Raw genomic sequence first — 72,089 nt, forward strand, 5'->3', positions numbered from 1 at the left:
TTTACCTGAAATGCACAAGATTCTCTACTCCGACAATTAATCCACACATAAAACGGTCAACCGAATCGTTTATAGTCATCTCTCCTCCTTCCAGGCTTTTTCCATCTAAGAACTTATATGGTGATTGTCATCTACACTTTCATAGTATTACCACGACAACCAGCAAAACAGTTCGTTTTTCAATCACCCACATGGGTATAACCAATGAGGAGATGGCACGTGGGTACCTGCTTCTATAAACCAATGAGGAGAGGCAGGACTTGCAGCGCGATCTGTGTCAGAAATAGGAATGACTTCTATTTTAGCCCTTGGCAACGCAGATGCTTGTTGGCACGCACGAGCAGTGTGGGTGCAATAATTGAATAACATATATTCCTACATTTATTTTGCAACGCAACGCGCACACGACGCGAGCGGTGTAGTCAGGATATTAGCCTTGATGCTAGAACAAGGGCAAACATAGCAGGAGCAAACTTTTTCCCATTGATAGGCTATACAGTATATTGTCTATGCTTGTCCTCTCTAACCCCATTCTGTTTGTGAAGGTACAGATCTATATTTAAAACAAAAATAAGCTGACTTGTACATTCTAAATTCCAAACACGTCCTTTTCTGGAAAAAAGAAAGTGAACTCAAGATACAGATAAGCAATGGGAAACATTGCCCTACTGTTACTCTAATTAGCCATTAGAGTAACAGCAGTGCAGTCATAGAAATATAATCTTGTCGCTGTGTTTCTATGCTAGCAGCAGCATCCCAGGGAGGCCCATAATAGGACATCCACTGGACACACTGGACTGTGTGCCGCTCACACATTCACTCCTTTCTATTATATTAATGCCATTGTTTAATGGCAGAACCATAACAGTCCAGGCTATAACCATTGTTATTCACAGTACAGGGAGGGAGGCAGCAAGCCGGCAACATCCCCAGAACGAGACGCAAAACCCCAAGGCACTGTAGACCTCACCTTCTAACTTCATTCATTGCATTCTGACCAATGTGCCATGGTGGCAGTAGAACTCCAGAGATAGCCTTCCTATAGAAAACAACCTCAGTCATGCAGTCCGTTTTAGGCCATTTAAATTTAGCTAGCTGTGAGCCCACTGAGATTCACAGAACAGGGTGGCAGACAGGCAGACAACATCCCCGGAATGATCCACACACTCCCAAGGAGGAGGAACTCTGCATTTAGTCCACTTAAGGTGACTGACAGATTAAGTTCAGCCTGTGGATCTGGTAAATATAGAGCTAATGACCCTGTGAGCTGCTGCTAATCCGGACCCATCCGGCACCAGACTGGGAATGTCATCATCGTCAAGGTGACCCAGGAGTCATCCGCACCGCCACCGATTCCAGGAGTCATCCGCACCGCCACTGTTTCCAAGGAGCAGAAAATGGTCTGTCTGGGCCAATGTCAGATAAGCCATAGAAAGGCCAAGAAAAGTCATGAATGCATCCTAAATGGCACCCATAGGGATCTGGTCAATACTAATACACAATATAGGGAATAGGGTGACATTTGGGACACAGTGTATTTATCTATAAGTGTACATTTTTTGTGTATCCATGACAGGTATAGCACAAGAAGGAAAAACAAATTAACATAAGCCTACAGTCCGTTCGGAAAGTATTCAGACTAGAGGTCGACCGATTAATCGACATGGCCGATTAATTAGGGCTGTTTTCAAGTTTTCATAACAATCGGTAATCGGCATTTTTGGATGCCGATTATGGCCGATTACATTGCAATCCACGAGGATGACTGCGTGGCAGGCTGACCACCTGTTACACAAGTGCAGCAAGGAGCCAAGGTAAGTTGCTACCTAGCATTAAACTTATCTTATAAAAAACAATCAATCTTAACATAATCACTGGTTAACTACACATGGTTGATGATATTACTAGCTTAACTAGCTTGTCCTGCGTTGCATATAATCAATGCTGTGCCTGTTCATTTATCATCGAATCACAGCCTACTTCGCCAAACGGGTGATGATTTAACAAAGCAAATTCGTGTCAGGGTATATGCAGCAGTTTGAGCCGCCTGGCTCGTTGCGAACTGTGTGAAGACCATTTCTTCCTAACAAAGACTGTAATTAATTTCCCAGAATTTTACATAATTATGACGTAACATTGAAGGTTGTGCAATGTAACAGCAAGACCTAGGGTTGCCACCCGTTCGATAAAATACGGAACGATTCCTGAAAGAATAAACGTTTTGTTTTCGAAATAATAGTTTTCGGATTTGCCCATATTAATGACCTAAGGCTCGTATTTCTGTGTGTTTGTTATATTATAATTAAGTCTATGATTTGATATTTGATAGAGCAGTCTGACTGAGCAGTGGTAGGCAGCAGCAGGCTCGTAAGCATTCATTCAAACAGCACTTTCCTGTGTTTGCCAACAGCTCTTCGCAATGCTTGAAACACAGCGCTGTTTATGACTTCAAGTCTATCAACTCCCGAGATTAGGCTGGCAATACTATAGTGTCTATAAGAACATCCAATAGTCAAAGGTATATGAAATACAAATGGTATAGAGAGAAATAGTCCTATAATTCCTATAATAACTACAACCTAAATCTTCTTAACTGGGAATATTGAAGACTCATGTTAAAAGGAACCACCAGTTTTCATATGTTCTCATGTTCTGAGCAAGGAACTTAAACGTTAACTTTTGTAAATGGCACATATTGCACTTTTACTTTCTTCTCCAACACTGTGTTTTTGCATTATTTAAACCAAATTGAACATGTTTCATTATTTATTTGAGACTAAATTCATTTTATTTATGTATTATATTAAGATAAGATAAAAACGTCCATTCAGTGTTGTTGTAATTGTCATTATTACAAATATATATATAAAATCGTCTGATTAATCGGTATCCGCTTTTTTTGGTCCTCAAATAATCGGTATCAACGTTGAAAAATCATAATCGGTCGACCTCTAATTCAGACCCCTTCACTTTTTCAAAATGTTGTTACATTACATGGATTAAATTATAATTTTTCCTCATCACTACACACAATACCCCATAAAGCAAAGAGAAAAAACAGGTTTTTAGACATGTTTTACAAATTAAATTTTACAAATTAAAACAGAAATACCAGATTTACATAAGCATTCAGCCCCTTTAGCTATGAGACTTGAAATTGGAGTTTGCCAAAAGGCACCTAAAGGACTTTCAGACCATGAGAAACAAGATTCTCTGGTCTGATGAAACCAAGATTCAAGTATATGGCCTGAATGCCTAGCATCACGTCTGGAGGAAACCTGGCACCATCCCTACAGTGAAGCATGGTGGCGGCAGCATCAAGCTTTGGGGGTGTTTTTCAGCGGCAGGGACTGGGAGACTAGTCAGGATCGAGGGAAAGATGAACAGAGCAAAGTACAGAGAGATCCTTGATGAAAACCTGCTCCAGAACGCTCAGGACCTCAGACTGGGGCGAAGGGTCGTTGTCTTGTTGCACATAGCCAAGACAACGCAGGAGGGGTTTCAGGACAAGTCTCTGAATATCCTTGAGTGGCCCAGCCAGAGCCTGGACTTGAACCCCATCGAACATGTTTGGAGAGAAAATAGTTGAAAATAGTTGTTGCAACGCTCCCCATCCAACCTGACAGAGCTCAAGAGGATCTGCAGAGAAGAATGGGAGAAACTCCCCAAATACATGTGTGCCAAGCTTGTAGCGTCATACCCAAGAAAACTTGAGGCTGTAATTGCTGCCAAAGGTTCTTCAACACAGTACTGACTTAAGGGTCTGAATACTTATGTAAATGTGATATTTTTGTTTTTAATTTTTAATTAATTGGCAAACATTTTTAAAAAACTGTTTTTGCTTTGTCATTATGGGTGATTGCGTGTAGATTGATGAGGGGGGAAAAAACGATTTAATACATTTTAGAATCAGGTTGTAACCTATCAAAACGTGGAAAAAGTCAAGGGGTCTGAAAACTTTCCGAAGGCACTGTATACCAGTATCCATGTGCATTTGTGCAGTGGTGCTTTGTGGAATACTTCATATTCCAATTGGTTGAAGTTAGAAAGAAACTTTGAGAATTAAAACTTAGTTACCTACCTGCCAGAACCATATTACTTTGCTACTTGAGGTAGGCAAAGTGTTTAAGTTTGTATGTAGGCCTATTACTTACAGTAGGGTCTGCCCAGGGTGAATTAAATGAATTAACTAACCTCAATTGGCAACCATGTTAATTTGATTATTTTTGTTTGATTGCTATCTGGGTGAAAGTGAAATGTAATGTCCTCAACATCCAAATAGGGCGTAAATTAACCAAACAGAGCTCTGGTCCTATACAGTATCCAATATAATGTATGTTGTCTAAGTATGTGTGCTTTATGGCCTCATTAGTACGTCAGAGCTCAGAGGTTTATACCCCAGAAGTTACATTTGGAATAGATCTAAATAACCTGCCCAGGGACTGCTGTTGAAAATTAGCCGGCTGGCTAAAACCGGCACTTTCACTGAAACGTTGATTAATGTGCACTGTCCCTGTAAAAATAAAATAAACTCAAACTCCGGAACCCTACTTGTAACTGATTTAAACCGAGCCAACTGAGGTCTTACTTGATTAGGTTTGTTAAATGCGCTAATCGGATAGTTTGGATTTAATGTCTCGCTTAAATGTAACATGTCATTGTAGGTAATAAAATCAAAGTTTATTTGTCACATACAACAGGTGTAGACCTTACAGTGAAATGCTTACTTACAGGCTCTAATCAATAGTGCAAAAAAGGTATTTGATAAACAGTAGGTAAGTAAAGAAATAAAAACACCAGTAAAAAGACTTTAAAATAGCAGTAGCGAGGCTATAAAACTAGTGAGGCTACATACAGACACCGGTTAGTCAGGCTGATTGAGGTAGTATGTACATGCAGATATGGTTAAAGTGACTATGCATATATGATGAACAGAGAGTAGCAGTAGCGTAGAAGAGGGGTTGGCGGATGGTGGGTGGTGGGACACAATGCAGATAGCCCGGTTAGCCAATGTGCGGGAGCACTGGTTGGTCGGGCCAATTGAGGTAGTATGTACATGAGTGTATAGTTAAAGGGACTATGCATATATGATAAACAGAGAGTAGCAGCAGCGTAAAAGAGTGGTTGGGGGGGGGGGGGGGGGCACAATGCAAATAGTCCGGGTAGCCATTTGATTACCGCTTCAGGAGTCTTATGGCTCGGGGGTAAAAACTGTTGAGAAGCCTTTTTGTCCTACACTTGGCACTCCGGTACCGCTTGCCATGCGGTAGTAGAGAGAACAGTCTATGACTGGGGTGGCTGGGGTCTTTGACAATTTTTAGGGCCTTCCTCTGACACCGCCTGGTGTAGAGGTCCTGGATGGCAGGCAGCTTAGCCCCAATGATGTACTGGGCCGTACGCACTACCCTCTGTAGTGCCTTGCGGTCAGAAGCCGAGCAATTGCCATACCAGGCAGTGATGCAACCAGTCAGGATGCTCTCGATGTTGCAGCTGTAGAATCGTTTTAGGATCTCAGGACCCATGCCAAATCTTTTTAGTTTCCTGAGGGGGAATAGGCTTTGTCGTGCCCTCTTCACGACTGTCTTGTTGTGTCTGGACCATTGTAGTTTGTTGGTGATGTGGACACCAAGGAACTTGAAGCTCTCAACCTGCTCCACTACAGCCCCGTCGATGAGAATGGGGGCGTGCTCAGTCCTCCTTTTCCTGTAGTCCACAATCATCTCCTTAGTCTTGGTTATGTTGAGGGATAGGTTGTTATTCTGGCACCACCTGGCCAGGTCTCTGACCTCCTCCCTATAGGCTGTCTTGTCGTTGTCGGTGATCAGGCCTACCACTGTTGTGTCGTCTGCAAACTTAATGATGGTGTTGGAGGCCTGCCTGGCCATGCAGTCGTGGGTGAACAGGGAGTACAGGAGGGGACTGAGCACACACCCCTGGGGGGCTCCAGTGTTGAGGATCAGCGTGTCAGATGTGTTGCTACCTACCCTCACCACCTGGGGGCGGCCCATCAGGAAGTCCGGGATCCAGTTACAGTGGGAGGTGTGTAGTCCCAGGATCCTTAGCTTAGTGATGAGCTTTGAGGGTACTATGGTGTTGAACGCTGAGCTGTAGTCAATGAATAGCATTCTCACATAAGTGTTCCTTTTGTCCAGGTGGGAAAGGGCAGTGTGGAGTGCAATAGAGATGTCATCACCTGTGGATCTGTTTGGGAGGTATTCAAATTGGAGTGGGTCTAGGGTTTCTGGGATAATGGTGTTGATGTGAGCCATTACCAGCCTTTGAAAGCACTTCATGACTACGGACGTGAGTGCTACGGGTCTGTAGTCATTTAGGCAGGTTGCCTTTATGTTCTAGCGCACAGGGACTATGGTGGTTGCTTGAAACATGTTGGTATTACAGACTCAATCAGGGACATGTTGAAAATGTCAGTGAAGACACCTGCCACTGTTGTGTCGTCTGCAAACTTAATGATGGTGTTGGAGGCCTGCCTGGCCATGCAGTCGTGGGTGAACAGGGAGTACAGGAGGGGACTGAGCACGCACCCCTGGGGGGCTCCAGTGTTGAGGATCAGCGTGTCAGATGTGTTGCTACCTACCCTCACCACCTGGGGGCGGCCCATCAGGAAGTCCGGGATCCAGTTACAGTGGGAGGTGTGTAGTCCCAGGATCCTTAGCTTAGTGATGAGCTTTGAGGGTACTATGGTGTTGAACGCTGAGCTGTAGTCAATGAATAGCATTCTCACATAAGTGTTCCTTTTGTCCAGGTGGGAAAGGGCAGTGTGGAGTGCAATAGAGATTTCATCACCTGTGGATCTGTTTGGGAGGTATTCAAATTGGAGTGGGTCTAGGGTTTCTGGGATAATGGTGTTGATGTGAGCCATTACCAGCCTTTGAAAGCACTTCATGACTACGGACGTGAGTGCTACGGGTCTGTAGTCATTTAGGCAGGTTGCCTTTATGTTCTAGGGCACAGGGACTATGGTGGTTGCTTGAAACATGTTGGTATTACAGACTCAATCAGGGACATGTTGAAAATGTCAGTGAAGACACCTGCCAGTTGGTCAGCACATGCCCGGAGCACACGTCCTGGTAATCCGTCTGGCCCCGCAGCCTTGTGAATGTTGACCTGTTTAAAGGTCTTATTCACGTTGGCTACGGAGAGCGTGATCACACAGTTATCCGGAAAAGCTGATGCTCTCATGCATGCCTTAGTGTTGCTTGCCTCGAAGCGAGCATAGAAGTGATTTAGCTCGTCTGGTAGGCTCGTGTCACTGGGCAGCTCGCGGCTGTGCTTCCCTTTGTCGTCTGTAATAGTTTGCAAGCCCTGCCACATAAGACGAGCGTCGGAGCCGTTGTAGTAGGATTCAATCTTAGCCCTGTATTGACGCTTTGCCTGTTTGATGGTTCATCGCAGGGCATAGCAGGATTTCTTGTAAGCTTCCGGGTTAGAGTCCCGCACCTTGAAAGCGGCAGCTCTACCCTTTAGCTCAGTGTGAATGTTGCCTGTAATCCATGGCTTCTGGTTGGGGTATGTATGTACAGTCACTGTGGGGACGACGTCCTCAATGACGTATTGATAAAGCCCTTGACTGATGTGGTGTACTCCTCAATGCCATCGGAAGAATCCCGAAACATGTTCCAGTCTGTGATATCAAAACAGTCCTGTAGTTTAGCATCTGCTTCATCTGACCACTTTTTTATAGACCGAGTCACTGGTGCTTCCTACTTTCATTTTTGCTTGTAAGCAGCAATCAGGAGGATCGAGTTGTGGTCAGATTTACCAAATAGAGGGCGAGGGAGAGCTTTGTACGCATCTCTGTGTGTGGAACACAGGTGATCAAGGATTTTTTTCTCTCTGGTTGCACATTTAACATGTTGATAAAGATTTAGTAGAACTGATTTAAGTTTCCCTGATTTAAAGTCTCCGGCCACTAGGAGCGCCGCCTCTGGGTGAGTGCTTTCCTGTTTGCTTATTTCCTTATACAGCTGACTGAATGCGGTCTTAGTGCCAGCATCTGTCTGTGGTGGTAAATAAACAGCCACAAAAAGTATAGCTGAAAACTCTCTAGGCAAGTAGTGTGGCCTGCAATTTATCATAATATACTCTACTTCAGGTGAGAAAATCTAGAGACTTCCTTAGATTTCGTGCACCAGCTGTTGTTTACAAATGTGCACAGACCGTCCCCCCTCGTCTTACCGGAGTGTGCTGTTCTATCTTGCCGGTGCAGCGTATGTCCCGCTAGCTGAATATCCATGTCGTCATTCAGCCACTATTCCGTGAAACATAGGATATTACAGTTTTGGTAGGATATTCGTGATCGTACCTCGTCTAATTTATTGTCCAATGATTGCACGTTGGCGAGTAATATTGACGGTAACGGCAGCTTTCCCACTCGCCTTCTGCGGGCCCTCACGAGGCATCCAGCTCTGTGTCCTCTGTATCTGCGTCTCTTCCTCTTGCAAATAATGGGGATGTTGGCCCTGTCGGGTGTTTGGAGAATGTCTTGTGCGTCCTGCTTGTTGAAGAAAAAATCTTTATCTAATCCGAGGTGAGTGATCGCTGTCCTGATATCCAGAAGCTCTTTTGGCAGAAACATTATGTACAAAATAAGTTACGAATAACGTGAAAAAACCCACATAATAGCACAATTGGTTGGGCGCCCGTAAAACTGCTGCCATTACTTCCGGCGCCATGTCAAATACTCCCACAGTAAATGCTCCCTAGTTAAATGTTATGTCTTTTGGCCTATGTCATGTGGGCAATGTCACCAGACCTACACAAAATCATTCACTGAAATTGAGGAATGAGATTTTTTTTAATTTAACCAGGCAATTCCATTAAGAGCAAATTCATATTTACAATGACGGCCTACCCCGGCCAAACCCGGATGACGCTCGGCCAATTGTGCACCGCTCTATGGGACTCCAAATCACGGCTGGATGTGATACAACCTGGATTCAAACCAGGGACTGTAGTGACATCTCTTGCACTGAGATGCAGTGCCTTAGACCAATGCGGCACTCGGTAATCAAGAATAGAATGTAATTTGCATCCCAAATGGCACTCTATTCCCTATGTAGTGCACTACCTTTGACCAGCGCACTTTGTAGGGAATCGGGTGCCATTTGGGAAGTAATATAGCCTAAAGGTCAGGTGGTCTGTTAATTAACTGACCACTATAAAGTGGTTGTGGTGGAAAGCTATTATACAACTTACTTCCCTCAGATTGGGTCGTTTGATTCTGTGAAAATCGTGTTATTTCTTAATCGATATATCTGTCCTACTGCGAATAAGTCTGGAAAAAGAAATCGTCAATAGAATAGATCCTAATACTTCTTAGAAATTCCCCTCCTCGTCCTGTAGCACAGAGGGCGTGCATCCCGCATCTGACAAACAAAAAAAACGCTTTGTCCTCCCATTGGTTCTCATTCATTATGAGGCGTGTTTAACGATAGTAGGCGTTCCACAAAACTAGAAACCAAGCAAATTGTTGTTCATTCATTACGGACTGTGCTTGACTGAAACAGGCTCGTCTTATTTTGCCGAGTGGTTCGTATTTTTGCTTTCTGTTTTGAAGCTGTTGCGTGCATAAGTACATTTGTTGAGTAAATAACCTACTCGAACGCATAGATATTTTCCTAAAGTTGTCTGACTGCAAGACTCGCCGGTTTTCCTCTGAACGCATCCTCTCCACTCAAATAATGGATTTGGTCTGGAGCCTGTGCTTCGTTGGGAGTCTCGGTGCTTGGTTTGCTTCTGCAGAAAGGCACAGCATATATTGGAATAGCACAAACAGCAAGTAAGTTCAACTATTCGTGATCGCTTACGTGTTTTTTGTCATTCTATTTCATTACTGTTCATTTGAAAAGGTTTGCAAATCAGATTCGCAAGTGCAACAAAGTAATACAATGTATCAGAAGCTGTGATTGTGACTTGTATGATTTGCTGATTAGGATTGTCGGCAAACTAGTAAATGCTCAATAACGCTACAGTACCTCTTTATATCTGTGCATAGCAATGACTATGCAATAGCCTATACCTTTTAATTACCACATGAGTGTGATTGTTAGGGTATTTAAATAGATTATGTTGTTGTAGCCTACTGCCTTAATTGGTTTACATTCTGAGTTTACTGAATATGCAGCTGGCCACTGTTGTTATGATGATGCAAGGCAGTTACAGTATCTTCTTGTTCACTGGCTTCACTACTGCCTGAGGGGAAACTTTTTTTTTTTTTTTTTTTAAATCTGTAATTCCTTGTATAACCTGGTCAATTTATCTGTGTCACAATCTGTCTGTCTACCCTTTCGGTGAGTTGGTAGTTACACATAGTTATACCATAAATCTGATTTATTGATAGGCTACTATCTAAATTACCCCCACTTTCAAGGACATATGGAATGGGAGGTGCATTATTATTAGCACCACCTTTAGCAACTATGAGTTTTTAAACTTGTGTAATATCTCTTTAATAATAAAATGTCCTATTTAAAGACCCAACCACACTAACAGTAAATGTGATTCCACATTCCATTTGTATCAACAGATATCATTTTTTTTTAAATGGGTATGCCTATCTTTACCCAACGCTTTATCACAGTCACCCAGAGACGTGACCGTGGTAGTAAATATCGGTTGCAAACCCATCCCCACTGATGGCGTTGATATCTCCATCTTACATTTTCATTACGCGTGTCTGTCTGTCCACTAAATCACTGGATATATATATGATGGGCTGACGGGACAGGACAGGGAGACATATGAGGGTTCATATTTCAGATGGAAAGATGAGGAATAATGGTGTATGACGGAGACAGAGGATGTAACTTGAAGCCTGCCTAGTAGGTCATATTGTGGGAGTGAGATGGATAGCTTGGGAAGGAGAAATTGGAGCCCAAATTGTTGGGGTTTGGAGCCCACTCTGAATAAGTGGAGGTCAATTAGAGTTATGGTGGTTGGGGTGAAAAGTTGGGAGGGTGAGATTGAAACACACCTACACTCACTCATACACTAACACACTCTGGCACAAACTCACTCAATCACACACAAACAAACAAGACAAACGGCCAATCAATCACAGCAAGGCATACACTCTCACTTGAATGCTAACAAAAAAAAATTACGTTTATTTAACATGTCCTGTCTTGTAGACACACACACATAAATACATTTATATTCAAATTCACACAGTACTAAACTCAGTTCAGTTTATCTTGCTGTGATTCATAGAGATTTCCCATAAAGCCATGACACTACACTCATTGTTCTCAGAAACACATCCATGTCATAATCTCAGAGAATGAAGTTACGAGTCCCAGATGTAAGCATGCTATGTCAATGCAGTGACAACAATGATCATAATTTCTGCAAATAAATGCATAATCCCCACGCTTGCTATTTTTACTGGATATCTGCACTAAATCTCTCCCTCTGGCTGCACTTAATCCCACACTTGCAGAAATAAAGGAGAGTTTGGGAGAGAAATGTTTTTTCTCTTCATTTATTCTCCTCTTCTTTTCTTGGTTTTCTCTCAATCTGTTTTTCCCCCTCCCACCCATGACTCTCTCTATTGGTCGACGCCCTCCCCCTCTCTCCAGTTTGTGTGGCAGATGAATCAATGGTCTTGATTAGAAAGCTATAGCTAATCTAATTGACAACAGACTAATCATTTTGGTCAGTTAGGTGGTAACGATTTACCCTGTCTGCTCCCCTACGGAATAAACTGTGTGTGTGTCAGTTACAGATGCCCTACTATGCATTGGTGTGTACTATGTTTGTGCCTTGGGGCATGTTGACTGCAAGGTTGACGCTGCCTGTGAGCGAGCTACCGCTGTGTTTCAGTCCAACAGAGATCTGTTTTTGGCTGAAATGTTATGTGTGTGCGCTCAGGGCTCTGAAGTGCGACCAATTTCGTTGCATGCGACAAAATATTTTGCTGTGCGACCAGGAGTTTTATTTTAGGAGCACCGGGTAACTATACAAAAAAAATCTCTCGCAGATATCAATCGATGTAATGATAAGGCTTCCCTGTACGGTATGACCCATATTACCAGCGCAACATTTTATCTTCCTATACCGGAACGTCGTGGGTAGTTCTAAAACGGATTGTGCGTCGTTGAACATTAGTTTACACTTTTTAAGCCATGTAACCTCATTGGCTAGCTAGCTAACAACCTGATCACTTTACCACTATGTCTAAACATTTGGGGCCACAGAAAGAAAGGAAAAGTGATAGCTTCTTCAGAAAAATCAATGAGCATAGCGATAAATGAATGACAATCATCACAAACCTGACTTTTTTTTAAAGAGACAGTGTACACTTTTTAAATGTAATGCATCTAAATAACAAATGTGTGCTTTTACACAATGTAGTATCCTAATATTCCACAACTTTCATATCAACATTTTAGCTTTTATAATAAACTAATGTATTTACAGTGTTACATATTAGCTTCTAGGGTGCAACGTAGGCCCAATATAGGCTGTATTTCAATCAAATATTTTTTTTAAATATATTTTTAAATCTGGTCCTCTGAACTTTTTCAAGTTGGGAGCACGAGTGCTACCAATGACATTCTTTAATTTGGAGCCGTGTGTGCCTACATGTGTCAATCTGCAAGCTTGCGTCATAGGTTAAGAAGGGCTTTATCATTCACACTGGTTCCCAGAAGTTGCTCTATCAATATGCTTTGCTCGGTGTGTGTCTGTGTGTGTGTGTGTAACCGATGTGAAATGGCTAGTTAGTTAGCGGTGGTGCGCGCTAATAGCGTTTCAATCGGTGACGTCACCCGCTCTGAGACTTGAAGTAGGGTTGCCCCTTGCGTTGCAAGGGCCGCGGCTTTTGTGGCGCGATGGGTAACGATGCTTTGTGGGGTGTCAGTTGTTGATGTGTGCAAGGGTCCCTGGTTCGAGCCCAGGTTGGGGCGAAGAGAGGGACGGAACCTACACTGTTACATTGGTGCCGTGACCCGGATCGTTGGTTGCTGCGGAAAAGGAGGAGGTCAAAGGGGGGGTGAGTGTAACCGATGTGAAATGGCTAGTTAGTTAGCGGTGGTGCGCGCTAATAGCGTTTCAATCGGTGACGTCACCCGCTCTGAGACTTGAAGTAGGGTTGCCCCTTGCGTTGCAAGGGCCGCGGCTTTTGTGGCGCGATGGGTAACGATGCTTCGTGGGGTGTCAATTGTTGATGTGTGCAAGGGTCCCTGGTTCGAGCCCAGGTTGGGGCGAAGAGAGGGACGGAACCTACACTGTTACATGTGCGTATGTACATGTCTGTGTGAAAGGTGTGTCCCATGGGGGAGGCAGTGTGTTAAAGCACCAGCTCCTAAATCACTGACTTGCTCGCTCGCTCACACACACATTAACCCAGACTTCCACCCTCACACACTGCTGGGCAAGGGCACACTGCACTGCATTGCTGTGATTTGATGTTAACATTCATAACCCAAAAGTAATATAATACTGTAGCCTACTCATTCTGCTTGCTCCTTCTCTCTCTTTTACCCATTCTTTTTTCTGACAGAGCATGAGTAAACCTCCCTCCTCCTCCCTGTACCTGTTTCTTCCTCTCTCCACCGCCTCCTCTCTCATTTTGGCTTGGTTCCTTGTTTCAAGCTGGTTGTGGCAGAAAGTTCAACATGTTCAATGTTAACACTTTCCTTACTCCTTACTAACTTAGAATTTTTTCCAATTTTATTTACCTCTTTTCCAACTTAATGGCTTTTTTCTTATCACATAATTCCAACAATCTCTTTTTCTCGCTGCACATTTATCTTCTTGGGGGTTTAATCTTCTTCGCTAATGTCTAGCTTTATTTTTACCTAAATGAGCTTTGTGATATTTTCACTCAACAGGCTAATCGCTCTATAGTGTGTTTCATCAAAAGAAGTGACCTTTACGGTGCATTTACCTCGAATTAGTGATTTTTATGGTAAGTTTCACCCATATAAGTGATTTTTGCAAGTATTATCCAGCCAATTTGGAGGTTTTTGTAGTGCTTCCTATACAAATTGGGGGTATTCTCTTCATGGAGTGCCACAGAACAGAATAGTAACTGGTGTGACTGATTGGGGGTCAGAGTGCACATGGTGATGAAGTGCCATTGCCTCTATCAGTCTGTCAGTCATTCTGTCACTGCAGTGGCCTTTGAATGCTGTCTGCTGCTCAGGCCTCCCCTCTTCACACGGTTTTGGAACTGCCTCGGAGAGATTCATTCTTCCTCCTGTCTCTGGTTCTCTCTCTGCTCCCTCTCCACCTTTTATCTCATCTTTACATGCTGCCCCTTTTCAGTCCATTATTTCCTCACCTCCTAGTCTCCCTCTCTGAAGGAGGAAAGAATGGTAAGAGATGTGGATTTTTTTTAAATGGTTTTTGGCACCCATAGCCATTCGTCACTAGGCACTTTGCCCTCTTTTTCTCTTTCTCCCGGCTTTACCTTTCCCTCAAGCAAACCCCTCCCCACCTCTCCTTCCAGCCGCCATGGGTTTTTCAATGAACTCAAGCAATTTCGACCCCTCTTTCAGTTGTTGGCTCACTCTGTATGCTTTTCTCTTCTTGTGCTTTTTTTCACGAGGCAGTGGAAGTGGTCGAACCAGTCTGAGAACTCTGCTCTGCCACTCTGAAAGGAGTAAAAGTGAGAATAACAAAGGTGTGTGTGTGTAGAGAGAGAGAGAGGGTTGGATAGCCACGTCTTCTGGTATAAGTAGGTGGTGTGTGAGAAGGGATTTCTACATTGTATCTCCCTCATCTCCTATTTTCTGCAAAAAAGGGCAGTTTTTCCTCTTCTCGCTAATCTCATATTATTCCCTTATTTTTCACCCCCTTTCTAGTAATTTCTGTAAAGGACTCTTCCACCCCCACTCATTCTCTGTTTCTCTACCTCCCCCATATCCCATAAACTGCTCCCTAATCTCTGTCTAGTGAATTGGAATCGGAGAAAACACGCTGAGATTGCGGACTACCAGTAATCTGATGTGATACCCTCAATCTATTTTTTTTGTTGGTATTTTATTAGGATCTCCATTATCTGTTGCAAAAGCAGCAGTTACTCTTCCTGGGGTCCACATACATGAAACATGACATAATACAGAACGTTAATAGACAACCCCTCAAGGGCAGAACGACATACTTTATTTTTTTACAATAGGCACACCTAGCCTGCATATCAATGCACACAAACTATATACAGTTGAAGTCGGAAGTTTACAAACACTTAGGTTGGAGTCATTAAAACTAGTTTTTCAACCACTCCACAAATTTCTTGTTAACAAACTATAGTTTTGGCAAGTTGGTTAGGACATCTACTTTGTGCATGACACAAGTAATTTTTCCAGCAGTTGTTTACAGACAGATTATTTCACTTATCATTCACTGTATCACAATTCTAGTGGGTCAGAAGTTTACATACACTAAGTTGACTGTGCCTTTAAACAGCTTGGAAAACTCCAGAAAATGATGTCATGGCTTTAGAAGGTTCTGATAGGCTAATTGACATCATTTTAGTCAATTGGAGGTGTACCTGTGGATGTATTTCAAGGCCTGCCTTCAAACTCAGTGCCTCTTTGCTTGACCTCCACAAGTCTGGTTCATCCTTGGGAGCAATTTCCAAACACCTGAAGGTACCACGTTCATCTGTACAAACAATAGTACGCAAGTATAAACACCATGGGACCACGCAGCCGTCATACCGCTCAGGAAGGAGACGCGTTTTGTCTCCTAGAGATGAATGTACTTTGGTGCGAAAAGTGCAAATCAATCCCAAAACAACAGCAAAGGACCTTGTGAAGATGCTGGAGGAAACGGGTACAAAAGTATCTATATCCACAGTGAAACGAGTCCTATATTGACATAACCTGGAAGGCCGCTCAGCAAGGAAGAAGCCACTGCTCCAAAACTGCAATAAAAAAGACAGACTACAGTTTGCAACTGCACATGGGGACAAAGATTATACTTTTTGGAGGAATGTCCTCTGGTGTGATGAAACAAAAATAGAACTGTTTGGCCATAATGACCATCGTTATGTTTGGAGAAAAAAGGGGGAGGCTTGCAAGCCGAAGAAAAACATCCTAACCGTGAAGTACGGGGGTGGCAGCATCATGTTGGGCGGGTGCTTTGCTGCGGGAGCGACTGGTGCACTTCACAAAATAGATGGCTTCATGAGAAAGGAAAATGATGTGGATATATTGAAGCAACATCTCAAGACATCAGTCAGGAAGTTAAGCTTGGTCGCAAATGGGTCTTCCAAATGGACAATGACCCCAAGCATACTTCCAAAGTTGTGGCAAAATGGCTTAAGGACAACCAAGTCAAGGTATTGGAGTGGCCGTCACAAAGCCCTGACCTCAATCCTATAGAACATTTGTTGGCAGAACTGAAAAAGTGTGAGCGAGCAAGGAGGCCTACAAACCTGACTCAGTTACACCAGCTCTGTCAGGAGGAATGGGCCAAAATTCACCCATCTTATTATGGGAATCTTGTGGAAGGCTACCCTAAACATTTGACCCAAGTTTAACAATTTTAAAGGCAATGCTACCAAATACTAATTGAGTGTATGTAAGCTTCTGACCTGACTGGGAATGTGATGAAAGAAATAAAAGCTGAAATAAATCATTCTCTCCACTATTATTCTGACATTTCACATTCTTAAACTAAAGTGGTGATCCTAACTGACCTAAGACAGGGAATTTGTACTAGGATTAAATGTCAGGAATTGTGAAAAACGGTGTTTTAAATGTATTTGGCTAAGGTGTATGTAAACCTCAGACTTCAACTGTAGGTCAATGATCATTGGCGTGTGAGAAGGGATGACGGGGTGTGTAGTAGGGTTGGGCGGTATCCAAATGTTGATACCGTCATAATGTTTCTGTACAATACCGGGGTATATGGTATTATCGAGTGGGGCGCCATTTTTTATTTTTTATTATAAAAAATAAACTCAATGCAACAAAGGTTCTTGATCCAGGAGGGGATTTAATGTCTCTGCTGTAACCAAGTAGCTTGATCTTGACATCTAGCCACTTAGCTAGCAAGTTAGCAAACCAAATGCATAGCTGGAGTGGAGCCCTGAGCTGAATATAATTTATTTGACACATCTTAGATTTCTTATAGTTAATAGTTATAAGCAGTGGTGATGCACACACCACCACAGCCCCCACAAGACATGCACTACATGACCAAAAGTATATGGACACCTGCTCGTTGAACATTTCATTCCAAAATCATGGGCATTAATGTGGAGGTGGTCCCCCCCTTTACTGCTATAACAGCCTCCACTCTTCTGGGAAGGCTTTCCATTAGACATTCCTGCAGGAACTTTTCTTCCATTCAGCCAAGAGCATTAGTGAGGTCGGGCACTGATGTTGGGCGATTAGGCCTGGCTCATAATCAGCGTTCCAATTCATCCCAAAGGTGTTTGATGGGGTTGAGGTCAGGGCTCTGTGCAGGCCAGTCAAGTTCTTCCTCACCGATCTTGACCAACCATTTCTGTATGGACCTCGCTTTGTGCACAGGGGCATTGTCTTGCTGAAACAGGAAAGGACCTTCACCAAACTGTTGCCACAAAGTTGGAAGCACAGAATCGTCTACAATGTCATTGTATGCTGTAGCGTTAAGATTTCGCTTCACTGAAACTAAGGGGCCATGCCCCAACCATGAAAAAAAAGACCCGGACCATTATGCCTCCTCCACCTAACTTTATAGTTGGCACTATGCTTTCGGGCAGGTAGCGTTCTCCTGGCATCCGCCAAACACTGTCGGACTGCCAGATGGCGCATGGTGATCTTAGGCTTGTGTGCGGCCACGGAAACCCATTTCATGAAGCTCCCGACAAACAGTTATTGTGTTGGTGTTGCTTCTGGAGGCAGTTTGGAACTCGGTAGTGAGTAATGCAACCGAGGACAGATGATTTGTATGCGCTTCAGCAATCGGCAGTCTCGTTCTGTGAGCTTGTGCTCCTAGATGTTTCCACTTCCCAATAAAGCACTTATAGTTGACCGTGGCAGCTCTAGCAGGGCAGAAATTTGACGAACAGACTTGTTAGAAAGGTGGCATCCTATGACTATGCCACGTTGAAAGTCAGTGAGCTCCTCAGTAAGGACATTCTACTGCCAATGTTTAGCTATGGAGATTGCATGGGTGTGTGCTCAATTTTTATACACCTGTCAGCAACGGGTGAGGCTGAAATAACCGAATCCACTAATTTGATGGGGTTTCCACATACGTGTGTGTGTGTGTGTGTGTGTGTGTGCAAATATAAATCACCTGACCTCAACCCAATTGAGATGGTTTGGGATGAGTTGGACTGCAGAGTGAAGCAAAAGCAACCAACAAGTGCTCAGCATATGTGGGAACTCTTTCAAGACTGTTGGAAAAGTATTCCAGCTGATGCTGGTTGAGAGAACGCCAAGTGTGCAAAGCTGTCATCAAGGCAAAGGGTGGCTACTTTGAAGAATCTAAAATATATTTTGATTTGTTTAACACTTTTTTTTGGTTGCTCCATGATTCCATATGTGTAATTTCATAGGTTTGATGTCTTCACTATTATTCTACAATATAAAGAACCCTTGAATGAGTCAGTGTGTCCAAACTTTTGAATGGTACTGTATACACACCAAAAAGAAATACGGTATTGAAAATCATACCATTAGTATTTTGAAATACTACTGTATAAACAGTATATCACCCAAGTGACAGTATTATAGTTTTCAATCATCAGTTAAGCAGACTTTACCTTGACGACCATAATGACAAAGCCAATTTCCTGTCTGTCTGGGTGGGAAAAGGAAGGTTGCTAAGTTTTTTTTTTATTGAGTAAAGTAAGATATTGAATCAGGCCAAAGGTTTTCAGAGGCAGTGTTACAAGAGCGTGTATGTGCGTGTTTCCCTACGAGTGTGAGCTTCCTGGCCTAGTCTTTTCCCGGGAAACGGCATATCCTGCCGACACAATAAGCAATGCCGTTCTCACACACTGGCACACGCAATCACCAAACCCTGTACTTATTACTTAAGGGGGTTGATAAAATGTTCTCAGGATCATTTCACAAATTAACAACGCGTTTCCTGCCAGTGAGAGTAATTGGATGAATAGTGATTGGTTGTTTTGATAATGTCTGTGTGTGTGTTCCACTGTCTCTCTCCTCAAGAGTTTCCTTCTGATCATTTTCACCTCAATCAACCTTATGGGTGTTTTTCTGCCCATGTCTCTGCCTCTTCCTTATCTACGCGCCAGACTTCCCCTTCCTCCTCCTCAATGTTTTACAACCTCTCAACCCCAAATACTGTGTATGAAAGACTTTCCTGGTAAACAGACGTAGGAATATGATAAACATGGAATTGTGTGTGTGTGTGTGTGTGTCCAGACTTGTCCAACAACACAGTCTTTGTCTTTGCACGTATCCATGCATTTGTAATGAAGTGTGTAGGAGAATGTGTGTGTGTGTGGGGTCGATTATTGTCTCTGAACATGAGCCATTATGTGTGTTGGTCTGTAAATAAAGGTCGTTTTGATGCGTTTGTCCTGTTGTTGAAATGGCTGGACTCTGGTTGTTAACCTCTATGGGCTAGCGTCCCACCTACTCAACAGCCAGTGTAATCCCGTGGCGCGTTATTCAAATTCCTCAAATGCAAAAACGTCAATTTTTCAAACATATGACTATTTTACACCATTTTAAAGATAAGACTCTCGTTAATCTAACCACACTGTCCGATTTCAAAAAGGCTTTACAACGAAAGCAAAACATTAGATTATGTCAGCAGAGTACCCAGCCAGAAATAATCAGACACCCATTTTTCAAGCTAGCATATAATGTCACATAAACCCAAACCACAGCTAAATGTAGCACTAACCTTTGATGATCTTCATCAGATGACAACCCTAGGACATTATGTTATACAATACATGCATGTTTTGTTCAATCAAGTTCATATTTATATCAAAAACCAGCTTTTTACATTAGCAGGTGACTAGCATGTGACTAGCATTCCCACCGAACACTGCCCGTGAATTTACTAAATGACTCACGATAAACGTTCACAAAAAGCATAACAATTATTTTAAGAATTATAGATACAGACCTCCTCTATGCACTCGATATGTCCGATTTTAAAATAGCTTTTTGGTGAAAGCACATTTTGCAATATTCTAAGTACATAGCCCAGGCATCACGGGCTCGCTATTTAGACACCCGGCAAGTTTAGCACTCACCAATATCAGATTTACTATTATAAAAGTTTGATTACCTTTTGTTGTCTTCGTCAGAATGCACACCCAGGACTGCTACTTCAATAACAAATGTTGGTTTGGTCCAAAATAATCGATCGTTATATCTGAATAGCGGCGTTTTGTTCGTGCGTTCCAGACACTATCCGAAATAGTAAAGAAGCGATAATATTCCGACAGGGAATCTCCTTTTCGGCAAACAGAGGAAAAAAATCCCAAAGGCGGGGGCGGTCGGGTCACGCGCCTAAGCCCAGAGTCCCTTGATCGGCCACTTGAGAAAGGCGATAATGTGTTTCAGCCTGGGGCTGGAATGACGACATTCTGTTTTTTCCCGGGCTCTGAGCGCCTATGGACGACGTGGGAAGTGTCACGTTAGAGCAGAGATGGCGCATGGCGCAATTCGTGACAATAAAATTCTAAATATTCCATTACCGTACTTCGAAGCATGTCAACCGCTGTTTAAAATCAATTTTTACGCCATTTTTCTCGTAGAAAAGCGATAATATTCCGACAGGGAATCTCCTTTTCGGCAAACAGAGGAAAAAAATCCCAAAGGCGGGGGCGGTCGGGTCACGCGCCTAAGCCCAGAGTCCCTTGATCGGCCACTTGAGAAAGGCGATAATGTGTTTCAGCCTGGGGCTGGAATGACGACATTCTGTTTTTTCCCGGGCTCTGAGCGCCTATGGACGACGTGGGAAGTGTCACGTTAGAGCAGAGATCCTTAGTAAATGATAGAGATGGAAAAGAAGTTCAAGAAATGGTCAGACAGGCCACTTCCTGTAAAGGAATCTCTCAGGTTTTGACCTGCCATTTGAGTTCTGTTATACTCACAGACACCATTCAAACAGTTTTAGAAAATTTAGGGTGTTTTTTATCCATATGTAATAAGTATATGCATATTCTAGTTACTGGGTAGGAGTGGTAACCAGATTAAATCGGGTATGTTTTTTATCCAGCCGTGTCAATACTGCCCCCTAGCCCTAACAGGTTATACTCACAGACACCATTCAAACAGTTTTAGAAACTTTAGGGTGTTTTCTATCCAAAGCCAATAATAATATGCATATTCTAGTTACTGGGCAGGAGTAGTAACCAGATTAAATCGGTACGTTTTTTTTATCCGGCCGTGTCAATACTGCCCCCTAGCCCTAACAGGTTAACTTGATCCCACAGCGATTGCATGCATATTGTCGTTCATCTACAGCAGTGGTACTCATTGCGCGGCCCGCAGGCCAAAGCCCTTCATTTGCGGCTTGCGGTGATTTTTCTTATTTTCCATTCATAGTACATAACAATGATGATGATGATGATGACCGTCCCGTGTGGCTCAGTTGGTAGAGCATGGTGTTTGCAACGCCAGGGTTGTGGGTTCGATTCCCATGGGAGACCAGTACAGGGGAAAAAATAAATACATTTAAAAAAAATGTATGAAATGTAAGCATTCACTACTGTAAGTCGCTCTGGATAGGAGCGTCTGCTAAATGACTAAAATGTAAATGATACAATTTCAATTCAATGTGTGATCCCTTGCTGATTTTGTACGTTTGCCCACTGATAAAGAAAGGATCAGTCTATAATTTTAATGGTAGGTTTATTTGAACAGTGAGAGACAGAATAACAACCAAAAAATCCAGAAAAACACATGTCTAAAATGTTATAAATTGATTTGCATTTTAATGAGGGAAATAAGTATTTGACCCCCTCTCAATCAGAAAGATTTCTGGCTCCCAGGTGTCTTTTATACAGGTAACGAGCTGAGATTAGGAGCACACTGTTAAAGGGAGTGCTCCTAACCGCAGCTTGTTAACTATAAAAAAGACATCTGTCCACAGAAGCAATCAATCAATCAGATTCCAAACTCCCCACCATGGCCAAGACCAAAGAGCTCCCCAAGGATGTCAGGGACAAGATTGTTGACCTACACAAGGCTGGAATGGGCTACAAGACCATCGCCAAGCAGCTTGGTGAGAAGGTGACAACATTTGGTGCGACTATTCGCAAATGGAAGAAACACAAAAGAACTGTCAATATCCCTCGGCCTGGGGCTCCATGCAAGATCTCACCTCGTGGGGTTGCAATGATCATGAGAACAGTGAGGAATCAGCCCAGAACTACACGGGAGGATCTTGTCAATGATCTCAAGGCAGCTGGGACCATAGTCACCAAGAAAACAATTGGTAACACACTACGCCGTGAAGGACTGAAATCCTGCAGCGCCCGCAAGGTCCCCCTGCTCAAGAATACATATGTGCCCGTCTGAAGTTTGCCAATGAACATCTGAATGATTCAGAGGACAACTGGGTGAAAGTGTTGTGGTCAGATGAGACAAATGGAGCTCTTTGGCATCAACTCAACTCGCCGTGTTTGGAGGAGGAGGAATGCTGCCTATGACCCCAAGAACACATCTCCATTAAAATCATTTTATAACATTTTTGACATGCGTTTTTCTGGATTTTTTTGTTGTTCTGTCTCTCATTGTTCAAATAAACCTACCATTAAAATTATAGACTGATCATTTCTTTGTAAGTGGGCAAAAGTCCAAAATCAGCAGGGGATCAAATACTTTTTCCCCCCACTGTATATATATATATATATATACACACACACACACACACACACACACACACACACACACACACACACACACACACACAGTTGAAGTTGGAAGTTTACATACACTTATGTTGGAGTCAACTCGTTTTTCAACCACTCCACACATTTCTTGTTAACGAACTATAGTTTTGGCAAGTCGGTTAGGACATCTACTTTGTGCATGACACAAGTAATTTTTCCAACAATTGTTTACAGACAGATTATTTCACTTATAATTCACTGTATCACAATTTTAGCGGGTCAGAAGTTTACACACTAAGTTGACTGTGCCTTTAACCTCTATGGGGCAGGCGGGACGAATTCGTCCCACCTACGTAACAGCCAGTTGAATCCTGTGGCGCGATTTTGAAATACCTTAAAAATCCTATTACTTCAATTTCTCAAACATATGACTATTTTACAGCTATTTAAAGACAAGACTCTCGTTAATCTAACCACACTGTCCGATTTCAAAAAGGCTTTACAACGAAAGCAAAACATTAGATTATGTCAGCAGAGTACCCAGCCAGAAATAATCAGACACCCATTTTTCAAGCTAGCATATAATGTCACAAAAACCCAGAAGACAGCTAAATGCAGCACTAACCTTTGATGATCTTCATCAGATGACACACCTAGGACATTATGTTATACAATACATGCATGTTTTGTTCAATCAAGTTCATATTTATATCAAAAAACAGCTTTTTACATTAGCATGTGACGTTCAGAACTAGCATACCCCCCGCAAACTTCCGGCGAATTTACTAACAATTTACTAAATTACTCACGATAAACGTTCACAAAAAGCATAACAATTATTTTAAGAATTATAGATATTTTGCAATATTCTAAGTACATAGCCCAGCATCACAGGGCTAGCTATTTAGACACCCAGCAGGTTTAGCACTCACCAATATCAGATTTACTATAAGAAAAATGGTCTTACCTTTCCTGTTCTTCGTCAGAATGCACTCCCAGGACTTCTACTTCAATAACAAATGTTGGTTTGGTCCAAAATAATCCATAGTTATGTTCCAACAGCGACGTTTTGTTTGTGCGTTCTAGACACTATCCCAATGGTAAATAACGGTCGTGCGCACGGCGCATTTTGTGACAAAAGATTTCTAAATATTTCATTACCGTACTTCGAAGCATGTCAACCGCTGTTTAAAATCAATTTTTATGCCATTTTTCTCGTAAAAAAGCGATAATATTCCGACCGGGAATCTGCAATTAGATAAACAGCCGAAGGAAAATATATCACTGGGTCGAATCGGGCACGCGCCTAATTCCATTGTCCTCTGATGGGCCACTTGGCAAAGGCGATTATGTGTTTCTGCCTGAGGCTGCCTCGTCATCGTTCAGGTTTTTCCCGGGCTCTGAGAGCCTATTGGAGCCGTAGGAAATGTCACGTTACAGCTAAGATCCTGACTCTTCAATAAACAGAAGCAAGAACAACAACACCTGGTAAGACAGGCCACTTCCTGCATGAAACCTTCTCAGGTTTTTGCCTGCCAAATGAGTTCTGTTATACTCACAGACACCATTCAAACAGTTTTAGAAACTTTAGGGTGTTTTCTATCCATATGTAATAAGTATATGCATATTGTAGTTACTGGATAGGAGTGGTAACCAGATTAAATCGGGTACGTTTTTTATCCGGCGGTGTAAATACTGCCCCCTAGCCCTAACAGGTTAAATAGCTTGGAAAATTCCCGAAAATGATGTCATGGCTTTAGAAGCTTCTGATAGGCTAATTGACATCATTTGAGTCAATTGGAGGTGTACCCGTGGATGTATTTTCAAGGCCTGCCTTCAAACTCAGTGCCTCTTTGGTTGACCTCCACAAGTCTGGTTCATCCTTGGGAGCAATTTCCAAATACCTGAAGGTACCATGTTCATCTGTACAAACAATAGTACGCAAGTATAAACACCATGGGACCACGCAGCCGTCATACCGCTCAGGAAGGAGACACGTTTTGTCTCCTAGAGATGAATGTACTTTGGTGCGAAAAATGCAAATCAATCCCAGAACAGCAAAGGACCTTGTGAAGATGGTGGAGGAAACGGGTACAAAAGTATCTATTTCCACAGTACAACAAGTCCTATATCGACATAACCTGAAAGGCCACTCAGCAAGAAAGAAGCCACTTCTCCCCAACCGCCATAAAAAAGCCATAAAACTGCACATGGTGACAAAGATTGTCGTTTTTGGAGAAATGTCCTCTTGTCTGATGAAACAAAAATAGAACTGTTTGGCCATAATGACCATCGTTATGTTTGGAGAGAAAAAAAGGGGGAGGCTTGCAAGCCGAAGAACAACATCCCAACCGTGAAGCACGGGGGTGGCAGCATCATCTTATGGAGTTGCTTTGCTGCAGGAGAGACTAGTGCACTTCACAAAATAGATTGCATCATGAGTTAGGAAAATTAAGTGGATATATTGAAGCAACATCTCAAGACATCAGTCAGGAAGTCACAGCTTGGTCGCAAATGGGTCTTCCAAATAGACAATGACCCCAAGCATACATCCAAAGTTGTGGCAAAATGGCTTAAGGACAACCAAGTCAAGGTATTGGAGTGGCCATCACAAAGCCCTGACCTCAATCCTATAGAAAATTTGTGGGCAGAACGGAAAAAGTGTGTGTGTGTGTGAGCAAGGAGGCCTAGAAACCTGACTCAGTTACACCAGCTCTGTCAGGAGGAATGGGCCAAAATTCACCCATTTTATATGCTAACGTGGCTAAAAGAAGCATACGGTCGATTCAAGAAAAACACAAAGTTCCAGTAGAAATGGACAGACAAGTATTTTTTTGGTACTGCATGATGGGACTCGCTCACTTTTCTTTTTTGCCAGAAGGCAGTCAATTGTTTTAAACGAACAAATTTTAGAGCAACATTTCTATTCACAACATGTCCACTTTGACAAAACATATTCGCCACAAAGCAACTCAAAGGACAACAAATAATGATGGACAGATCTATCAATGTTGCAGAGAAAACGACAGATGCAACATATGAGAGTGCTTGGATACTCGCGAGAAACAAGAAGTCGCGAGAAACTTCAGACGCTGAGATTTTTTTTAACTTTTTTTTTAATTTTTTGGCCTCAGCCAAAATAATGTATGCTGATCTCACAGACAAGGAAGCTATTTTAAAGCAAATTAAGGGACTGCAACTCTCATACTCGACCATAAAAAGACGCATAGAAGACATCGGCGAGGACATCGGTAAGCAACTGATTACTGACATATCCATGGCGCCGTGTTTTTAGTATTGCGCTTGACGAAAGCACTGATGTAAGTGACATTGCCCAATTATGTGTTTGGGTCCGCTTCCCTCAAAACGAGTCGTTCAGAGGAACTTTTATGTTTACTGCCCCTTCACGGAAAAAAACACGGGGAGAGGGTATTCTGAAAGCCCATGCTAAATTTTTTGCTGGTAATAATATTGACTGGTCAAATCTGGCATCTGTGTGCACTGACGGCGCACCAAACATGCAAGGGAAGGAGAAGGGACTCATAGGCCTGATGAGAGAGTATATTCCCGAATTTGTTACATTTCATTGTGTCATTCGTCAGGAAGCACTTGTGGCTAAACTCAGACTGTGACTTACAGAATGTGATGCAGCAAGTCGTGTGCGTGGTGAACATTATTATGAGCGGCAGGTGAACTAGTAACCGAAAGGTTGATAGATCGAATCCCCGAACTGACAAGGTACATATCTGTCGTTCTGCCCCTGAACAAGGCAGTTAACCCACTGTTCCTAGACCGTCATTGTAAATAAGAATTTATTCTTAACTGACATTCCTAGTAAAATAAAGGTTATATAATAATTATTGCGAGGGCACTGAATCACCGGAAATTCCGCGAGTTGCTGGAGGAATACCAGACAGAATACGGTGACTTGATATTTCACAATGGCTGTCTCGTGACAGTTTTGGAGAGATTTCTCTCCCTCCTCCCTAAAATCTGTGAAGGTGGCTTTTTAAACTGACATCACCTGCCACCTGAACACTGTGAATCTCCAGCTCCAAGGGAGTTTGAGTCAAGATTAAAGGATATCAGTTCATTGCAATGTGAACTAAGATCAGGTGTTGCCCATTTCTGGAGCCTAGTGTTAGACACGGAGTATCCACTCTGAAGCAGTGTGTGCAAAAGGTGACCCATTTTTTTTTTTTTTATTTTTTTTTTTTATCAGCACTTATTCATGTGAAGCAACATTTTCAACAATGAACATTGTGAAACAAAAACAGAGAAACACTGACCAATGCACACCTGGATTACCTCACAAGGATAGCAACAACACTATACATTTTAGAATGAATTCAGTCAAGGAGCAGAGGGGACATTTTCACTCATCCAACTACTGAGGTAACCCTTAATATGGGTCTTTATACATGTGATGTACCCAATTTGATGAGTGTATGTATATATTTGTGATGTGCTGTACATCAAATCAATTGCATGTGCTCTCTTGCTCAATTTGCTCAATTGATAATATTGGAAGAAAAAGCACAACAAATGAAAGATCTGTGCGGCCCTCTGAATGATTGTCTCAACCCGAAGTGGACCTCTTACAAAAAATAGTGAGTAACACTGGTCTAGAGTATGGGTCTCACACACACACAGTTCCAGTTACTGGTTCCCCCTGGAGGTCAAGATGTGTAATGATTACCTCTTTGCATTGAATAGATTATCTCAGCCAAACCTACTTGTACAGTTTCAAAGCCACGGGCAGGCAAACAATGGTGAATGCTCACAGACTATTATACTCTGAGGATTGGTGAAATAATGATGAAAAAACTAAGTTTATCCTATGGAAATCAATTCTGCAAAATCTTTGCCTCTTGAGTCATGTAATTTAAGTGGTGACATTTTTTGGTCAGGCTCTTACAGAAGTACAAATGATTCTGGGACCGTGTTAGACTGTTAGAAAGAGAACACATATTCATATCCCTGTGGTTGTCGAAAATAAGGCAATTATGTTGCTGGTGGATTCTGGGGTTACTTTGTGGGAGGGAAGGCGTTGAAGTCTTTGGCCAAGGGCGCTGTCAGAATGAACAACGGTAAAGTAACAGATATAGAAAGGAGAGAGATTGATGACAGAAGTCAACACAACCCAAGTATGAACCTGCCTCTGAATATTATGTTAAGCGGGAGGGGCTAATAGAGTTTAACCATTCTTGTTTCTATTAACTGTGTTAGCCTCTACAAACAGTGGGTCACAAACTCACATATTTGGCATTCCAACAAGGCCGGCTCTGATTGGTTCGGCAAGTGCTAGGGGAGAGGTCGGAATTAAATGGGGATCTATTGGGCTTATTGAGTGATGCAAGATGGACAGGGAGATGGTGGGGAGACCTGACAGAGATGGATAGATGAAACGAAAGAAATTTAGCTGTGTAGAAAAATGTGAACTAGCCCCACAGCACAGCCAGACTTATATTTCAGAGTGGCTCTCCTCTCTCACGCTCCTCAATTTAAAAAAAAAAAAAAAACATCTCTTAACTGTTTTTCTTTTTCCAGAGGATAAATTCAGAAAGAAATGCCACCCATGTCTTTCATGTCTCTTTTTTTTAACACCTCTCACTTTCCCATTTTCCCTCCATGGTCCTATGGACATACACACACAGTCACACACACACACACACACACACACTGTGTTCAGTCCCTTTTGAAGTCCCAAAGTCCAGAGTAATACCCCCTCTCTGTTTGGGAACAATGGACCCAGGGCCCCACCCTGCCCCGCTCCCCCCCACTACCATCCTCCCTCTCTGGGCCTCGGTGTCAGCTCTAAGCCCTTGTATTAGGCAGAGTCTGGTGCCGCTGAATGGACCCGCGCTCAGCCGCTGCTCCACCCGATAATCCGTGCTTGGGCGAGCCGATTAGGCACCCCGCGGCATTCCGATCCACTCAGCCGTAACGGCTGTATTAGTGTGGCATTATAACCCGATGGGGAAAAAAGATTCTGAGGTTAGTGTAATTGCTCTAGGTTTGAGTGATGGGTGATGGCTCTAGACTATGGCACTGATGGTAATTGCTGTAGAGGTTTCACAGTGGTCAGGTGTTGCGAGCTTGTCAGCTGGTGTAACCTCTTGTGCTTTTAAATAGACAACTGAACCTCAAAGCAGGTGATTCTCCACACAACATCCATCTCAGGGCTTTTAAATGCACGGGAGCAGCACATTACTTGCTGACCGTGTGTGCGTCCAAGGACCCTCTGGTGCTGACTCTGCGATTGGCTGACCTTTGATCCTGAGTGAGCCCTCCTCCCCTAAGATGTCCAACATTCCACAGGGCGATAGAGTGCAGAGATGAGAGAGGGAGATGGAGGGAGGGGGTAGAGGTGAAGAAAAAAGCAAAACGCTGGCCAGAGAGATTAAAGTAGATAGATCAGGCTCCTGCCCCTGAAGAGGCTCTAATAAATCAATAATTAACTCTAGAGGAGGAGAGGTTCAAACCGTCTGGAGTCTATTTTGCACTAGACACAACACACACGCACACAACCACTTGACGTTCACTGGCTGGCTGTCTGCTATCGTCGTCATTCATTATCCCCCCTTATCATCACACAGATTCCTCAGCAAACCCAATACACACACACACACACACACACACACACACACACACACACAATCGTAGTTGCATATCTGTCATAGTTCCACAAATCCTCCATAAGCAGAGAATGCAGTCACCCCTCGCTGAAGTTATTTCTGTAAATGTTGCTGCCATTTAAAACAGAGCATCCAAGGAACAACAGAGGGCATAAATCAGCTCTGTAACCATAGTGAGAAGCAATTCAGGCGCCATTTCCAAGTGGAGTCTGAAATCAAGAGCGAGAAGCTGTTTAGAGTCTGCCAGAGTGAAGGTTGACAATGTTTGACAATGTTAAAAACTTTTCAATCAGGCATTCTTTGAAGTGCCTTTAATCAGTCGTGCTGCAAAAGCCCCCGGGATAAACTATTTACAATTAATAAAGGGGCCCCTCTTGGGTGTGTATTCAGCCCCCTGTTCATTTGGGTTAGTAAGATATTCCATCAGAGGAGGGTGTGAACAGTACCACTGTATGAAACGTTGGCATTGATGAAGCAACAGTACTCACACACACAAAGTTTACCACAGAGGAAAAGCCATTTGCAGCTAGAGGCCCCTGACCCTCTCATTCACATGGCTCCCTCACTCCCAGCCTTGAGGGGGAAGAGTGGGGGGAGTGGGAAGAATAATTACCCCCCCCCCCTCCAGGGTGACTTTATTACCCCTTTTTGTGTTTTAATTGCACCGCCCTTCAACCCCCTTTTGATGAATACTTTGGAACCATACCACAAACAACTTTTAAATCAGGGGGAGGGGGAGAGAGAGTGTGTGCGTGCTTGCTCGTGCGGTTACTGTTTGAGGAGGATACTAGGTCAAACACACCATACAAACATGTTTGCTCAATAGTATTATCGATTTAGCTGGAATTGTGAGTGGCAGGCAAAATGACCACTCTACAGTGGAACTTGTAAACAGTGTGTGGCAGCTAAGCAAACTGTAGATAAGCACTAAGCTGTCCTAGCACAGTCAGTGGAATAATAATTACTTGCCCTGTGTTTGCTTAATATGCTACTATTATGCAGCTAGATGGATGTTGACTCGCTTAATTAGTATACAGAGAGAAACAGTTGCTCTTTTTACCGGCCCAACACTGCTCTTGCCACAGTGCTGTTCATCTGGTCATCTGCATTGAGAGAAAGCAATGAAGCGGGGAGGCAGAGGGGGTTGCGCTGGAGGGGTGGGGGAAGGGTAGTGGGCACTAGGAGTTTGGAGCCACAGTGTCTGTCCTTTAACCAGGGGGTCCACCGGTAACAAACACCAGCTAATGAGCGACAAGGGCCTCTCTCTGCTTGTGCACTTTGATCGTTACTCACACATATGGACCTTGTCACATCAACCCCCCCGGAACACATCCCAAATGTCACTTCTTGTGTTCATTGCTTTCATGGGGTGAAGCTGGAATTCTCAACAAAAAAACAAATACCCAAGAGCCAAAATGGCTCCAATGTGGAGTTTTCATTGGCAGATGTGCAAATACCCAGCCCAGGACTATGGAGAAACCCATCTCTCACAGAGCTGTGTGGTGTAAAGGCGTCAGCATGCTTCTGTTCGACATCGACTAGCCAAACTGAACGAGTGTGATGCCATGCTCCCTGAAAAGATATTCGCTTGAAAAATGAAGGGGAAAGCGGCAATATGACCCCAGGACATTAGAGGCGGATGAGCTGGTAATAGCCATCTACAGCCAAACAAGGAAGTGACGACGCACCTAAACGAGGAATACGGAGCATCCGGCAGGAGCATCCGGCAGGAGAATAAAATTGTGTATATAGAGAGACACTTGACTGGCGAGAATTACATTTTTTCAAATTGCCCGGGATCTACTCTTTATATGTGTTGCTAGGCTCATCAATAGGCGAGATACGGAGACAGAAAAGATGCCGCTGCAGGTCCACAATGGTGGATGTAGGGGCATATGGCCGAAAGAGCTAGGGTGAAGTGTTTAAAGAGTTCTTTTGGGTCCAAACTGCTGCAGAAGACCCTCAATTTACCACCGCCAGCTGTCCTGCCAGGTACTACAACGTTTTCATGGGAGATGCGGCTTTCCCCCTACATGAGAACCTCATGCACCCTTATCCAGGTATGTTGATAATAGAATGTTGGAATCAATTTCATTTTTTCTGTTTCTAATTTCCCTTGTTACTGCATACATGTATGCACCTCTATATGACAGTGCCATTTTTATCAAGGCTTTTGGAATATGGTTCCTGGAAACGTTTTTGTTTACTAATATATTATATATATATATATATGACATTTATCTTGTTACCTCTCACAGTAGTTTATCTCAATAAACCTGGGTGTACCTGGAACTACCACCACTCTCGTTGTTGGAGAGTCAGAAATTGCATTCAGCATCATGGCTGCAAGAAGGAGGATTCTTGATGGATGCGCACACACTCAGTTCTTTGTGTGCACTGTGAACCAGTAGAGTTCTAATCTTTTTAATAAAATGAAACCTAATTCTGGGACGTCTCAGTGTGCAGTCATTTAAACTGAAAAATATAAACGCAACATGTAAAGTGTTGGTCCCATGTTACATGAGCTGAAATAAAATATTCCATAAGCACAAAAAGCTTATTTCTCTAGGCCTCCCGGGTGGCGCAGTGGTCTCAGGCACTACATCACAGTGCTAGCTGTGCCACCAGAGCTTCTGGGTTCACGCCCAGGCTCTGTCGCAACCGGGAGGCCCATGGGGCGGCGCACAATTGGCCCAGCGTCGTCCGGGTTAGGGAGGGTTTGGCTGGCAGGGATATCCTTGTCTCATCGCGCACTAGCGACTCCTGTGGCGGGCCGGGCGCAGACCAGGTCGCCAGGTGTACGGTGTTTCCTCCGACACATTGGTGCGGCTGGCTTCCGGGTTGGATGTGCATTGTGTCAAGAAGCAGTGCGGCTTGGTTGGGTTGTGTTTTGTAGGACGCATGGCTCTCGACCTTCGCCTCTCCCGAGTTGCAGCGATGAGACAAGACTATAACTACTACCAATTGGATACCACGAAAAAAAGCTTATTTCTCAATTTTGTGCACATATTTGTTTAATCCATCCACCTGACGGGTGTGTCATATCAAGGAGCTGATTAAACAGCATGACCATTAGAGGTGCACCTTGTGCTGGGGACAATAAAAGGCCACTCTAAAATGTGCAGTTTTGTCACACAACACCACAGATGTCTCAAGTTTTGAGGAATGTCCCAGAGCTGTTGCCAGAGTATTGCATGTTAATTTCTCTACCATAAGTCGCCTTCAATGTTGTTTTAGAGAATTTGGCAGTACGTCCAACCGGCCTCACAACCGCAGACCATGTGTATGGTGTCGTGTGGGCGAACGGTTTGCTGATGTCAACGTTGTGAACAGAGTGCCCCATGGTGGCGGTGGGGTTATGGTATGGGCAGGCATAAGCTACGGACAACAAACACAATTGCGTTTTATTGATGGCAATTTGAATGCACAGAGATACCGTGATGAGATCCTGAGGCCCATTGTCATGCCAGTCATTCGCCGCCATCACCTCATATTTCAGCATGATAATGCATGTCCCCATGTCGCAAGGATCTGTACACAATTCCAGGAAGCTGGATATATCCCATTTCTCCCATGGCCTGCATACTCACCAGACGTGTCACCCATGTTTGGGATGCTCTGGATTGATGTGTAAAACAGCGTGTTACTGTTCCCGCCAATATCCAGCAACTTTGCACAGCCATTGAAGAGGAGTGGGACAACATTCCACAGGCCACAATCAACAGCCTGATCAACTCTATGAGGAGATGTGTTGCGCTGCATGAGGCAAATGTTAGTCACACCAGATACTGACTGGTTTTCTGATCCACGCCCCTACCTTTTTTTTAAAGATACAGTATCTGTGGCCAACCGATGAATATCTGTATTTCCAGTCGTGAAATCCATAGATTAGGGCCTAATGAATTTATTTCAATTGACTGATTTCCTTATATGAACTGTAACTCTGTTGTATTGACATGAAGAAATACAAACACAGCTTTTTCAGCAAACAAATAAACCTTTTATTCTTGCTTCTGAAATTAAACCACAATACAAAATTGTCTGCTGAGAACAGAGGCGTAAACAAGTGTCTATGGAGTGAAATAAGTGTCAGAGGAGTGCACATCTTTCTGAATATAAATATTTCGGAACAATAGTGCAACAGTGTCTGCTATGAACAGACATGTAAACCAAAAAAGTGTTGATAGAATAAAATTAGTGTCTGACTCCTGAGATGTCTGAACAACAACAACAGAACAAGTTCATTTCATTGTGGTCCCAGTCGTTTGGTCCATGTCATTTTCTTGAAGTCATGCACAAACTTATGCAGCTGGTGGTCAAATTCCTCCTGGAGTTTTGGCGAGAGTTCATCCATGAAATCAGCTATAGGTGCCAGGACCCTGTGGAGAGGATGAGGAAATAAGGAGTGTCTGGAGAGCAGAGGAGGGAAAAAAGACCAGAGGACAGGGATCAAAGTAAAGTCTGAAATTATTTTTTTCATTTACCTCTGGGACAAGCTGGTGGCTCTGTGCATGACGTTTTCCAGGTCTTGAGATATGTTTTCAATCATTTGCAATGCCTTTGCCAGTGATGTGTCAAGGACTGATTCTGCAGCTCTTTTCTACCTTTACCAGACTTTGCTACCAAACTTTGACTTTGGTGTTACCAATGTGGGAAGCTTATGATTTTCTTCCTCTGACAAAATTATTTGATCAAATGTTGTGAAGTCTTTAGTTGGTTGGCTTTCTTTCCATGCATTGGCTAGCTAGCCAATAGCCAACCAAGAAGCTAGCTATTGTTAGCCAAACATGACTACTCTTCGTCGACTACAATAGAAAATACAACAACATACCCCATCCTTTGGTGAAGACAGCATGTTCCTTTCTGTCTTCCCATGCTTCATGTGCCGAACAAGCCAGCAGCAACATTTCTGGAGTAGCCTTTCTACCGGGATCTCCACTGCGGCCCTTGTTTCTTTTCTTTGCTGTTGCAAACCCGACCCCACTTTTTCAAATGAATTGGAATTTACATGCTGGTCTTTATATAATGCATAGGTAGAATTGTACTGGGGTAGGTACTTTTACTTACTCGGTCAATTGATGCTCGAAGTTGTCGTTCGCCATGTTGAATCCACACGAGTTTCGGCCTGAATCGACAGGCAAAAACTTGCATCAACCCGACAGTTGACCAATCACGGACGAAGAGGTGTCGATTTCAGCTTCCGAACTTCAGTTTGCCCTTGAGAAAAAATGGTTGTGTGCCCAAATAGCCGACAAAACCCTAACTGAACTCCAAAGCGAACAAAAACGGCACAATATAATATGCACAAACTGTTTCGGTTGGGAAGCATGCGGCCGCCTTAATAGGGGGTGGATATAACACACCACACACTAGCTGGCTTTGTGAGAGTCCCCCAAATGCAGAGTTGCACATGTATTCATTGCAAAAGCAATAAAACTCTATCTAAGACACACATTCGGGGCGCGTGTTGTGAAAACATTTAGGCCGGGTGAGTTTACTCCACTTCTCCGTTACTCTGGGCACCCTGGTGATGCAGACCGATTCAGGCAGGAGGAGGTGGTAATGGATAAGCACAGCTTAAGTAACTGAACACTGGGTGAGGGGGTGGTGGTTGTATTGCTAGAGGTTAGAGCTAGCTACTGCTCCCTCCAGGTGTGTGTGTGTGTGTGTGTGTGTGGTGTGTGTGTGTGTGTGTGTGTGTGTGTGTGTGTGTGTGTGTGTGTGTGTGTGTGTGTGTGTGTGTGTGTGTGTGTGTGTGTGTGTGTGTGTGTGTGTGTGTGGTGTGTGTGTGTGTGTGTGTGTGTGTGTGTGTGTGTGTGTGTGTGTGTTGGATGGATGGATGGATGGATGGATGGAGATGAACACATATCTCTGTGAGAAAGAATGACGGGGAAGAAAGGTAGAGAAGGAGAGCAAAAAAGAAAGGGGAGGAGGGTGGGAGTGTAGGTGTTTTTTTTACTGGGTGGATCTAGGGGCCTCTTTACACTACGCTACTTTGACGACACAAATCAGGTCCAGGAGAGATGCTTGTGTAGTTTAGAGGGACTGATATACAGTTGACGTCGGAAGTTTACATACACTTAGGTTGGAGTCATTAACTTGTTTTTCAACCACTCCACAAATTTCTTGTTAACAAACTATAGTTTTAGCAAGTCGGTTAGGACATCTACTTCGTGCGTAACAAGTAATTTTTCCAACAATTGTTTACACACAGATTATTTCACTTATAATTCACTGTATCACAATTCCAGTGGGTCAGAAGTGTACATACACTAAGTTGACTGTGCCTTTAAACAGCTTGGAAAAATCCAGAAAAATGATGTCATGGCTTTAGAAGCTTCTGATAGGCTAATTGACATAATTTGAGTCATTTGGAGGTGTACCTGTGGATGTATTTCAAGGCCTACCTTCAAACTCAGTGCCTCTTAACTTGACATCATGGGGAAATCAAAAGAAATCAGCCAAGACCTCAGAAAAAAATTGTAAACCTCCACAAGTCTGGTTCATCCTTCCTTGGAGAAATGTCCAAATGCCTGAAGGTACCACGTTCATCAGTACAAACAATAATACGCAAGTATAAACACCATGGGACCTCGCAGCCGTCATACCGCTCAGGAAGAAGACTCGTTCTGTCTCTTAGAGATAATCGTACTTTGGTGAGAAAAGTGCAAATCAATCCCAGAACAACAGCAAAGCACCTTGTGAAGATGCTGGAGGAAACGGGTACAAAAGTATCTATATCCACAGTAAAACGAGTCCTATATCGACATAACCTGAAAATCCGCTCAGCAAGGAAGAAGCCACTGCTCCAAAACTGCCATTAAAAAAAAGCCAGACTATGGTTTGCAACTGCACAAGGGGACGAAGATCGTACTTTTTGAAGAAATGTCCTCTTGTCTGATGAAACAAAAATAGAACTGTTTGGCCATAATGACCATTGTTATGTTTGGGAAAAAAAGGGGGAGGCTTGCAAGCTGAAGAACACCATCCCAACCATGAAGCACGGGGGTGGCAGCATCATGTTGTGGGGGTGTTTTGCTGCAGGAGGGACTGGTGCACTTCACAAAATAGTTGGCATCATGAGAAAGGAAAATTATGTGGACATATTGAAGCAACATCTCAAGACCTCAGTCAGGAAGTTAAAGCTTGGTCGCAAATGGGTCTTCCAAATGGACAATGACCCCAAGCATACTTCCATAAGTTGTGGCAAAATGGCTTAACCTCTTGGGGCTAGGTGGGACGCTAGCGTGCCACCCGTGGTGCACTCCATCAACAGCAGGTGCATTTCAAGAGCGGCAAATTTGAATCCAAATAAATGTCAAAATTCAAATTTTTCAAAAATACAACTATGTTACACCATTTGAAAGATAAACATCTCCTTAATCTAACCACGTTTTACGATTTCAAAAAGGTTTTACGGCGAAAGCATAAATTTAGAGTATGTTAGGACAGTACATTTACAAGAGTTGTGTGTAATGTTTTGTCAAGTCAAAGACAGGGTCACCAAAACCATAAAACCAGCTAAAATGATGCACTAACCTTTTACAATCTCCATCAGATGACACTCCTAGGACATTATGTTAGACAATGCATGCATTTTTAGTTCTATCAAGTTGATATTTATATCCAAAAACAGCGTTTTACTATGGCATTGATGTTGAGGAAATCGTTTCCCTCCAATAACCGGCAGTCAAGTCAGCGTCACAAATTAAATAATTAAAATTAGAAAACATTGGTAAAATATTATATTGTCATTTAAAGAATTATAGATTTACATCTTTTGAACGCAATCAACTTGCCAGATTTAAAAATAACCTTACTGGGAAATCACACTTTGCAATAATCTGAGCACTGCGCCCGGAAAAATACGCGTTGCGATACAGACTAGACGTCATGTTGGGGAGATCTAAAATCGAAAATACTATGTAAATAATCCATTACCTTTGATTCTCTTCATCAGATGTCACTTCCAGGTATCACAGGTCCATAACGAATGTAGTTTTGTTCAAAAAAGCTCATCATTTATGTCCAAAAATCTCCGTCTCGTTAGCACATGATGTAAGCCAGCCGGACTTCTCGTCATGAACGAGGGGAAAAAATATATTTCCGTTCGTTCAAACATGTCAAACGTTGTATAGCATAAATCATTAGGGCCTTTTTTAACCAGAACATGAATAATATTCAAGGTGGACGAATGCATACTCTTTTATAACGTATTGGAACGAGGGTACCCAACATGAACTAGCGCGCCAGGTGTCTAATGGGACATCAACGTTCCATGGCTCTTGTTCGGTCAGATCTCCCTCCAGAAGACTCAAAACACTTTGTAAAGGCTGGTGACATCTAGTGGAAGCAATAGGAAGTGCCAAAATATTCCTAAACCCCTGTGTTTTTCAATGGGATAGGTTTAAAGTCAATACAACACATCAGGTATCCACTTCCTGTCAGAAAATGTCTCAGGGTTTTGCCTGCCAAATGAGTTCTGTTATACTCACAGACACCATTCAAACAGTTTTGGAAACTTTAGAGTGTTTTCTATCCATATATAATAAGTATATGCATATTCTAGTTACTGGGTAGGATTAGTAACCAGATTAAATCGGGTACATTTTTTTTATCCAGACGTGCAAATGCTGCCCCCTAGACCCAACAGGTTAAGGACAAAAAAGTCAAGGTATTGGAGTGGCCATCACAAAGCCCTGACCTCAACCCTATAGAACATTTGTTGGCAGAACTGAAAAAGCGTGTGCTAGCAAGGAGGCCTAGAAACCTGACTCAGTTACACCAGCACTATCAGGAGGAATGGGCCAAAATTCACCCAACTTATTGTGGGAAGCTTGTGGAATGCTACCCTAAATGTTTGACCCAAGTGAAACAATTTAAAGGCAATGCTACCAAACACTAATTGAGTGTATGTAAACTTCTGACCCACTGGGAATGTGATGAAAGCAATAAAAGCTGAAATAAATCATTCTCTCCACTATTATTCTGACATTTCACATTCTTAAAATAAAGTGGTGACCCTAACTGACCTAAGTCAGGGAATTTTTACTCGGATTAAATGTCAGGAATTGTGAAACTGAGTTTAAATGTATTTGGCTAAGGTGTATGTAAACTTCCGACTTCAACTGTAGATTGAAATCTCTCTTTAAGAGAAAGTAGTGTGGGCGACATCTACACCACATACCCCCATCTGAGTGGACCAGTGTGTAAGACAACTTCTCTCACACCACATGTCCCCTAAATAATTACCTTAATACCAGTAGACAACATTTTTGCTCTGTTAGCCACATAGAAAATATATGGCTTTAAAAATATCCACACATTTGTGTATCGTTGCATTAATCAAGTGTGCAAACCTATGTGCAATATGGTTTAGATGAGAAGCTCCTGTATAGTTTGAATTGCTATCCTTATTTTGTTTGTCTACATACTATGGCATTTACGGTATGCTAAAAGCTGCACTCACACATGAAGCAGGAATCACATCCCAAAGCTAGTGTAAACAGAGAAGTTGCAAATCTGATTGTTGAAGAGACATACTGTAGATCTCACTAGACATATTTTACAAATGTAAATCTGCCCAAGGACTGCTGGTGCAAAAAGCTTGGAGAGGACTGGAGGGAGGAGAGGCATGCAGATAGTCTGACTGTATCTGGTCCCTATGTGTGTATCTGTAATGAGAGGTGGAGTGTGGCAGGAGCCAGAAACAAACAGGGACCAGACGTGTGTGTGTGTGTGTGTGTGTCTGTCATTAATGAAAGGGGTAAATGCTCAGGAGAGACCTGGCCTCCTCATATTCACGCCGCTCACTCTTTCGGGCGGCGGTGGTGTGTGTTTGTGATTAGGCACCCCTTGTCTGTGCATGCCTGGTGTCTAGCTCTGTCTGCAGATTAGTATCGATACTCATCTCCCGGCCCGTTGTCCTGAATGACTGCTAATGTTTCTCTGTAAACATCGCTGGGTGCCAGGGGGAGCCTGGATCAATGTGCACTCAGGACTAGCTCCCAGCACAGACAGCACTGCTGTCCACAATCATCCATATTTATACACATCCACCCAACTCACTTTCCCACTTATTGTGTTTTCTCCCTGCCTGCTGCTCATGCCTCTCCATCTCCTCCATGATTTTCCCCTGTTGAATACGGGGCACACGCCACCGGCCGATACATAATTCAAAATTTGATTGTTGTATTTTTTTTCCGCTCTGAAGCCATCGCCGTACTTATTAATCCCGATGACACTTGTGACTCGACTAACCCCCTCCTTCGTCCTCAGGTTCCTAAGGGACAACTATGCGGTGGAGGTGCGTCTGAATGACTACCTGGACATCGTGTGCCCCCACTACCCGCTGGGTGAGGTGGCATCGCAGGATGCTGAGCGCTACGTGCTCTACATGGTGGAGCAGGAGGACTACGACGCTTGCAAGCCTCAGTCCTACGACCAGATGCGTTGGGAGTGTGGCCACCCCTTCGCCCCCCACGCTGCTGAGAAGTTCTCAGAGAAGTTCCAGCGTTTCACCCCCTTCACCCTGGGCAAGGAGTTCCGCCAGGGAGAGAGCTACTACTATATCTGTAAGTGTCTAGCTATTTTTTTTTATCCATGTAAATAAATTATTTATAGAGAATTTGTAAGAGAACTTAACCCGAAAGTCAACGTTTGTTTGATGTTTTCAGACCTCAAAAGTAGTCATGTCAAAATGAGAGTGAGGTAAAATGTGAGGGAAAAGCACTGCCGATTTGATATAGATGTGTATGACCCTTAGTAAAGCACCCAGACAAACAAGTCGCCACCTTGAAGGCAGTGAATGTTGGCATGCTATGTTGTGTTGTTGGCATGCTATGTTGTGCATTAGCGCTCACATGGTAGATAGCTGGTGGCCCAATCACCCAGAGAGAGGCGATGCTGTGACCCTGAGTGTGTTATGATTAGATGAGCGACAGGACGGGACACCCTCCGCCTGTTCACAGATGGCTGCAGGTCGTGTGTGTGTGCGTGCGTGCGTCTGTCTGTCTGTCTGTGGAGGTAGATTAAGGTGACACAGGAGGATAAGTGCATTTGTTTTTCTGTAATTAACGCTCGTCTTTGTTCCTTCCCCTCTCCAGCCAAACCTCTGCACCACCACGGACAGGAGTGCCTCAGGCTCAGGGTAGACGTCGTAGCTACTGATGGTAAGTTTCACTGCCCTAGTGGTTGGGTGGTCAAAAGTAGTGCACTATATAAGGAATAGGGTGCCATTTGGAATGTAATCTTTGTCTGATGATGATTTTAGCTGCAGTATGGCAGAGGAATTGATTGTTATTTTTCTCATCCAGGTTCTCAAGAGGCCAGGGTTGCAACTGGAGGAGCTGCAGCTGTACCTGGAGCAGGGGGTGGAGCACACAACCCCTCCAACAGGCTGCCTGCAGGTATGTTAGTGAACAAACCATTGGGCCAGTTGTATTCTCTATGGGCCAGTTGTACTTGATCCTAGGACTGAACGTTTAGGGCCGGTTTGTAAGACGTGATGCGGGGGAAAAAACTATTTAATACATTTTTGAATAAGGCTGTAACGTAACAAAATGTGGAAAAAGTCTTTCCAAATGCATTGTATATTTCAATGGAGATTCTTCATTGATGATGCTTTTTAATCCAGGACTAGGATTAATCTGTGTCCGGGAAACCGGCCCTTGAAGTTAAGATTAAGGATGAGTTAACATGGACTAATATATTCTATATTTTCACCATACAGATGACCCAGTGGTAATCCTGCCAGAGGTCCAGAAAAGTGTGCGGACAAATTCGTCGGTGTCAAAGGCGTCCTTCTCCATCCTGTCATTGATTGTCCCAGTCTTATTATTACTGTTGTTACAGTGAGACTACAAATCTCATAGACTTGGAGGACATACAATGAAGTTGGTCTGTGGAGAACCACAGACACAAAAGACAGTTCTCAAAGCCCAAGTGCTGGTCACTGGGAGAGGGACATTTTTAATCTCGTAAGTACGGATGGACACATGCACTAAGTGTGCTGAGTGAGAATTTGGTTGGAGTTTTGTGGGAAGGCACTGAGCTTTCTCAAGATGTCAGTATTTCCTGGAGAGATTTTGTTCTCTTTAATGTTAGTGTTTTGCTCTTCTCCTCCAAAAAAAACCATTCATTTTGGAAAAGTGTGTAAGAAAATTTGGAAGAGGAACATAAATGGACGAAGAACAATCACTGAAGACAAAAGCTAAATGACTTTCTTATATGAACAACTATTTGGATTTGATGTTAGAAAAAAAAATGCATTTACTGAAACATCTTCTCTAAGCTTTTGAGCCAAAGAATACAGTGATCATCTCTTCAGTATGTAACTATTCTATTCCAACCTTGACTATTGTGTTCTGTCTGTGGTAGTGTTATTGTACTGTAATTGAGTGGCACTAAATGTCCAAGTGATTCTTTCTCAATGTAGCATCGACAAAAGCAGGGGATGTGTTAGCTAACTATTAATGTTCCTGTGCAGACTCGACCATGTGCTTTCACAGCACTAACCATATAGCACAACAGACGGACTGACTGATGCACAGACTGACTGACAGCACAATACAGATCCATGACATAGTAGACACTAACTACATGGAAAGGTATTGTGTACAAATCATTTGTAAAAGTTTGCAGCTGAAAGATTTACTGTATACAATACTGTATGTTTAACAAATGCTATGCTTACTGTTGGTAAGTGAGCTCTCTCTGAGGCGGAAGAGTGTTAGAATTAGTGTTTCAGTGAGAGAGGAAGTGTGCGAGGGAGAGCTAGAGGTCAAACAATGTTAAAACTGCCAAAAACAAACACGGAATTGTGTGTAGCAGTGTAAGGCAGGCCTTCTCTGTATGTCAGATCATGCACCCGTACCGTTTAAACTGACAAACAAAATAACCCAGACTGAACTATGCTCATCACAGTACTTGCCAGAGCAGTGTTTCACTATGCAACACTGTTCTCTACCTCTATTGACACAAAGTCAACCAAGTAAAAATGTTTTTATTCAAAAACAGCTGTAATTTGGTTGGTAATACACTATATATAAACAAAGTATGTGAATTTGGCTATTTCAGCCACACCAGTTGCTGAGAGGTTTATAAAATCGAGCACACAGTCATGCAATCTTTATAGACAAACATTGGCAGTAGAATGGCCTTACTGAAGAGCTCAGTGACTTTCAACGTGGCACCGTCATAGGATGCCACCTTCCCAACAAGTCTGTTTGTCAAATTTCTGCCCTGCTAGAGCTGCCCCAGTCATAAATGCTGTTATTGTGAAGTGGAAACATCTAGGAGCAACAACAGCTCAGCTGTGAAGTGGTAGGCCCCACAAGCTCACAGAACAGAACCGCTTTATCGTGTAAATATCATCTGTCCTCTGTTGCAACACTCACTACCGAGTTCCAAACTGCCTCTGGAAGCAATGTCAGCACAATAACTGTTCGTCGGGAGCTTCATGAAATGGGTTTCCATGGCTGAGCAGCCGCACCCAATTCTAAGACCACCATGTGCAATGCCAAGCGTTGGCTAGAGTGGTGTAAAGCTCTCCACAATTGGAGCAGTGGAAATGCTTTCTCTGGAGTGATGAATCACGCATCACCATCTGGGTTTGGCGGATGCCAGGAGAATGCTACCTACCCCAATGCATAGTGCCCTGACCTCAACCCCATCAAACACCTTTGGGATTAATTGGAACGCTGACTGCGAGCCAGGCCTAATCACGCAACATCAGTGCCCGACCTCACTAATGCTCTTGTGGCTGAATGGAAGCAAATCCAGGGCAGCAATATTCACACATCTAGTGGAAAGCCTTCCAAGAATAGTAGAGGTTGTTATAGCAGCAAAGGGGGGACCAACTCCATATTAATGCCCATGATTTTGGAATGAGATGTTTGACGAGCAGGTATCCACATACTTTTGGTCATGTAGTGTAATTTACAATTTGGTTGTATTATAAATGTAATTTGCCAGTCAGGGTTATACTGCTATGGTAAGATTATAGGCCTACACACTCAATCAGGCATACAGAACTCACTGGAACCACAAGAAACGGTATCAATCACAGCTGCCAAGCCCAACTTCACAGGGTGGTTTGAACAACATTATATGACTAACATTGCTTTTTGTTACCTTATTTTGTATATGTGTAAGTCAAGTGTATTATATGTGTATATATAGAAGATTATATAAAGAACCCATTTGATAATTATGATAAATGTGAAATAAAATATATTTTTGTGAAAACAAGAACAATTAGTGGTTTCCCTTCTGACTTTATAATTTCCCCTTTTTTTTAATCCCCTCCTAACAGATTTCTGTCATATAACAGTGGAAAGAACATCACAGAGATAAGTTGATAGCTATAATAATGATCACTCAGATAAATATTGAGTTAAATACAGATGTTCACGGCAGTTTTTCCAAGGCCAATTTCTCCCCCCGTCCTTATCATTTCTCCTTCATATCCCCATCTTAGTAGTACTCTCCTGCTCTGTTTGTATTTCCATCCATTGTTCTCTTCCCAGAGGAGCTTTATGGCTGTGACAGTAAAAGCAGCTGTGGCACCAAAGTGTGGTGCCACAGCACTCCCCTGTGTTTTCAAAGTGATTGTCATAAATTAGGTCCAGCAGACGGTTGACACTTCAGAGAGAGAGAGAACATAATGGGAGCCTGTTGAGGAGAACTGTTCCTCTGTTGACTTGCTCCTCCACTGCCCTGACATAAGTAAACGTGAAGAGTGTTGAGGAACAGGTGTAAAATCGTTATCACCCGTACTGAACGTAAGGGCAGTCTAGACACAGCAAAGACAAGAAAAGCCAGGCTGAGAACAATGTCTTCAACTGTAAAAACAAAAAGGGCAAGGCATGGTCGGTAGTGCACATTTCTGTAAATAATAACAAAACATTTTAGGCTGTAAACATCAAGCGTCAGTGCAGTTAGACATGTAGCCATATAAAGTGGATTAGGAAAGTATTCAGACCCCTTCCCTTTTTCCCACGTTTTGTTAAGTTACATCCTTATTCTAAAATAGATTAAATGTTTTCCTCATCAATCTACACACAATACCCCATAATGATAAAGCAAAAACTGTTTTTTTAGAAAAACAGTTTTTCAGACACTTTGCTATGACACTCGAAATTGAGCTCCGGTGAATCCTGCTTCCATTGATCATGCTTGAGATGTTTCTACACATTGATTGGACATGATTTGGAAAGGAACACACCTGTCTATATAAGGTCCCACAGTTGACAGTTCGTCAGTGCAAAAACCAAGCCATGAGGTTGAAGAAATTGTCTGTAGAGCTCCGAGAAAGGATTGTGTTGAGGCACAAATCAGGGGAAGGGTACCAAAAAATGTCTGCAGCATTAAAGGTTCCCAAGAACACAGTGGCCTCCATAATTTTTAAATGGAAGAAGTTTGGAACTCAGTTTGGCCGCCCAGCCATACTGAGCAATCGCAGGAGAAGGGCCTTTGTCAGGGAGGTCACCAAGAATCCTATGGTCACTCTGACAGAGCTCCCGAGTTCCTCTGTGGAGATGGAAGAACCTTCCAGAAGGACAACCATCTCTGCAGCACTCCACCAATCAGGCCTTTATGGTAGAGTGGCTAGACGGAAGCCACTCCTCAGTAAAAGGCACATGACAGCCCGCATGGAGTTTGCCAAAAGGACTTCCAGACCATGAGAAACAAGATTCTCTGGTCTGATGAAACCGAGATTGAACTCTTTGGCCTGAATGCCAAGCGTCACGTCTGGAGGAAACCTGGCAACATCCCTACAGTGAGGCATGGTGGTGGCAGCATCATGCTTTGGGGATGTTTTTCAGCGGCAGGGACTGGGAGACTAGTCAGGATCGAGGGAAAGATGAACAGAGCAAAGTACAGAGAGATCCTTGATGAAAACCTGATCCAGAGTGCTCAGGACCTCAGACTGGTGCGAAGGTTCACCTTCCAACAGGACAATGAACCTAAGCACACAGCCAGACAACGCAGGAGTGGCTTCGGGACAAGTCTCTGAATGTCCTTGAGTGGGCCAGCCAGAGCCCAGACTTGAACCCCATCGAACATCACTAAAGAGACCTGAAAATAGCTGTGCTGCAAAGCTCCCCATCCAACCTGACAAAGCTTAAGAGGATCTGCAGAGAAGAATGGGAGAAACTCCGCAAATACAGGTGTTCCAAGCTTGTAGCGTCATACCCAAGAACACTCGAGGCTGTAATCGCTGCCAAAGGTGCTTCAACAAAGTACTGACTAAAAAGTACTTTCGTAAATGTGCTAGTTTTTTTCTTCTTAATTTTGCAAAAAAATCTAAAAACCTGTTTTGCTTTGTCATTATGGGATATTGTGTGTTGATTGATGAGGAAAAAATACAATTTAATTCATTTTAGAGTAAGGCTGTAACGTAACAAAGTCAAGGGGTCTGAATACTTTCGAATGCACTGTATGACATAACCATTTCCAAAAATGATGAGATTTCATAGGTCAGGACAAACAGCATTTTACATCAGCAGTCCATATTCATAGGCATAGTTGAACTGAACAAGAGCTGCATGTACAACATAAAAGCAGGACTGATGCCAGAGACACAGGGAGATGACCACATTAGGATTACAACAGAGTGGGTTTGGCACAGCCAGCTGGTCTAGCCCTGTGGACCGAATCAACCAACCAATCAGCAGGACACAGCATGGGTCGTCGCCAGCAGACGTTAACCCAATCACGGAGTAGGGAGGATACAATAATCTGGAGTTTCCAGAGCCTAGGGGGATGTTATCTAAAGTTATGTTAGTCAATGATTGCGTCCAAAATTGCACACTAATCATTTTTTTAGTGCACTACTATTGACCGGCCCTATGTGCCCTGGTCAAAAGTAGTGCACTATATAGGGAATAGGGTGACATTTGTGACGCAACCATGTTGTAGCATCTGTAACCTTGCTGGGCGGTACTGTGGTTGTGGAAACGGAACCTTGTGAACACAATAGGCTGACCTGTGGCTGACTTTATAATCTCATTCTAGTTATTTATTATGCAGTGGCGTGTGCAGATTACATTTACATCAATGTCAAATGAACACAAATAGAACATAGCTCGCCAAAGTGTTAGGAAGGAGAGCCCCCTGAGCGGTTGCCTAGCCCACTGGCTAGAAATGACAGATAGAGAGTAGGCCTATGGGTCAGTGTCACAGAGGGCTGAAGGAAAGGAAGACAGACTGGTCACGGTCAACAACACAGCCAGGCAGCTCGGCTCAGGCTCTCTCTCCAATCAGGGCGCATCCTGGCACCCTGCCATTGGAGCGTGGTCTGGATGTGGTCTGCTCTTTCCGGCAAATAGTCCTGTCACACGCTCTTCTCACCCATCATGCCTCTGCCAGGGTCATCTATCTTGTTTTCCAGCTCTAGCTCAGCTTTCCTGACCTTGTCACTTACCCAGGCTTTCTCTTTCTCTCTGCATGACCCTCTCTCTTGCTCTCTTTTCAGCCCAGATCATCCCTTTCTTTCTGTCTTTTTGTCCTCCTCCTACCTCTGACTTTGCCATATTCCTATCTTTTTGAAGGTTCTTAGGTTTGCTGTGAAATGTGTAGGAGAGGAAAGGGTTTTTCTGTATGCTAGAAGGATTAGCTATACTTTCTCTGGCTTTAAACTCTTGTCTGTGTTGATGACTCTAATCTTAGTGCTGTCAATGTCTCTGGATCCCTGTAGGACTGGCGAGGACCTAAGTGTGACCCTCTACCCTTGCCTTCTTGCTTGATCTCTGGTTTGTTTGTTCCCAGTTTTCGGCGCTCCTCTCACACTGTTGTAGCCTATGCCTCTCACCAGCTCAGCAAGCAGAGGGAGTGCCGAAAAACAGGGGGAACATTCTGCGTGCATAAGTCATCTCTCTCGCTCTCTTGCTGCCTCTCTGTCAGATCCTCCCATGCCAAAACCAGTCCTCTCATGAAATTGTTAGGCGAAATCTGAAAAAAAAGAAAAAGTATACAGAAAGAACACGCAAAACCACCAGGGAGTGTCTGCAACAAAAATAATTATTAAGTAACACTTAGCGTGTCTTTCTGTGAGAGAACTCAGATGAGTTTGACTTGCACAGAATGTATCACTTTATGTTTCAAAACAAATGAATCATCCTTTTACCAGAAATGTAGAAACAATGGTGTGTCAACTATAAATCTATCAAACATATTTTATGTCATTTAGCAGACGCTTTTATCCAAAGCAATTTACAGTCATGCATGCATACATTTAACGTACAGGTGGTCCCAGGAATCGAATCCACCGAGCTGGCATTGCAAGTGCCTTGCTCTATCATCTGAGACACAGAGGACCACAAGGAGCATATCTCATACAAACATCTATTCAGAACATTTGTTCAAGGTAATTCATGATTTGACGTTGATGTTGCGAGTTAACGTTTGGCTTCCAGGCCAACAGCTCATGGTTCTGAGAAAGGGGAGTATTTGATAGTTGGGTGTGTTAGTGAATAACAGGTAATTGATCGATCCATCTTGGTATCAGATAATGACTACACCTACTCATGACACAGATTCATAAAATTCCACATAAAATCAGACAAAAACATGAAAATAATCTTTCTTTGAATTTAACAGTGTCGATTGAATCGGTTGAATATTCTATACAAAGAATTAAATCTGTTGACTATACTATTCAAATAATTCAATATATTTTCATATGCTTTTCTGTGGAAATGTGTAAACCTGTGTCATGGATAGGTGTAGGCATTTTCTGATAACAATAATTAAGCAGTCATTTGTGAATATACACTATTTCATTACTAACATTCCCAACTACACTGTCAAAATGAAATGCTTTATAACACTAAAACTAGTGGCAACTGAGGGTAGGCCTATATCACAGGACCAGGAGCTATTGTCCTGGAGGTCAAAGGTTAATTCATAACATCAAATTGTATTAGTCACATGCGCCGAATACAACAGGTGGAGACCTTACAATGAAATTCTAACTTACGAGCCCTTAACCAACAATACAGTTATAAAAAAAAACATAAGAATTTTTGAGATAAAAGTAACAAGTAATTAAAGAGCAGCAGTAAAATAACAATACCGAGACTATATACAGGGGGGTACCGGTACAGAGTCAATGTGCGGGGGCACCGGTTAGTTGAGGTAGTATGTACATGTAGGTAGAGTTATTAAAGTGACTATGCATAGATGACAACAGAGAGTAGCAGTGGTGTAAAGAGGGGGGGGGGGCAATGCAAAAAAACTCTGGGTAGCCATTTGATGAGATGTTCAGGGGTCTTATGGCTTGGGGGTAGAAGCTGTTTAGAGCCTCTTGGACCGAGACTTGGTGCTCCTGTACCGCTTGCCGTGCGGTAGCAGAGAAAACAGTCTATGACTAGGGTTGCTGGAGTCTTTGACAATTTTTAGGGCCTTCCTCTGACACTGCCTGGTATAGAGGCCCTGGATGGCAGGAAGCTTGGACCCAGTGATGAGACAGCGCTACAGGGAGACAGGACGGATAGCTGATCGTCCTCACAGTGGCAGACCACGTGCAACAACACCTGCACAGGATCGGTACATCCGAACATCACACCTGCAGGACAGGTACAGGATGGTAACAACTGCCCGAGTTACACCAGGAACGCACAATCCCTCCATCAGTGCTCAGACTGTCCACAATAGGCTGAGAGAGGCTGGACTGAGGGTTTGTAGGCCTGTTGTAAGGCAGGTCCTCACCAGACATCACCGGCAACAACATCACCGTCGCTGGACCAGACAGGACTGGCAAAAAGTGCTCTTCACTGACGAGTTGCGGTTTTGTTTCACCAGGGGTGATGGTCGGATTCACGTTTATCGTCGAAGGAATGAGCATTACACCAAGGCCTGTACTCTGGAGCGGGATCGATTTGGAGGTGGAGGGTCCGTCATGGTCTGGGGCGGTGTGTCACAGCATCATCGGACATTGTTGTCATTGGAGGCAATCTCAACGCTGTGCGTTACAGGGAAGACATCCTCCTCCCTCATGTGGTACCCTTCCTGTAGGCTCATCCTGGCATGACCCTCCAGCATGACAATGCCACCTGCCATACTGCTCGTTCTGTGCGTGATTTCCTGCAAGACAGGAATGTCAGTGTTCTGCCATGGCCAACGAAGAGCCCGGATCTCAATCCCATTGAGCACGTCTGGGACCTGTTGGATCGGAAGGTGAGGGCTAGGGCCATTCCCCCCAGAAATGTCCAGGAACTTGCAGGTGCCTTGGTGGAAGAGTGGGGTAACATCTCACAGCAAGAACTGGCAAATCTGGTGCAGTCTATGAGGAGGAGATGCACTGCAGTACTTAATGCAGCTGGTGGCCACACGAGATACTGACTGTTACTTTTGATTTTGACCCCCCCTTTCTTCAGGGACACATTATTCCATTTCTGTTAGCCACATGTCTGTGGAACTTGTTCAGTTTATGTCTCAGTTGTTGAATCTTGTTATGTTCATACAAATATTTACACATGTCAAGTTTGCTGAAAATAAACGCAGTTGACAGTGAGAGGACGTTTATTTTTTTGCTGAGTTTAGTTGGTTCAGAGTTCGTTTTGATATTTAAACCTGCATGTCCTGATCGCGTCTGGTGTGGGTGGACAACATCAACATGTGCACGAGCGGTCTGGACAGCATGTCAGCCTCATCAGTGGGCCGGTTGGTAGAGACTTTGCATTATTATGCGATCATTATTATGGATTTGGCTCTGCGTTTCAAGTTACAGTACTGTACTAAATCAAAAGCTTCCCTCTTGCGAATAGCCTTTTGCCCAACACACAGCAATAACACTAATGGTAATCCTCTCACGTGCATCGTAAGCAAAATGCATGGAGATTTAACAAAGAGCTCTAGTAGTGGAAAGGTCATTTCTAATGGGAGAGCTTTGTGTATTACTGGCTCTAGGCTACATTAGATTGCAGATTTATCGCTAAACCATAAACATACTCAAACTGTGTTGAAGGCAATGTCATTTTTGAAGATTTGGTATTAAAGCCAAAATGGAAGTTTGTGCTTTAGTCAAGAGTTCTGTTGCCCTTTTTTGATTGTCTGATGCAAAACATTGACATCAACAAGGATCTTTTTATGTATTAGGCCAAGGTTTGTGTCAGCATACAAGCTAACAACCAAAGTTGGATCATCTTGGAGATAAAGACAAACAGATGAAAAAGAAAACAGATGAAGTCAGAGTTACGCATGCATGTGGTTATGAGTGGAAAGTGCAAATCTGCCAGACTAGAGGTCTGTTTTTCTGTGGTGTATCACAGGTTCCTTTTCATCATCAAGCCAGTCAGCGCTCAGTCAACAGCTTGCAACAGATCCATGGGGGGTGGCAAGGCAGAGCTTGATCCCGTGCCAAATCAGGCACATGGAACACGTTGGTCGAAAAACTGCCAGTTCGTTTGCATTCGTTCTGAAGTTATAAGAGGGCTTTAAACCCTTTAATGATGCCTTTGCTCAGATTGTGCTTTGTTTGTGCACAGCAGGGGTCACTGAAAATGAGCATAGGCAGCCATTTTAGCCTGACGAGAAAGAGACACTTGATGCCAAAAACATCCGATTAGTTCAGAGCTATATATTTTCGCCTATTTATTTCAAGTCAAATCTAATTTATCACATGCGCCAAATACAACAGACCTTATTGAAATGCTTACTTACAAGCTCTTAACCAACGATGCAGATTTAAGAAAAATACCTAAAAAAATAAGAAATAAAGTAACAAATAATTAAAGAGCAGCAGTAAAATAACAATAGCGAGGCTATATACAGTGGGTACTGGTACAGAGTCAATGTGTGAGGACACTGGTTAGTCAAGGTAATTGAGGTAATATGTACATGTAGGTACTAAAGTGACTATACATTAATAATAACAGAGAGTATACATTTCATACATCTCATACATTTTTTTTCCCGTACTGGTCCCCCGTGGGAATCGAACCCACAACCCTGGCGTTGCAAACACCATGCTCTACCAACTGAGCCAAAAGGGACATCATCTGTGGATCTGTTGGGGCAGTATGCAAATTAGGTGGGTCTAGGGTTTCTGGGATAATGGTTTTGATGTGAGCACCTCATGGTTACAGATGTGAGTGCTACGGGTTGGTAGTCATTTAGGCAGGTTACCTTAGTGTTATTGGGCACAGGGACTATGGTGGTCTGCTTGAAACATGTTGGTACTACAGACTCGGAACAGGGAGAGGTTGAAAATGTCAGTGAAGACGCTAGCCAGTTGGTCAGCGCATACGTCTTGGTAATCCATTTGGCCTTGTGAATGTTGACCTGTTTAAAGGCCTTACATCGGCTGCTGATGCTCTCATGCATGTTTCAGTGTTATTTGCCTCGAAGCGAGCATAGAAGTAGTTTGGCCCGTCTGGTAGGCTTGTGTCACTGGGCAGCTGAAAGCAGTGCTTGACTTGGACTGAAAAAGGTTCCGGTACTCATTTTGGGGGCTTGTACTGTTTATACACTACAGTGGGGGAAAAAAAGTATTTGATCCCCTGCTGATTTTGTACGTTTGCCCACTTACAAAGAAATGATCAGTCTATAATTTTAATAGTAGGTTTATTTGAACAGTGAGAGATAGAATAACAACAAAATAATCCAGAAAAACTCATGTCAAAAATGTTATAAAATTATTTGCAATTTAATGAGGGAAATAAGTATTTGACCCCTCTGCAAAACATGACTTAGTACTTGTTGGCAATCACAGAGGTCAGACCTTTCTTGTAGTTGGCCACCAGGTTTGCACACATCTCACGAGGGATTTTGTCCCACTCCTCTTTGCAGATCTTCTCCAAGTCATTAAGGTTTCGAGGCTGATGTTTGGCAACTCAAACCTTCAGCTTCCTCCACAGATTTTCTATGGGATTAAGGTCTGGAGACTGGCTAGGCCACTCCAAGACCTTAATGTGCTTCTTCTTGAGCCACTCCTTTGTTGCCTTGGCTGTGTGTTTTGGGTCATTGTCATGCTGGAATACCTATCCACGACCCATTTTCAATGCCCTGGCTGAGGGAAAGAGGTTCTCACCCAAGATTTGACAGTACATGGCCCCGTCCATCGACAGTTGTCCTGTCCCCTTAGCAGAAAAACACCCCCAAAGCATAATGTTTCCACCTCCATGTTTGACGGTGGAGATGGTGTTCTTGGGGTCATAGGCAGCATTCCTCCTCCAAACACGGCGAGTTGAGTTGATGCCAAAGAGCTCCATTTTGGTCTCATCTGACCACAACACTTTCACCCAGTTGTCCTCTGAGTCATTCAGATGTTCATTGGCAAACTTCAGACGGGCATGTCTATGTATTCTTGAGCAGGGGAACCTTGCGGGCACTGCAGGATTTCAGTCCTTCACGGCGTAGTGTGTTATCAATTGTTTTCTTGGTGACTATGGTCCCAGCTGCCTTGAGATCATTGACAAGATCCTCCCGTGTAGTTCTGGGCTCATTCCTCACCGTTCTCATGATCATTGCAACTCCACGAGGTGAGATCTTGCATGGAGCCCCAGGCCGAGGGATATTGACAGTTCTTTTGTGTTTCTTCCATTTGCGAATAATCGCACCAAATGTTGTCAACTTCTCACCAAGCTGCTTGGCGATGGTCTTGTAGCCCATTCCAGCCTTGTGTAGGTCTACAATCTTGTCCCTGACATCCTTGGAGAGCTCTTTGGTCTTGGCCATGGTGGAGAGTTTGGAATCTGATTGATTGATTGCTTCTGTGGACAAGTGTCTTTTTTTACAGGTAACAAGCTGCGGTTAGGAGCACTCCCTTTAAGAGTGTGCTCCTAATCTCAGCTCGTTACCTGTATAAAAGATACCTGGGAGCCAGAAATCTTTCTGATTGAGAGGGGGACAAATACTTATTTCCCTCATTAAAATGCAAATCAATTTATAACATTTTTGACATGCGTTTTTCTGGATATTTTTGTTGTTATTCTGTCTCTCACTGTTCAAATAAACCTACCATTAAAATTATAGACTGATCCTTTCTTTGTCAGTGGGCAAACGTACAAAATCAGCAGGGGATCAAATACTTTTTTCCCCCACTGTACATGACCAAAAGTATGTGGATACCTGCTCATCGAACATCACATTCCAAAATCATGGGCATTGATATAGAGTTTGTCCCCCCTTTGCTGCTATAACAACCTCTACTATTCTTGGAAGGCTTTCCACTAGATGTTGGAACATTGCTGCGGGGGACTTGCTTCCAATCAATTACAAGATCAGTAGTGAGGTTGTACACTGATGTTGGGCGATTAAACCTGGCTCGCAGTCAGCATTCCAATTCATCACAAAGGTGTTCAATGGGGTTGAGGTCAGGGCATTGTGCAGGCCAGCCAAGTTCTTCCACACTGATCTCGACCAACCATTTCTGTATGGACCTCGCTTTGTGCACGGGGGCATTGTCATGCTGAAACAGGAAAGGGCCTTCCCCAAACTGTTGCCACAAAGTTGGAAGCACAGAATCGTATAGAATGTCATTGTATGCTGTAGCCTTAAGATATACCTTCACTTGAACTAAGGGGCCTGGCACAAACCATGAAAAACATCCCCAGACTATTATTCCTCCTCCACCAAACCTTACAGTTGGCACTACGCATTGGGGCAGGTAACGTTCTCCTGGCATCCGCCAAACTCAGATTCGTCCGTTGACTGCCAGATGGTAAAGCGTGATTCATCACTCCTGAGAACGGATTTCCACTGCATCAGAGTCCAATGGCGGCAAGCTGTACACCACTCCAGCCGACACTTGGCATTGTGCACGGTGATCTTAGGCTTGTCTGCGGCTGCTCCACCATTTCATGAAGCTCCTGACGAACAGTTCTTGTGCTGACCCTTGCCTCCAGAAGCAGTTGGAACTCGGTAATGAATGTTGCAACCAAGGACAGGCAATTTTTACGTGCTACAAGCTTCTTATATACTTTTGGATATATAGTGTATTTAAGTGCAGGAGCTCCACAATAGTTTGGAGCAAATATTTAGGTTCCGGTAATCAGCTCCTGCAAGCTCCTGCCCAAATCAAGCACTGTCTGAAACTGAGTCTAAAGGGAAACAACAGTATGTATTTTTATGTTGCCAAATATACAAATATTATATAAGACCATTCCATAGAACAGCACAGATCATTCATTCTGTGGTTGAAGTAAAGAAGCCCCTAAGCCAAGGCCATATGTTGAGAGACATTCAAACACACAGCTTTGGGAAAAATGTGTCAGCCTTTATTAAGTCACAACTGCCTCAGGACACAAGTCAGAAACATCTCAATGGAATGTGCACTTCTTGGAACACAAAAACTAGCTGGCGTGATCAACAGCTGAATCTCCAGACACACTACTCAATTAGCTAGACAGTATACAAGTGTTTGACAATCCTTGGGCGGAAACTAATCCTAGTCCCGTTCTGTATCAGCATGACCCTTGAGTTTTATTGGTAGGCATTTCACAATCGACTACATTTGGCCACAGAACAGTGATTTGACTGTGCTGCATGTTACAGACTTCCCTAAAGGGTCTTGTCTATTAACTTAACAGTGCACAAAGTGCCCTTTATAGGGTTGACGTAATAGTACATGCACTAGTGATGTAACAGTAAACATTTGATGCGTTTGCTCTGTTTCCCTTGATGTTATTGGTTGAAACTGGTACTGGATAGCGGTCGGTTGTGGATGATGGATGAGTCAGCCGAGTGACTAGGCATCTGTATAGGGTGAATCATGAATACAGAATAGGGACAACAGCATTCAATGGCGTATGTAACTAAGCAAGAACCGCTTTGACTAAGACTTTATCCACTATGGACATTGTATGAAATAAAATAACATGGTCCATGATAAGAACTGAGTTGTATATGAGTCCAAGTCTGTCATTGTGGTGTCTATCGCATAGTCTCTCAAGAGTCTCTATAGTCTGTACTTTTCACATATTCAACCCTTTTTTCCTCAGGTCCTCCTTGGCCTCCTTTATCTGATCCTGTAGTTCTTTGGATGCCTCCTCACAGTCGTTGAAGGTGGCCACCCTGTATCCCACAGTAGCCAGGGAGTAGCAGCCGAACACCACCAGCAGATACACAGGCATGGGCCAGGCCACCTCCTTGTAGGCCTCTGGGAGCCTCAAGTTCAGAAGGTCAAAAGTCACGAGAGCCCATGCTGCGCCTATTACCGAGACGCCAAACACCCACTCCAGGAGCTTGGTCATGATGAGCAAGATGATGGGAAACTTCAGAGCCAGGAGACCAGATGTCAATAAGCCTGAGATAGGAAAAGAATAACTTAGGGTTGAAAAGAAAACTCTTGAGCGTGCATCTTAATCATATCAATCTCAAATTCTCCCTAGCTATCTACATCTTTAGATATTTTCTACAGTCATGTTCAGCAGTGTTGCTAAAACACTGTTACAAAACAATTGTAGCCAAAATTATGTGTATGCTCTGGGCTAGGCTGAACAGAGGCGGAAGACGCCAGTTGTATTCGGAGCAGAGGCAGAGACACCAGTTGTATTCGGAGCAGAGGCAGAGACACCAGTTGTATTCGGAGCAGAGGCAGAGACACCAGTTGTATTCGGAGCAGAGGCAGAGACACCAGTTGTATTCGGAGCAGAGGATGAATATGATGAGTCTCCTCTCTAGCCCAGTTAGCTACCATGAGATTTTCCCATTAGACAGCTCTGCAAGCATTATAATGTCAAAATACGTTTGTTACTCACAGAATATGGAGTTTTACTGAGCAACTATTGTTATTTAACTGAAAAAGTGTCTCGTCTACGTATTGTTTTTTACCAATTGTAGGGTGTTCACCCATAAAATGATTAATTCATTCAAAGTTTATACAAATATGTCCATTCAATAGAGAATTGCGTCAGAAAAACAGTCCAAACCCCATGTCCTACTATATATGGTTCAAAAGTTAGACGATTTACTCTGAGAATTTAGCATATTTAGTGTGAATAGAATGTCATCATTGGCATGATCAAAAAGTGGTCACTGCTCAGAACTCTGTGGCGCTGCTTCGCGGCACAACGTCACCAACTTCGAACGTCAACTGACAAGCTAACTAGTGGCTGCAGGTACGTGTGTGAAAATTGGGTTTTTCTAAATGAAATCTGCTGAATACAAAACAAAAATATATATTTATTTACAAAGTTAACTGACTTAATTTCAATATTCGCAAAGACAATCTGTTCCTGTTTTCAAGGCCACTCTAAAATGTGCAGTTTTGTCACAACACAATACCACAGATGTCTCAAGTTGAGGGAGAGTGCAATTGGCATGCTGACTGCAGGGATGTCCACCAGAGCTGTTTCCAGTGAATTGAATGTACCATAACCCGCCTTCAACGACATTTTAGAAAATTTGGCAGCATGTCCAACCGGCCTCACAACCTGAGGTCACGTGTATGGTGTCGTGTGGGTGAACGGTTTGTTGATGTCAACGTTGGCAACTCAAATCAAATTTGTCACATGCGCCAAATACAACTGGTGTAAGCCTTACCGTGACATGCCAAGCCCTTAACCAATAGATCAAGAAATAGAGTTAAGAAAATATTTACTAAATAAAAGTAAAAAATAGTAACAATAATGAGGCTATATACAGGGGGTACCGGTACCGAGTCAATATGCGGGGGTACAGGTTAGTCGAGGTAATTTGTAAAGTTACTATGCATAGATAATAAACAGCGAATGCAGCAGTGTAAAAACAAAGGGGGGGGGGGGGTATTAATGTAAATAGTCCGGGTGGCCATTTGATACTTTTTCCACAGTCTTATGGCTTGGGGGTAGAAGCTGTTAAGGAGCCTTTTGGTCCTAGACTTGGCTCTCCAGTACCGCTTGCCGTGCGGTAGCAGAGAGAACAGTCTATGACTTGGGTGACTGGAGTCTTTGAAAATGTTTTGGGACCTCCTCGGACATCGCCTAGTATATAGGTCTTGGATGTCAGTGATGTACTGAGTGCCCTATGGTGGCAGTGGGGTTATGGTATGGGCAGGCATAAATTACAGACAACAAACACAATGGCATTTTATCAATGGCAATTTGAATGCACCAAAATACCATGATGAGATCCTGAGGCCCATTGTGAAGCCCATTTTTTAAAAAGGTATGTGACCAACAGATGCATAGCTCTATTGACTAATTTCCTCATGAACTGTAACTCAGTAAAAATCTATGAAATTGTTGCGTTTATATTTTTGTTGAGTATAGATTAATTCCAGATAATACATTTTTATTTCAAACTGTTATTGAAGTACATACTGGGTGGGACGTCAGTAGATTCGGGCTCCTGAGTGGCGCAGTGGTCTAAGACACCGCATCCCAGTGCAGTACCTGGTTCCGGCGCACAATTGGCCCAGCGTCATCCGGGTTTGGCAGTCCTTGTAAATAATAATTTGCTCTTAACTGACTTGCCTAGTTAAATAAAGACAATAGTTGCTCAGGGAATCTCCATATTTGGTAATGAACGTATTTTGCCATTATAAACTTGGTGGTTCGAGAACTGGATGCTGATTGGCTGAAAGCCAATGACAAAACATTTATTTTTACTGCTCTAATTACGTTGGTAACCAGTTTATAATAGCAATATTGCCAATATACCACAATTATATGCAGGCAATCCGCGTTACGTCGGGCGTAAGAACAGCCCTTAGCCATGGTATATTGGGCATGTACCACACACCCTTGAGCCTTATTGCTTAATTATAAGGCTTGCAGAACTGTCTAGTCGGACAATGAATGGAGGAGAGTCGTCATATTCATCGTCTCTTCTGCCCTGACACTGGTTCTAGGCTAGGCTATTCGTTGCCAAGACTACAAATGAGGTAGCTAACAAGCTACCCTAACTCAACAGGTCACAACTCTGTCGCAGTAGAAACTGGCGACATCACATAGCTACAGCTCTATGAAAAGAGGAATAGCTTCCGTTAGTTGGCCTATATGACGACTATTTTGCGATATGTGCGTTTTTACTAGACTAGAGAGAACAGAGTATTTAGCTAGCTAGCTCTGTAGCTAACGTTAGCCAGTTTAGGTTCCAATGCTACACAACAAACTAGCGACAAAAAGGCATCTATTCAACGTCGAATTTTCGGAACATGTAGTATTTGACCTAGCTAAATACATTTGAAAATTGACTTTAAAATACAAATATACATCGTTAAATATTAATACGTGTTCTTACCTTCTTCCTAAAGCCAACTCACCACTAGGCGCAGAGAAATGACGTCATAAGTAAATAGGGACTTATGGGATATGTAGTGTCAGAGAGATTGAAGGGAATACAAGCAGAGTCCAACAAGTGACACATTTCTTTAGAAATACTCAGACATGAAAAACAGATCCTAGAATATGTAAAACATATTGGAAACAGGTTACTCAAAGTACCTCTAATTGTTTCTTTAAGCAAACATGTCCACTGCTCTAAATGTAGAAATTCATTATCAAATATTGTCATTCACAACCTTGGTCTCATCCTATGTGATGGTAATGATATACCAAGTTAAAAGCGGACCAACCAAGGTTACATGTACTTAGTGGCACAGACGGCATCATTAATTCACTGTCTCTTTATGTTTTTTGTTTTTTATTTATGTCACTTTTATTTAACCAGGTAGGCCAGTTGAGAACAAGTTCTCATTTACAACTGTGACCTGGCCAAGATAAAGCAAAGCAGTGCGACACAAACAACAACACAGAGTGACACATGGAATAAACAAACATACAGTCAATAAATCAATAGAAAAAAATCTACATACAGTGTGTGCAAATGAGGTAAGATTAGGGAGGTAAGGCAATAAATAGGCCGTAGTGGCGAAGTAATTACAATTTAGCAATTAAACACTGGAGTGATAGATGTGCAGAAGATGAATGTGCAAGTAGAGATACTGAGGTGCAAAGAAGCAACAACAAAAAAATAACAATATGGGGATGAGGTAGTTGGATGGGTTATTTACAGATGGGCTATGTACATGTGCAATGATCTGTGAGCTGCTTTGACAGCTGATGTTTAAAGTTAGTGAGGGAGATATGAGTCTTCAGCTTCAGTGATTTTGGCAGTTCGTTCCAGTCATTGGCAGCAGAGAACTGTAAGGAAAGGCGGCCAAAGGAGGAATAGGCTTTGGGGGTGACCAGTGAAATATACCTGCTGGAGTGTGTGCTATGGGTGGATGCTGCTATGGTGACCAATGAGCTGAGATAAGGCGGGGCTTTATCTAGCAAAGACTTATAGATGACCTGGAGCCAGTGGGTTTGGCGACGAATATGAAGTGAGGGCCAGCCAACGAGAGAGTAGTGATGCTGGACGGGCAGGCAGGTGCGGGCAGCGATCGGTTGAAGAGCAAGCATTTCGTTTTACTTGCATTTAAAAGCAGTTGGAGGCCACGGAAGGAGAGTTGTATGGCATTGAAGCTCGTCTGGAGGTTAGTTAACACAGTGTCCAAAGAAGGGCCAGAAGTATACAGAATGGTGTCATCTGCGTAGAGGTGGATCAGAGAATAACCAGCAGCAAGAGCGACATCATTGATGTATACAGAGAAAAGAGTCGGCTCGGGAATTGAATCCTGTGGCACCCCCATAGAGACTGCCAGAGGTCCGGACAACAGGCCCTCCGATTTGACACACTGAACTCTGTCTGAGAAGTAGTTGGTGAATCAGGCGAGGCAGTCATTTGAGAAACAAAGGCTGTTGAGTCTGCCGCTAAGAATGTGGTGATTGACAGAGTCGAAAACCTTGGCCAGGTCGATGAAGACGGCTGCACAGTATTGTCTCTTATCGATGGCGGTTATGATATCGTTTAGGACCTTGAGCGTGGCTGAGGTGCACCCATGACCAGCTCGGAAACCAGATTGCATAGCGGAGAAGGTACGGTGGGATGTGCCAAGGGTCACATCCGTTCATTCACGGCCCTTTTTAGTGTCTACTTAGGAGCCAGCGAGACATCAACATAATTCACTTAGGGAGGGCAAAGAGACAACAAAGAGATACTGAGACATAAGCATCATTCACTGAGGAAAATGGAGAGTTATTCTTGGGACGTTGGTGTTTGTGTGTGTCACTGTTAAATGTGTGAGTGACGGTGTGCGTGTCGGGAGGCACATGTTGCTCTTTCTGTTTATACAGGGTTTGCACATGCATACGAGTGTAAGATACACATATTCTACTAACATACACAAAAATATAGTATGTCTTTAAACACACACATACGCTACTCATATAGGCCTACCCTACACAAACATTTGGTGCGTATTTGACTGTGATTGTATGTTGAGTACTGAGCCTGAGTATATATAACTGCAATTGTCAAGTAGTATCCCTCTACTAATACATTTGCAATAATGTGTGCGCACATGTGCCTGCATCTACCTACGTACGTATATCTGCCTGTGTGTATGATTGTGTGTTGTGTTGTGTTTCTGTGATGTGTAGGGTAGTTGTCAATGTTACGTCAGTGTGCGTGTGCGAGTCTCAGTGGGAACGGCCGTGCTGGCGTTTCTCAATGTGTATCTCTGCCAGCTCCTGTTCCTGTACTCAGGAAACCTGTGCTCCAGCAGAGAGGGCCTGGCAGACACAGCACAACAGCCTGCCTGGGGGAGGGAAGAGGCACAGGGAGAGACAGTGGGGAGAGATGGGGGAGTGACTGGGAGGGAGAGAGGCAGTGGGAAGAGAGGGGGAAGGGAGAGAGAGGGGATGGAAGTGGGAGAGAAAACAGGGGGGGTTGAGTCTGGGGTGTAGAGAGGAGAGGAGAGGAGAGGAGAGGAGAGGAGAGGAGAGGAGAGGAGAGGAGAGGAGAGGAGAGGAGAGGAGAGGGAGAGGAGAGGAGAGGAGAGGAGAGGAGAGGAGAGGAGAGGAGAGGAGAGGAGAGGAGAGGAGAGGAGAGGAGAGGAGAGGTTGAGAAGGGATGCGGTTGAAAGGAAGGGAATTTGCAGGTGCAGGTTGAACAATTGATGACCTGAGTGGTGCATTAAATCCAGATGCTCATCCAGACTTTTCTTCAATCCCCCAACACCTCCAACCACCTCCCACGTGCAAACAGAAACCCTGCTTCCAACAGTGTGAAGTTACAGCTTGGAGGGAATAGGAGGAACAGAGGTACCGAGAGAAAGAAAGATTGAGTTGAAAAAGAAGATACTGTATCATTAAGTCAGGATAGAGGAGAAGTGACTCATGACTCCAGAGAGAGCGATAAAGCTGAAAAATTTGTTTTAGAGATTTATGTTGTATGTGTGTGTGGTTAGGTCAATATCAGTCGAGTGAGAGGTCCAGATAAGAGATTGTGGTCTAAAAGAACAAAGGACATATTGAACATTTTGTATTGATAAATATTGACGTACAGTATATAACTCAGAATATAATTCTGAGTAACACAAAGAGCAACAGGGAGAAGGGGAGAGAGAGACTCACTGAGCTGAGAGTGTATACAGTATAGGAGAGAGTCAGCCAGGGTAACAATAGAGCTTGGCGAACTAACAGGAACCCTCTGTTTCCTGAGTCGGAGACCTAGTCCGTTGTGTGTTATGTAGCCATGAGATGGTTGTAATGAGTGTTTGTGTACCCAGGGTGACTAACAGTGTGTCGTTGTGTGTGTGTGTGTGTGTGTGTGTGTGAGCGTGTGTGTGCTTGCGCGAGCTTGTGTGTACGTGTGGATATTCTGCATATAATTAGTGTTCCTGCTAAGGGAAGAATATGCAACTGGGGTGTGAGGTGAGCGTGTGGTTATGTGTGTAGTCAGTCAGTGTGTCCTATGAAAACCATATGAGGATGGCACTGCACTTGTGTGCCCTCGCTGCCCTAAGTCAAAACACCTGTTTCAGCTGCTGCTGTGACGTAAGAAAGGCCCAGAATTCGCCTCCCTGCCCGCCATCCTGTAGGCTGATGTGATGTACAGTTACCTGCTCTAGGTGTGTGTGTGTGTGTGTGTGTGTGTGTGTGTGTGTGTGTGTGTGTGTGTGTGTGTGTGTGTGTGTGTGTGTGTGTGTGTGTGTGTGTGTGTGTGTGTGTGTGTGTGTGTGTGTGTGTGTGTGTGTGTGTGTGTGTGTGTGTGTGTGTGTGTGTGTGTGTGTGTGTGCGTGCATGCATATCAATCATTATGGGGCTGATTGGACTGGACTGCTGGACTCTGACGACCTGCCTGTCGATGGCTTTAGTCTGGACACTGGGGATACTGTGCTCTCCACAGAAATCTGACCCCTGGACCCTCAACCCCAGAGCCCCTCAGGCACCTGCCAACCTCTGACCTGTGAACCTGGGGAGCGTTTGGAGAGGGTTAAGTGTTGACACTGTAACAGATAGGGTCAACAGTTCCAGACTTTAAAGAGACAGCTCAGACTGTTTTTTATTCTCACAGGTCAACTGTTTTAACTACCCCCTCCTCCCTGGGCTGTCTAAACCTTCTCTATACCTTTCTTCAGTCTTTTCTGTCTTTCCCTCCATCACTCCCTGACTCTCCCCTGATCCTTTCTTTCCTTTCTCCCACTCTGTCCATCTCTCGGGGTGCGTGTCCTGTGTGTCTCCCGGTGGTTATACACCGTCAGGATTTTGATGTGCACAGCTGCTCCTGACAGAGCGGTCCAGGAAACGTGTGGTTTACAAACCCCCTGTTGACACTCGGATTTGCCTCGACTTTCGCTTTTCAGGGACCTGGAATTTTAACAGCTCTGGGGCTGTTGGTTGAGGTTCCAGTCAGTACAGTGTGTTTGACCATGGAGGGAAAGCCCTGCCGCATAGATCTGTGACAGGATGCAAAGCTCAATCGAAATAACACTATATCATTACTCTTTCCAGATGCTATTCCAAAATAGCCGAAGTTGCACCAGCCTTAAAGTTACACCAGAGGGCCACAAAGGCATTACGTTAATGTTTAGTTTGATAAATACATTATAGAATGGGACCCAGTTTCACCACATGCACTTGAGGTTCACCAAGAGATTTCTTTCCAGATTGCAATTCAGTATGAAGAATAGTTAAAGATGGAGATCTTTGTACCATAGACCTGTTAGGGGTTTTGAAATGTGTTGGATTCCTCCAATACACTTGATTTAAGTCTTTGAGGTTGATGCCACAGTTTAAGTCAGCATTATTGTAAAATCAAAATCAAATAAAAGTGTATTTGTCACATGCGCCGAATACAAAAGGTGTAGACTTTACTGTGAAATGCTTACGAGCCCTTTGCCAACAATGCAAAGTTAAAAAGTAAGGAAATTGGCAAGTAGAAAAATAGTAACACAATAAATAAAAATAAGGAGGCTATATACAAGGAGTATGCGTACCGAGTCAATGTGCATTGTTAGGAGGTAGTTGAGTAATACTGTATGTACATGTACAGTAGGTAGGGATAAAAAATGACTAGGCAATTAGGATAGATAATAAACAAAGAAGCAGCAGTGTATGTGAAGATTGTGTGTGTGGCGTCAATATGCATGTTTGTGCGTTTTGTGTGTGTGAGCGTGTGTATGTGTCACATCCTGACCATAGAGTGCTCTTATTTTCTATGGTAGAGTACGTCAGGGCGTGACTGGGGGGTTTATTCTAGTTTATTTGTTCTATGTTGTGTTCTAGTTTATTTTTTCTATGTTGGGTTTTTGTATGATTCCCAATTAGAGGTCATCGTTGTCTCTAATTGGGGATCATATTTAAGTAGTTGTTTTTCCAACCTGTGTTTGTGGGAGATTATTTTTGAGTTAGTGCATGTTGCACCTCTGTCGTCACGGTTTGTGTTTTTGTTTATAGTTTATTGTTTGTCTTGCAAAGTTTCACATTCTAAATAAAGATATGGAACGATACTCACGCTGCGCCTTGGTCCGTTCCTACACACTTGCGTGACAGTATGTTGGAGTATAAGTATGTGTGAGTGTGTGGGTAGAGTCCAGTGAGTGTGCAGAGAGTGTAAGAGACACTGCAAATAAGGGTCAATGTAAATAGTCTTGGTAGCAATTTGATGTAGCGCTTTGCGATTGAAGGCTGTGCAGTTGCCATACCAATCGGTGATGCAGCCAGTCAATTTGCTCTCAATGATGCAGCTGTAGAACTTTTTGAGGATCTGAGGTGCCGTGCCAAATCTTTTCAACCTCCTGAGGGTTAGGGTTAGGGTTAGGGTTTACAAAGAGGCCCCCCCCCCCTTTGGTTTTGTCCGCTGTCCGATTTCGACGATGCATGGAGAAACCCTAGAGTTTTATGTCAATATCACATTTCAAAGTGTGTGGTGGAATAGCTTTAGCTATAGTTTACCCTAACTGGGTTAAGGATATACTGTAGCTGCAGCAGCAAACCAATGACTGAGCCTTTATGCTTGCCTGTTCACATTCACTCTGCCACTTCATCTTCATTGTGTAACAATAAAAGCCGAGTTTGCCTCTATAGGGAAAACGGAAATATTGAAAGACAATCCAAATGGATGTGGCTTTGGGAGTGTAAATGGTAATTGAATTAGCCATGCCCCCCCCATGGCCGTAGCACAAAAGGATACAGTATGTGGCCATATGGGCTGTGTCTAGTATTACTGTCACCCCTAATTTATTATAGTGAGTGAAGATGACCCCACAATGGCTTCTCAAATCCTCTTACCAAACATTTAGTTGATTGACCCCGCCCCCCCTCACTTCAATTCAGCTTATCAATTTGATGAAGGCAGCCAGACGGAAATATATTCATGCTGCTGATGGATGAAAGAAACAGTATAAATGTTTTAACCAGAGGCCTATTTTTTGTGTAAAATGGTTTTATAATTAGAGTTTAAAGTCCAGGATGAAAAAGTATAATTTGGGACAATGGGTAATGTGAATGTTACAGCATGCCAAAGGTGAAAAGAAAGATAAATAGAATAGTGTTTATTATGTAACGTGTGGGAACATGTGCTGATTGGGTTGCAATTCATTCAAAGCATCTATATTGCAATCAAACCAAAGTGGGACAGTCAGTGAGTGCCATGTAGGTGGGATGTTAGGCTACTATTTATGCTGGTTAATAAAAGGCATTGTCTATATGTATCACTGAGAGCCTCCATTTTAGCAAAGCATGGTAATGATGACTTTAACTGTGCGGTATAGGACAGGTCATCAACAAACCTTGAAATATGGGCCATGTATACAGACAGTAGCCTGGTCACAGATCTGTTTGTGCTCTTGTCTATTCCATTGCTGCTGACAGGGAGTTGACATGATAGCACAAACAGACTAGAACTCATGCTATATGGATATTATTTAGTACACTGGGCCTTACAAATGATATTGGCTTAGAGTGTGTACTAACACGGATCTTGTATACAGAACATCATTACCAGCCTCAACAACCAGAATGTGCAGTGTGGGTCTTCAAGATGGTAGGCTACAGTACAGCTCTTCCAGATTTGATCTCACAGCCAGCCAGGCCTTCAACCGATCATTTCAAATGTCTTTTCCAGTCTCCCATCCACCTCCCCCCTCTTGTTACAGTACATGTTAAATAATGATCATGGAGATGAAGTATTGGTGGTAATTATTCTGAGGTATTTAAAAGAAGGCCCATGCTGGGCTTAATGCTCAATGGGAGGATAACGTGGTCCCCCTGCATGTGGTGTTGTGGCAGCATACCTCCAGCCAGTCTAAACACAATCTGTTACAGATTTAGACTAAATATAAAAAAGAGAGGTGCGATGCCAACGAGCGAGAGAGGGAAGGCAGGAGAGAAAGAGAGAGGAGTGGTACAGTACAATACATTCCAATTCCACTCCCTCTATCATGCGGCGATAGAGAGATAAAGCCATGTAGGATGACTTTATCTATGTATTAGGAAATTCAGAACCTCTGTATTGTGCTGTTGGCTTTCTACAATTTTTTGGTCGGTTTTATTTCTCCTCGGTGGCTGAAGCTAGCAAACCCATCCACCCTTTGGTTCCCCTGAACATGGACCCAATTAAATACATATGTGGATTTTCATATCGAGGTCTCGTAAAAAATGTAGGGATTTACATCACACTCATCTACATAGGGACCATATGCTGAACATTCTCACATGTTCTGTACAGTCTTAGAGTATTCATTATTGTGTAATGATATTTAAGGACATATCAAATGTTCATTTTATTCACATGATTCATAATACGACATTATTTCTCACTTCAGTTAAGTGTTATTTCATAAATACAGCATTTTACAGTCAGAATTGTGTTTTTTGTTAAACATGTGGAATTTGTTAAAAATGTACTGTATAGTCTACAATGTCATCCATCTTCAGCACTCAGGCTACTGAGAAGGAAACCTAAATTTTTCCTTCCATTCAACTACAATAAAGCATCATAGATGTAAACCATATTGTTTATACTATGAGGCTGGGATAGCAGCATTGCTTGTTTAAAGATCTGTATGTGTGCTTTAGCCAAGTTGTTTTACTATCATTGTCATTCTGAGGATTTGCTATAGTACATAGAGATTAGGGACCAGGCTAGTGACTCTATTGTCATTGTCTCCCAACAGGTGGCTCCATGCCTCCACAACGCTAAAGTATACCACTGTAGTATAATATAAAATGTTTTTTAAAATCCCTAAGATTGTTTGTTAGGCCAGGCTGAGTTTTATGTACCATGGTTTTTATGCATAGTTGATACAGTGAGGTACATTCCCTCATCACTGCTGTCTGTCCCAGTACATAGTACATATAATATAATATAGTACAGGGAGAATCTCAATTGCATTTCCTTGATTCCTCGCGTCCTCTCTACTTGCCTTCTTCTTAAAACCCCTTGGATGAGAAGGTCAGTGGTCCCTCCCTTTTCACTTTCTCATCCAATGGGTTTTGAGGAGGCAAGGAGAGAGGACGTGAGGTATCACAGCAATACAATTGAGATTCTCCCAAGGTATGAATTAGGCTTACTATTAGAATAGTTAATGTTCTACTGCCTCCCAGTGGTCAAGGTGAAACACTGCTCAGATATTGGTCAGAAATGTGGAAAAAGTCAAGGGGTCTGAATACTTTCCGAATGCCCTGTATACACTGAACAGAAATAGAAATGCAACATGTGTTGGTCCTGTGTTTCATGAGCTGAAATAAAAGATCCCTGAAATTGTCTATGGACAAAAAATGTTTCTCTCAAATTTTACATCCCTGTTAGTGAGCATTTCTCCTTTGCCAAGATAATCCATCCACCTGACAGGTGTGGCAGATCAAGGAGTTGACTAAACAGCATTTTTATTTATTTATTTATTTCACCTTTATTTAACCAGGTAGGCAAGTTGAGAACAAGTTCTCATTTACAATTGCGACCTGGCCAAGATAAAGCAAAGCAGTTCGACAACATACAACAACACAGAGTTACACATGGAGTAAAACAAACATACAGTCAATAATACAGTAGAAAAATAAGTCTATATACAATGTGAGCAAATGAGGTGAGATAATGGAGGTAAAGGCAAAAAAGGCCATGGTGGCAAAGTAAATACAATATAGCAAGTAAAACACTGGAATGGTAGATTTGTAGTAGAAGAAAGTGCAAAGTAGAATTAAATAATGAGGTGCAAAGGAGCAAAATAAATAAAATAAATAAATACAGTAGGGGAAGAGGTAGATGTTTGGGTTAAATTATAGATGGGCTATGTACAGGTGCAGTGATCTGTGAGCTGCTCTGACAGCTGGTGCTTAAAGCTAGTGAGAGAGATAAGTGTTTCCAGTTTCAGAGATTTTTGTAGTTCGTTCCAGTCATTGGCAGCAGAGAACTGGAAGGAGAGACGGCCAAAGGAGGAATTAGCTTTGGGGGTGACAAGAGAGATATACCTGCTGGAGTGCGTGCTACAGGTGGGTGATGCTATGGTGACCAGTGATCAAGCATGATCATTACTAGGGTTGAACAATTTGGGGAATATTCAGAGGTGGAAACTTTCCGTGGGAATTAACAGGAATATATGGGAATTCATGGAAATATATGCAAATTAATATTAATACCATTTAAATGTAGATGGTTTTTGCATTGGATATATTTATCATATCATATGGAGACAGAAACATAAACATTTTACCTTATCATCAGTAGACATAATTGCAAATGATTAAATTCTTCCAATACAAAAAAAATGTAGTTACGAATTGAACTTTAATTAAATGAGTTGACTCTTCGCATGGGATGATTTCACTGAACAACAAAATAACGGGAATATTGAATGATCCCAATGATCCATCGCATCTCCCAAAAATGTTTTCAACATACATCTGTAAAATGATAGTCTAGAAACTAAAGCTTTGGTTCTCCTCCTCTCAGGCTTCCATGTCTTCTCCATGGACCTACTCAATGTCCACCTCTTGAACATCAGACTCAACAGGGTTTTCTTTCCCCACTGATCCTGCCAAGCCCGAACCCTTGGCTGTGGTTTCGCTAGATAGCAGGTAGGGACAGTGGGAATCTCGTTCATCCATTCATGCGTGTCACTAATTAGATGACGAGGCATTTGGCTACCTTTACCCGCACCTCATTGAATTTCTTCAGTTTGATAGTTTGAAGCGGGGCTCGTCTCTTTTGAACGTCAGCCATTTGACCCTCGGTTGATCCGCATGGCGGGGTGGACTCTTTTCCGGTTTACCAACTGGCCGTCAGTCACCTACGCACTACTTACCTGGAAACGAGGTCACCAAGGACTAGCGCTACTGTATCTGGCGTCCTCCAGCTGGAGAGGGCATCCTATTCCTATTGCTTGACCCTGTCCGTCACCGCAAGAGACCTGAGGGTGACAAAAGAGTGGGATTATTCGACCGTGCGTCGGATGGTAGCGCCCTCTGCATTGTATGGAACTGTAACACTATGTGTCGGTTTTGCCGGTGTGAGTGATACATGTTACCGTTCCGCCCCTGCTCACCTTACCATGTGCACTTATGCATGTAGTGTACCTCCCTTTCGGCCAGCATTTCTATCCGCTCTATTCACCATGGGGGCAGTTATTACCCCCGGGTCCTCGGAACCTAAGACCCATCTGTAGACGGTATCTTTTTGCTAAGGGTTAGTCACATGCCATCCCACTTCATGCTCCGAGAAGCGTGGAAGGGAGCTCCCACCTTAATGTGTAGAGTCCCGTACTCAGGCAAACCTGAGACCTGGTAGTACCTAACCGCTAAGCACCGGCCGTCTCCCTTTAATGCTCACTCTTTGGCGTTCGATTCAAACCTTCGCGGTTTAGAGTTACCTAAGTATGCGGGGGACGCGCGTTTAAACGTTTCACCACAGAGGCTTTGTGATCAGACTGATGTTGCCGAAGTTCTATCAGCCGTCTCCCAGAACTTAGTTCCACCTCCCAGCCGAGCCACCATTCTCTGGTTGGCTACTCTTGTTTGCATTGTTATCGACACGTGCATTGCATTGTTATCGCCTGCGCCGGGGCGCCGACTGGTTGACTGGGTACCCGGAGCCACGCCCGGGACTTGGGCAAGCCCCAAGCGCTTGATTTTAGAGACCGAGGTGGGATGACCCGGTTCACCGGCAGCCCCCAGTCCACAGGTGCGCCATACGGCCGTGCCTAGTGGGGAAGGGGGGGTGGAGCCGGTCGGGGCAACCCGGGTAAAATGTGCATTACATTTACATTTACATTTAAGTCATTTAGCAGACGCTCTTATCCAGAGCGACTTACAAATTGGTGCATTCACCTTATGATATCCAGTGGAACAACCACTTTACAATAGTGCATCTAAATCTTTTAAGGGGGGGGGGGGGGGGTTAGAAGGATTACTTTATCCTATCCTAGGTATTCCTTAAAGAGGTGGGGTTTCAGGTGTCTCCGGAAGGTGGTGATTGACTCCGCTGTCCTGGCGTCGTGAGGGAGCTTGTTCCACCATTGGGGTGCCAGAGCAGCTAACAGTTTTGACTGGGCTGATTGGGAACTGTGCTTCCTCAGAGGTAGGGGGGCCAGCAGGCCAGAGGTGGATGAACGCAGTGCCCTTGTTTGGGTGTAGGGCCTGATCAGAGCCTGAAGGTATGGAGGTGCCGTTCCCTTCACAGCTCCGTAGGCAATCACCATGGTCTTGTAGCGGATGCGAGCTTCAACTGGAAGCCAGTGGAGAGAGCAGAGGAGCGGGGTGACGTGAGAGAACTTGGGAAGGTTGAACACCAGACGGGCTGCGGCGTTCTGGATGAGTTGTAGGGGTTTAATGGCACAGGCAGGGAGCCCAGCCAACAGCGAGTTGCAGTAATCCAGACGGGAGATGACAAGTGCCTGGATTAGGACCTGCGCCGCTTCCTGTGTGAGGCAGGGTCGTACTCTGCGAATGTTGTAGAGCATGAACCTACAGGATCGGGTCACCGCCTTGATGTTAGTGGAGAACGACAGGGTGTTGTCCAGGATCACGCCAAGGTTCTTAGCACTCTGGGAGGAGGACACAAGGGAGTTGTCAACCGTGATGGCGAGATCATGGAACGGGCAGTCCTTCCCCGGGAGGAAGAGCAGCTCCGTCTTGCCGAGGTTCAGCTTGAGGTGGTGATTCGTCATCCACACTGATATGTCTGACAGACATGCAGAGATGCGATTCGCCGCCTGCTTATCAGAAGGGGGAAAGGAGAAGATTAAATGTGTGTCGTCTGCATAGCAATGATAGGAGAGACCATGTGAGGATATGACAGAGCCAAGTGTCTTGGTGTATAGCGAGAATAGGAGAGGGCCTAGAACAGAGCCCTGGGGGACACCAGTGGTGAGAGCGCATGGTGCGGAGACAGATTCTCGCCACGCCACCTGGTAGGAGCGACCTGTCAGGTAGGACGCAATCCAAGCGTGGGCCGCGCCGGTGATGCCCAACTCGGAGAGGGTGGAGAGGAGGATCTGATGGTTCACAGTATCAAAGGCAGCAGATAGGTCTAGAAGGATGAGAGCAGAGGAGAGAGAGTTAGCTTTAGCAGTGCGGAGAGCCTCCGTGACACAGAGAAGAGCAGTCTCAGTTGAATGCCCAGTCTTGAAACCTGACTGATTAGGATCAAGAAGGTCATTCTGAGAGAGATAGCAGGAGAGCTGGCCAAGGACGGCACGTTCAAGAGTTTTGGAGTGAAAAGAAAGAAGGGATACTGGTCTGTAGTTGTTGACATCGGAGGGATCGAGTGTAGGTTTTTTCAGAAGGGGTGCAACTCTCGCTCTCTTGAAGACGGAAGGGACGTAGCCAGCAGTCAAGGATGAGTTGATGAGCGAGGTGAGGAAGGGGAGAAGGTCTCCGGAAATGGTCTGGAGAAGAGAGGAGGGGATAGGGTCAAGTGGGCAGGTTGTTGGGCGGCCGGCCGTCACAAGACGCGAGATTTCATCTGGAGAGAGAGGGGAGAAAGAGGTCAAAGCACAGGGTAGGGCAGTGTGAGCAGGACCAGCGGTGTCGTTTGACTTAGCAAACGAGGATCGGATATCGTCAACCTTCTTTTCAAAATGGTTGACGAAGTCATCCGCAGAGAGGGAGGGGGGGGGGGAGGGGGAGGAGGATTCAGGAGGGAGGAGAAGGTAGCAAAGAGCTTCCTAGGGTTAGAGGCAGATGCTTGGAATTTAGAGTGGTAGAAAGTGGCTTTAGCAGCAGAGACAGAAGAGGAGAATGTAGAGAGGAGTGAGTGAAAGGATGCCAGGTCCGCAGGGAGGCGAGTTTTCCTCCATTTCCGCTCGGCTGCCCGGAGCCCTGTTCTGTGAGCTCGTAGTGAGTCGTCGAGCCACGGAGCAGGAGGGGAGGACCGAGCCGGCCTGGAGGATAGGGGACAGAGAAAATCAA

The 72,089-nt window shown here is 43.6% G+C and overlaps 2 protein-coding genes across 3 annotated transcripts; one reads left to right on the plus strand and one right to left on the minus strand.

Moving 5' to 3' along the window:
* The first annotated feature begins 9,501 nt into the window (after nucleotides 1-9,501).
* Nucleotides 9,502-43,683, plus strand: LOC106570105 (ephrin-A1). Its single transcript, XM_014142113.3, has 5 exons — nucleotides 9,502-9,799; nucleotides 39,706-40,001; nucleotides 40,533-40,598; nucleotides 40,743-40,835; nucleotides 41,159-43,683. Exons 1-5 carry the CDS (start codon nucleotides 9,702-9,704, stop codon nucleotides 41,281-41,283), a joined length of 678 nt encoding a protein of 225 aa, XP_013997588.1. The 5' UTR covers nucleotides 9,502-9,701; the 3' UTR covers nucleotides 41,284-43,683.
* A 10,945-nt stretch (nucleotides 43,684-54,628) lies between these two features.
* dpm3 (dolichyl-phosphate mannosyltransferase subunit 3, regulatory) lies at nucleotides 54,629-58,683 on the minus strand. Of its 2 annotated transcripts, XM_045693619.2 has the most exons (3): nucleotides 58,597-58,683; nucleotides 57,675-57,793; nucleotides 54,629-55,678 (listed from the first exon to the last, which is right to left on the minus strand). In XM_045693619.2, the coding sequence occupies exon 3, from the start codon at nucleotides 55,623-55,625 to the stop codon at nucleotides 55,347-55,349; it is 279 nt and encodes a 92-aa protein (XP_045549575.1). In that variant the 5' UTR covers nucleotides 55,626-55,678; nucleotides 57,675-57,793; nucleotides 58,597-58,683; the 3' UTR covers nucleotides 54,629-55,346. The 2 variants fall into 2 exon arrangements, with proteins under 2 accessions (XP_045549575.1, NP_001134461.1); NM_001140989.2 differs by lacking the exon at nucleotides 57,675-57,793 and having other exon boundaries at nucleotides 54,632-55,678; nucleotides 58,597-58,648.
* Nucleotides 58,684-72,089: the final 13,406 nt, after the last annotated feature.

The sequence above is a fragment of the Salmo salar genome, chromosome 14, assembly GCF_965601325.2.
Source record: "Salmo salar chromosome 14, fSalSal1, whole genome shotgun sequence".
NCBI classification, from domain to species: Eukaryota; Metazoa; Chordata; class Actinopteri; order Salmoniformes; family Salmonidae; genus Salmo; species Salmo salar.

Bases quoted from the DNA above. Each gene is read 5' to 3' on its own strand.
- LOC106570105 (XM_014142113.3), top strand. From the start codon at position 9,702: ATGGATTTGGTCTGGAGCCTGTGCTTCGTTGGGAGTCTCGGTGCTTGG. The intron at 40,002-40,532 runs GTAAGTGTCTAG...TCCCCTCTCCAG, and splicing joins AGAGAGCTACTACTATATCT to CCAAACCTCTGCACCACCAC. The intron at 40,599-40,742 runs GTAAGTTTCACT...TTTCTCATCCAG, and splicing joins AGACGTCGTAGCTACTGATG to GTTCTCAAGAGGCCAGGGTT.
- dpm3 (XM_045693619.2), bottom strand. From the start codon at position 55,625: ATGACCAAGCTCCTGGAGTGGGTGTTTGGCGTCTCGGTAATAGGCGCA.